Source organism: Vanellus vanellus (genome assembly GCF_965231255.1).
Source record: "Vanellus vanellus genome assembly, contig: HAP1_SCAFFOLD_45, whole genome shotgun sequence".
Lineage (NCBI taxonomy): Eukaryota > Metazoa > Chordata > Aves > Charadriiformes > Charadriidae > Vanellus > Vanellus vanellus.
Genome location: NW_028128545.1, coordinates 430,360 through 500,627, shown reverse-complemented (window position 1 = coordinate 500,627; position 70,268 = coordinate 430,360). Strand labels below are relative to the sequence as shown.

General features: G+C 51.8%; 5 protein-coding genes across 5 annotated transcripts; 2 read left to right on the top strand and 3 right to left on the bottom strand.

Moving 5' to 3' along the window:
- Positions 1–10,339: 10,339 nt before the first annotated feature.
- LOC309684181 (olfactory receptor 14I1-like) lies at positions 10,340–11,260 on the top strand (the record flags this gene model as incomplete). Its single annotated transcript, XM_082500126.1, has 1 exon — positions 10,340–11,260. One exon carries the CDS (start codon positions 10,340–10,342, stop codon positions 11,258–11,260), a length of 921 nt encoding a protein of 306 aa, XP_082356252.1.
- An 8,671-nt stretch (positions 11,261–19,931) lies between these two features.
- On the bottom strand, positions 19,932–20,846 carry LOC309684205 (olfactory receptor 14C36-like; the record flags this gene model as incomplete). The annotated part of the gene is made up of 1 exon (XM_082500147.1): positions 19,932–20,846. One exon carries the CDS (start codon positions 20,844–20,846, stop codon positions 19,932–19,934), a length of 915 nt encoding a protein of 304 aa, XP_082356273.1.
- A 12,151-nt stretch (positions 20,847–32,997) lies between these two features.
- LOC309684204 (olfactory receptor 14C36-like) lies at positions 32,998–33,924 on the top strand (the record flags this gene model as incomplete). The annotated part of the gene is made up of 1 exon (XM_082500146.1): positions 32,998–33,924. One exon carries the CDS (start codon positions 32,998–33,000, stop codon positions 33,922–33,924), a length of 927 nt encoding a protein of 308 aa, XP_082356272.1.
- A 9,742-nt stretch (positions 33,925–43,666) lies between these two features.
- On the bottom strand, positions 43,667–44,605 carry LOC309684203 (olfactory receptor 14I1-like; the record flags this gene model as incomplete). The annotated part of the gene is made up of 1 exon (XM_082500145.1): positions 43,667–44,605. The coding sequence occupies one exon, from the start codon at positions 44,603–44,605 to the stop codon at positions 43,667–43,669; it is 939 nt and encodes a 312-aa protein (XP_082356271.1).
- A 23,651-nt stretch (positions 44,606–68,256) lies between these two features.
- On the bottom strand, positions 68,257–69,228 carry LOC309684202 (olfactory receptor 14A16-like; the record flags this gene model as incomplete). The annotated part of the gene is made up of 1 exon (XM_082500144.1): positions 68,257–69,228. One exon carries the CDS (start codon positions 69,226–69,228, stop codon positions 68,257–68,259), a length of 972 nt encoding a protein of 323 aa, XP_082356270.1.
- Between the last annotated feature and the right edge of the window lie 1,040 nt (positions 69,229–70,268).

Genomic DNA, 70,268 nt, shown 5'->3' with positions numbered 1-70,268 from the left:
CAAGAGCTGACGGAGAGCCTATGGGTAAGGATTAAAGGGCAATCAGGAGCAGGGGACTTTATAGTGGGGGTCTGCTACAGACTACCTGAGCAGGAAGACTGAACGGATGAGGCCCTCTATAGAGAGATAGGGGTGGCAGGCATCGTGTTCGCAGGCCCTGGTCCTCATGGGTGACTTCAACCACCCAAACATCTGTTGGAAAGGTAACACAGCAACGCATAGGCATTCCCGGAGGTTCTTAAATTGTATTGATGACAACTTCCTTCTCCAAGTGGTAGAGGAGCCAACGAGGAGAGGAGCTATGCTGGACCTTGTCCTTACCAACAAGGAGGGGCTGGTAGGCAGTGTCAAGCTCAAGGGTAGCCTGGGCTGCCATGACCATGAAATGGTGGAGTTGGAGATCCTCAAGGCAGCGAGGAAGGTGCGCAGCAAGCTGACCACCCTGGACTTTAGCAGAGCTGACTTTGGCCTCTTGAAGAATCTGCTTGGTATGGTGCCATGGAAGGAAGCACTGGAGGGAAGAATGGCCCAAGAAAGCTGGTTAATATTCAAAGATCACCTTCTCCAAGCCCAGGAGCGATGCATCCCTACAAAGAAGGCGGCAGGCAGAAAAGCCAGGAGGCCTGCATGGATGAACAAGGAGCTCCTGGACATGCCCAAAAGGAAGAACAAAGGAAGATCTGGGCCCCAAAGCCTTGGGCTCATCCAGACTCCTTCTAGGTGACGTGTTGCACCACGGCACTGCCCTAGGAGGGAAATTTCTTCTTCCTCGTGTCCAGACTGGAACTCCCCAGCTGACTTTGTGACATTATTTCTTCCTCATGCTGTTTTGCACCAGGAAGAAAAGCTCCACCAGCTCTGAAACCACCCTGCAAGCACTCTCAGGCTACTGCTATCCTGTCCTCAGTCTCCACACCAGTCAGCCCACGGCCCTCAGCCTCTATGGTCATGCACTTGAGGCCTCCAAACCCCATCTTGGGGGATCTCTGGGCACTCTCCACGGGGTTTGCAGATGAAAACATAGTGGTCATAGACCAAGAAAGACGGACTGTGACTTTTTACCAAGGCCTGTAGGAGCAGGAGAAGGGGCAATGGCTTTCAAATGAAAGAGGGTAGATTTACTTTGGCTATAAGGAAGAAAGAGTTTGCAATGAGGGTGGCAAGACACTGGAAGAGGTTTCCCGGAGAAGCTGTGGATGCAACATTCTTGGAAGTGTCCGAGGACAGAAGTTTTGAGCAACCTGAACTAGTGAAAGATGTCTCTGTCCATGGCATGGGAGGGGGAGAGAGGGGATGACTAGGTGATTTTTTAGTTCCCTTCCAACCCAAACCACTCTATGATTCTTGGATTCTGATATTCCCAACTCCTTCTCCACAAGCTGTACATACCTACCTACACAATGCAGGCATTTTAAGCTGACCTTGTCCCACACCCTGCCATAAAAAAGAAAGAACGGCCATTTCTAGAACAAGAATTGCCATCTTTTCAGAGGAACAATTCAAAAACCCAACAGGTAAAACATCATTTTAAGATCAGTCCGATCTTCAAAAAAGGCAAGAAGGAGGACCCAGGGAACTACAGACCAGTTAGTCTCACCTCTGTCCCTGGGAAGGTAATAGAGCGACTCATTCTGGACGTCATGTCCAAACACAATGAGGAACAGGAAGTTATTGGAAGTGGTCAACATGGATTTACCAAGGGTAAATCATGCTTGACCAATATGATAGCTTTCTATGATGTTATAACTGGTTGGCTGGATGAGGGGAGAGTCGTGGATGTCATCTACCTTGACTTTAGCAAGGCTTTTGACACTGTCTCCCATGACATCCTCATTAGGAAACTGAGGAAGTATGGGCTAGATGAGGTGACAGTGAGGTGGACTGAGAGTTGGCTGCGGGACAGAACTCAGAGGGTTGTGATCAGCGGCACAGAGTCTAGTTGGAGGCCTGTAACCAGTGGTGTCCCCCAGGGGTCAATACTCGGTCCAATTTTGTTTAATATATTCATTAATGACCTGGATGAGGGGACAGAGTGTATCCTCCGCAAGTTTGCTGATTATACCAAACTGGGTGGGGTGGCTGACACCCCAGAGGGCCGTGCTGCCATCCAGCGCGACTTGGATAGACTGGAGAGCTGGGCAGAGAAGAACCTAATGAGGTTCAACAAAAGCAAGTGCAAGGTCCTGCACCTGGGGAGGAAGAATGCTAGGCACCAGTATAGGTTAGGGGTGGACCTGCTGGGAAGTAGCTTGGAGAAGGATCTGGGGGTTGTGGGAGACAGTAAATTATCCATGGCCCAGCAATGTGCCCTTGTTGCCAGAAAGGCCAATGGCATCCTGGGCTGCATAGGGAAGAGTGTGGCCAGTTGGTCGAGGGAGGTCATTCTCCCCCTCTACTCTGCCCTGGTGAGGCCACAACTGGAGTGCTGTGTCCAGTTCTGGGCTCCCCAGTTCAAGAGGGACAGGGAACTGCTGGAGCAGGTCCAGCAAAGGGCAACTAAGATGATTAAGGGCTTGGAGCATCTGCCTTATGAGGAAAGGCTGAGAGAGCTGGGACTCTTTAGCCTGGAGAAGAGAAGGCTGAGGGGAGACCTTATTAGGGCCTATAAGTGTCTAAAGGGTGGGTTGAAGGAGGATGGAGCCAGACAGTTTTCAATGGTTCGAAGTGACAGGACGAGGGGTAATGGGCACAAGTTGGAGCATAGGAAGTTCCATTCAAATACAAGAAAAGACTTCTTTAACTGTGAAGAAGGGTGACAGAGCACTGCCCCAGGCTGCCCAGGGAGGTTGTGGAGTCCCCTTCTCTGGAGATTTTCAAGACCCGCCTGGATGCAGTCCTGAGTAATGTGCTCTAGGCAATCCTGCTTTAGCAGGGGAGTTGGACTAGATGATCTCTAGAGGTCCCTTCAAACTCTGAACATTCCATGATTCTGTGATTCTGTGAAAAAGGAATTCCATGGCAGCAAGATGAGCTTTTGGTTCTTTAGGAACAGTTACAGAAGAAAAAAATCTAAAGTAGGACCACTGCTGAATTCATTAAGAGTGGGTGCAGTTAGATCTGAGGTACTTAATGTCCTCTTTGCCTTGGTTACCACCAGCGAGGTCTCCAAAGCCTCTGGGCTTTGAGGCAGGACTCTTGAGGAGAAGCACAGAATGGTAGGGGTTTGGAAGGGACCTTTGGGGATCATCTAGTCCAACCCCCCTTGCAAAGCAGGTTCACCTAGAACAATCTGAAGAGGATGGGGACTAAGCCAGGTGTTCTTGAGCCAACTACACCCTTACCAGTCCGTGGGACCAGAAGGTTTGCATCCAAGGGTGCTGAGACAGTGGTTTTCTCACCAGGAGGTTCTGGGCTGTGATGATCCCAGTAAAAAAGGAACTGAGATTCCTTAAGGGATCTTTCAAGCTGTTGTCAGTGAGGGCAATATCACAGAGGCAATCTTGTTTCCTTTAGAAGGTACGAACCCCAGGAGGTGTCACAGAGAATGGGCTTTGCCCTGAATGCAGCAAACCAGGCAGACCCCCTTGATAGAAGACAGTCTCCTGTTTTGGTCAGTCAAGCTACCATAGGAGTTTCCTACAAGGAAACAACACTATTCCTCATCTCTGCAGTTAAACAGCAACGATGTTTTCATGACAACTTCTTGCTGCAGCGTTGCAGACAGGCCAGGCCACGCAGGAGGCGTAATGTCCAGTACAGAGTGGGACCTGCCTGCAGGCTCTTGTGTGCCAATACACTGCTGAGGTTGTCCTGCGGCCACAAGGCCTGTGCAGCACAGCGCAGGTGTGAAGGCCATGCCGTACGTGCAGCCCAGCGCAGCGCAGCACCAACTGCTCGGTGCACAATGGGTCTTCGGGTCAGCACCAGCGCTCAGGTTTCCCTGCGCTGCAACCTGGTGCCACAGCTGAGGGGCTGCAGCCCAAATGTGCACTGCGAGGAGGAGCCCCATGTCTTGTCACAGCATGGAGATGTTTTGGGGTGAAATGAGATGTGGTCGGAGAGCTTGCTGAGCTGGGGTGCTGCAACGGAAGGGTACAGGCTCTGCTGGAGGGAGTGGCAGAGAGGATGAGATGGGGGGATGCCCTCTTTGTGAAGGAGCAGCTCAGATCTATGGAGCACCTCTACGAGACGGGCAACATGTTGAGGAAGCTGGTGTGAGAGAGGATGGGAGGAAAAGTCAGTCCAGGTGACACTGTCTTGGCAGTTATCCACTCCTTGATCGGGGAGAGGAGGCAGAAAACCTTTTCTGACAAAAACCCGGAGAAGTCTCCAGGTTCATGAGCAGGTTCCATGGGGACCTGTAAGTGTCCTGGAATTCACTGGCCAGGCAAAGCAACAGGGTGCCAACAGTCTGGAGGATCTTGGGATGACTCCTTAACACAGCTGCCAGGTGGGCCAGGAAGGGTGATGCTCACCTGGCCCTGGTCCTGGCCAACAAGGAAGAGCTGGTCAGGATGTGATCATCAGTGTCAGCCCTGGCTGTCGTGACCAGGAAATAGTGGGGTTTCACACGCCAAAGAGGAGTGAGGAAGGCCAGCAGCGGAGCACAGATGGGCGGACTCCAGAGGAGAACACTTTGACGTGCTTGGGAGACTGATACAAGCGGTGCCCTGGGAAGCAGCTCTGAAGGGTGAAGGAGCTCAGGAAATCTGATAGGCCTTACAGGACAGCCTCCTCCAAGGACGGGAATGGTCTATCTGAATAGCCATGAAGAGAAACATCCCTCTGAGGAGGCTGCTGGTGTAAAGTGAGAGAGCGCCAGGGCCCAAAGGCAGCCGGCAGGAGGTGGAAGCGGGGGCAGCTGCCAAGGAGGAATTGAGAACCCTTGGCCCTGCATGGAGGGAGGGTGCCAAAGCCAAAGCTGCCATGGGCTGGAGAGTTTCAGGGTTGGGGAGCAAAAGCTAAAAGAGCTGATGCAGGCTTGGAGGGTCATGGGGAATGAGTCACCCTCTGCCTGGAGGCCTGTGACAAGTGGGCACTGCAGAGGTTTGCATCTTGAATGCATGTCTCAGCCTAGGAGAGGGGGCTTCCTCCTGCAAGGGATGGTGCAAGAGCTGTGCCAGTCCATCCACGTGGGTCTAGATGGTGCAGAGTCTACTTGAAGACATTCCTCTAAGCCAAATGCATTGGCATTAATGCAAAACTGGCTAGTTAAAATCAAACATTTTATTCCCTTTGTCTCTCTGCTTTGACATCTTTTCACTGTGACTGCACCCCTGAAATCTCTCTAATAAGCCACGTCAGAACTGAAGACTAAAGGAAAACTATGCCCTGACTTGGTTCCTTCGGGTGTTTTGTGTGGGAATGAGCCCTCTGGTGCCGAGTTCCTGAACTGCAGCTCCTGAAAACTGACCAAGTTTCTGGGGAAGTAAAAGAAGCAAATCTGCATGTTTCTGAGGGTGTTAGCAGGCCCTGATGACGTCCCACACTAAAGAGGGAAGGAGCAGACAAAGCACCTGTCTCTGGGGACTGGTAAAGCAGGAAGTTGAAGGCACTTGGTACAGAAGGAAATTTAAAGGTGAAGACCCCTGTGAAAGCCCTTGATGTGCTTCACCAAGCAGAGTGGTCAAGCCCAGAGCCCCATCCCCTGTGGAGGCGTATCCTTTGCCTCTTCCAAATTGTCCAAATACTCTGGGCACTTCCTGGGGGCAATGAAATGTGGGACTGTGTAACACCAGGTGCAGACCAGCAGCAGTGCTTGTGCCAGGCTCTGTGGAGGGCAGGCGAGGAGAAAAAATGCACTGGAGCTGTCAGAATCTGGTGTCCTCTCATGGCACAGAGTGGAAGAGACAGAAGCCATAGCTAAGCAGACAAGGGTCTCAGTTCTGTTGGGGTGTCAAAGCCCCAACAAGGCCCTTGGCCATCCCCACCACAGCTACACACTCCTACGCCTGTGCCTGCTTCCTTCCTGCCAGCACTGTGGTTTTCTGATTCTTTGCCAATGCCTGTGACTTCTCTACAATGCATGTGGATTCTTCAGTCATGATGACCTTCCAAAATGTATCACAGCAGCCCTCTTGTGACATTGGGCTGCTCTCCCAACATCTTTAGATTCATCCCATCTGGTCCAATGGACTACTAAGGGTTGACCTTAGATAAGTACGCCCAGACTTGATCTCCATCCACTGCTGGCTTTTGAGTGGGGTTTTGCCTCTTAGGCACATGGAACTGGGAGACCTTGCTGGTGAAGAAGGAGGAGAGAAGAAAACACAGAAAATCTCAGATCTATCTACACATTCTCTTACCAAACTCAACAATGGCCACCCATTATGTTCAGTTCTTCTTCAAAAGTTCCTGGCGTAGTGACAGCTCATCCTTGTGCCCTTGAACTTCCGTGCAAGTGTCAGCTCTATAGGACCTGTGGCTTTTCTAAAACCAACCGTATTTCTAAATTCTTCCTTTGTTTTAACATGTGCATCCACATCTCTCATGCTTCCTTTTCTCTATGGAGCTTCCCCATGAATTTCCTGTTTCCCCAAGCTCCTCTCCTGACAGCTGGGCTTGTTTTTTCTGACTATTGGTATGACTACACTCTCCTACTTGACAGATGCTGTCCTTGCAGATGAGGTATACTGAGCTCTGCTGCCCTTCTGTGCTGCTCACATCAGCTCTCTGACTAAAAGTCACAAGACTAGGCCAAAGGCTGCTTCTCTGAGGTCTAGCATCTATACTCTTCTATTCTCCTTCCTTTTGGGAGGGCAGACCCCACTATTTCGTGGACACGATAGCCAAAGCTGACATTCTTGTAACGTCCATGTCCAGCTCTACCTTCTTTGAAATTAACAGGTGCAGATGAGTATTACCGTTGTTGGCCAATCTGGCAGCTGTGCTATAGAGACTGGGGTCCTAAGCTGTGTCTTGACCACTATTCTCGAGAAGCCTCCAGGACAGTTTGCATGCAGTTGTGGTCCCCTTCCAGTGAATGCCAGGGCAATTAAAGTTCACAAGGTGATGTTAATAGGTTTGTTGTCTCCCACCACAATGTAACCCTCACTAGTCTCTTTTCTGACCCTTACACACAGGGGTTCACCCAGTTTATTTATCACCTAGAGGAGCTCCACAAATCTAAGCAGGTCCTTCACCCTGAGGGCAAGCCTCTCTCAAATTTCTGCCCTCCGGATCATCCTGTACCCAACCATCACAGCACCCCAGTCGTGGGAGCTATCCCAACACCACTCAGCTCTTCTTCCCTCCAAGTGCAATGAAGAGATGGCACACAGCTCCAGCCCCTCCTCTCTGTGCCCAGGCTGAAGGCCCTGGGGCATGGCTGGGCTGCAGCACCTCAACTGTGGCACACTTGGGCTGAGAGCAGACTTGCAAGAGGGAAACCTGCTTCCAAGGCCCCAAGACCTCAGCTGTGCAAAGGCTTTGCTTCAGAGCAGAGACATACTGGAGTGGATGGCACATGGCAGTGTGAAGAAGAAATGAGGTGCACACAAAGGGAGCAAGCTCTGTGGTGGAGATGAAGCTGGTCTCAAGATGAACAAGATGATGTTGAAAATGTCCTTGGTGTGGACATGCTGTGATTCAGGCTCGCTATGAAAATCATTGCCCTGATCCATGATTGTATCGTCAAGGAGATGGCTGAAAAATTCGGGAGAGAAGAACCAGCACAGTTTGAGAGTGAAGGAACACGAGAGGAGACCCTGGTGTGATGTGCTTGCTGTTCACGTGCTGCCCAGTGTCTCTTAAGAGAGAAGGGAAAGAGCTTGTGCCACTGCAGGGGTGGGATTCAGTCACTGGCCCAAAGGCACCCACTCTGTCTGAGATGCCCTGGGTGATGCCTGTCACACAGCCAGGCTGGGGGGGACAGGGCTCCTGTACAGGACCTCTGCTGTCTCTGTCAGGCGCATGAAATTGTTCTGAACAGCCCTGGACCCTCCCTGAGCACTGCAGGACAGAATTTGTAAACTAAATTGAGGTTCAGCTGCCCTGAATTAGGTCAGGCAATGAAGGGATGCACGTGCAACAACTGCCATCATACTCCGGGGACATGTGGAGAAGACAGCTGATGGAGAAGAGAGAGACTGAGCTCTGCCTGTGCCACGTGACTCCATTTGGTCAGCTGAATCCCTCTATGGGCTGCCCTGGGCAGAAGGAAGAGTTACAGGGGCACTTGTCCTCCACGTGGACACCTTGTGTCATTGAAGTTGGCCAAAGGGATTTCCCACCAGCCTCCACCAAGATGCCCCCAGATGCTGCCCTGTCTCTCGGAATTGCTCCACTAGAGCTTTCAGTTCCCAGCATGCCTCTTGGTCACCTTTGGCACCAAAGATGTCCCCAGGTGTCTGTGTCCGAACATCTTCCTCCTGCCCTCCCTCTCCATTACTTCACAAGGGAGCTGAGACCAGGAGCTCACATGCAGGAGCCGCTTTTGTGCCCTTGAGAAGTGAGGCCAGAGGAATGCCACCTGCTGGGGGTTTGTGGTGGGCATGGGATGGAGCTAACTCCTCTTGTAGCCCCAGGGACTACAAACCCAGGCTGAGAAGCCTCCATTGACTCAACTAAATGCCTTCCCTCCTAACTGGAAAAGGAGATTTCTCCCTGGCATTGTCTGGGTGTTCTCTCTAATACTAAAACAACCAAAAAAAAAAAAAAAAGGTAATCTTGGACCTCAGTCTTTCTCTGACTGAGAATTGAAACCACTGGATAGAAGTTTCCCTGCCCAGCAGAGGGAGAAAACATCAGTGCTGACTTCAGCTTGTTTCCCAGCAGGTTGCCCTGGAGCCCCAGGGACATCTCTGAGGGAACCCAGAGGGGACAGAGACAGTGCCACCGTGGGCTGGTCCTCTGGTGCTGATCTGGGCCGGGCTGCTGGGACGGAGGGAGCTCCTGGCAAGCGGGCAGCGCTGCAGAGACAGCTCTGCCCAGGAGCAGCTGCTCTGCACAGCGCAGCAGGGCTGAGGGCACTGCCTGCAGGCAGCAAGGGCAGACAAGAGAAGGGAGAGAGAGATAAAGGCAGTCTGGGGTGGGAGGACAGGAGAGAGCTCACCGGGGGAGAACCCTTCACAGCCTTTCCCATGGTAAGTCTCTGGCTGTGGGGCAATGCAGATGAGTTCCTGGCAGTGTCTCCTACACCTGGCACATGCCATGGCTGATAGGAGGTGTCAGGACGGCTCTCCTGGCTTTTCTGATTTGGAGCAGGAGGATGTGCTTCAGAGCAGGGATGCCCTACTACACCATCAGAGGGACAATGAAGGTCAGCTGCCTTCTCCCAGGGAGGGCTCTGGGGTTTGAAGATAGGTGTGCAGGCAGGGGTGGGCAGGCTGTCCTTGCCAGCAGGGTCCCTGCACCCCGGGGGCTGTGTGGCAGGGCAGGGACTCTGCCTCCTGCCAGGGTCAGCTCTGCGCCTGCCCAGGGAGCTCCCACAAAGATTCTGTGGGGAGAAGCCATGGGTGGAAGGAGCACAACCTCTGGCAGGGCAGGGTCCTTCTGCTGTACAGGGGAAAGTCAAGGCAGGGGCTACCTTAAAGACAGAGACCTTTCCAGGCTCTCTGCTCTCAGCTGTCTCCTAAGGGAAAGGAGCTGTCACTGTGACACTGAGAGATCAGCAGCTCTGCCACAAACCTCATCAAGTGCCTTCACCCACTCCTCCACCTACAGACAGCACCAGCATCCCCTCTGCTTGCAGCATCAGGCTGGATCTGCTCCACTCCTTTGGACCCACACAGAGGGAGGTGGCCCTGGGCAGTGCCCTGCTGCTGGGAGGGGGCTGCAGGGCAGAGCTGAGCACACAGCGGGTGGGATGGGCTCTGGGAGCACTGGCAGGGGGAGACCTGGGGACAGAGCAACAGCTCCTGGCAGGGACAGCCCCAGGCAGCAGAGAGCCCCTCCACCCTTCTGCATCCCTCTCTGCTCAGCTGCACAGGTAGATAGAAAGCTTTGTGGAGAAATGGGCTTTGAAACTGGACTCTCCCACACTCACAAAAGCCGTTTCATTTTTTTTTTTTTCTTCAAGTACATTTTTAGGGGGTCGTTTCTCCTATGGAGATAGGTGTAAGCAGGAGTACCTGCGTGGTGACCAGCAGGTCACTGGTGGGCAGAGCAGCTCTCCTCACTCTGCACTAGGGCACAGAGAGCTTTTTGTCCCTCTGGGCTCACCAGTGTTCAGGCTAAAAGCACTGGGAAAGAGGAGTATTTCTGCCCCTTCAAAGGAAGTGCCCTCAGCAGCACAAACCAGATCAGACTAAAAGGAGCTGAATGAAACTATGCCAAAGATAGAGAAATCTATCTGGAGGGATTTTTTTGTGAAATATCACAGGATTGTCTCAGAGAAGTCTGCCGTATATTGTCAATGTGTTCTCCTCTTTCAACAGTGGCCCATGCTCACACTGAACAAATGTTCAACAGCAGCTCCATCACCCACTTCCTCCTCCTGGCATTCGCAGACACACGGGAGCTGCAGCTCTTGACCTTCTGGCTCTTCCTGGGCATCTACCTGGCTGCCCTCTTGGGAAACGGCCTCATCATCACCGCCATCGCCTGCGACCACCACCTCCACACCCCCATGTACTTCTTCCTCCTCAACCTCTCTGTTCTGGACCTGGGCTCCATCTCCACCACTCTCCCCAAAGCCATGGCCAATTCCCTCTGGAACACCAGGGCCATCTCCTATCAAGGGTGTGCTGCACAGGTCTTCTTTTTCTTATTCTTTGCTACAGCAGAGTTTTATCTTCTCACAGTCATGTCCTATGACCGCTATGTTGCCATCTGCCAACCCCTGCACTACGGGACCCTCCTGGGCAGCAGAGCTTGTGTCCGCATGGCAGCAGCTGTCTGGGGCAGTGTTTTTCCCTATGCTGTGCTGCACACGGCCAATACATTTTCACTGCCCCTCTGCCAGGGCAATGCCCTGGACCAGTTCTTCTGTGAAATTCCACAGATCCTCAAACTCTCCTGCTCACATTCAGACTACCTCAGGGAAGTTGGGTTTCTTGTGTTTGGTAGTTGTTTAGCTTTTGGGTGCTTTATTTTCATTGTGATGTCCTATGTGCAGATCTTCAGGGCAGTGCTGAGGATCCCCTCAGAGCAGGGACGGCACAAAGCCTTTTCCACGTGCCTCCCTCACCTGGCCGTGGTCTCCCTGTTCATCAGTACTGCCATATTTGCCTACCTGAAGCCCCCTTCTATCTCCTCTCCAGTTCTCAATGTAATGGTTGCAGTGCTGTATTCAGTGATTCCTCCATCATGGAACCCCCTCATTTACAGTATGAGGAACCAGGACCTGAAGGATGCCCTCTGGAAATTGATGGTCAGATGATTTTCAGAAGCACTTAACTTTCTTCTTCTGTGAATCACTTACAAAATAACTCATTCTAGGTCATGCTGATCTTCTGTGTTGTTGTTGGTTTTGTTTTGTTTTGTTTTGTTTTTTAAAGTTTTGGTTTTGTCTTTGGGTTTTTTTGCCTTTTTATACTTTTTATAATATTGTCCAGAATATTTTTTTCTTTTTATATTTCTAACTAAGCACCTTTCAGACTTAGTGAGATCCACAGACTGTGTAAATGAGCATTCATGCTCTCATAGAATCATAGAATCATAGGGTTGGAAGGGATGTCTGGAGATCATCTAGTCCAACCCCCCTGCCAGAGCAGGGAAAGCATGGAGCGCTCCATGTTCAAAGAAATAAAAATCTTCCAGCAACTTGTTTGCCCAAGATCATTTCTTTTGAGGCCTTCTCTGAGGCAGCAGAGCAGTGCCTGTGTGCAGAGCTGGAGGGGAAAGAGTCCCAGCACAGCAGCACTGCCCGGGAGCACCAGCCTTGGTCTTGCCAGAGCTGCTCTCTTGCCACTTCCACGCTCTCCTCCGGAGCCCTTGCCTTGCTGTAAGGCTGAGTGCTCGGGCAGCTCCTAGTCCTGCTGTGTGGCAGCCCTGTGAGCACAGGAGGGACAGGCACTGAGCGCTGCTCTGACAGAGCTGGCCTCCCTCACAGCACCTCCAGCGTACCAGGGGGTCTCCTCAGGGCAGGGCCTGAAGGCTTAGGTCTTCTTCCAAAGATGTCCTCAAGAATATTCCCAAGAATGTGCATCTCAAAAGAAAACACCAGTGTACAGCATAACTATGTGGGTTTTCAGGGTGGAGGCAAGCAGCAGTGTGCTCCCACAGCCAGGACTCCTGGGAAAGACATGAAGGACTGGCAGAAGAGGGTCTTCACTGGGGCTGTCTGTGCTGAACACGCCAGCGAATATCCCCCAGGACAATTGTCACACACCTAGCAGACAACTACCACCTTTCTAACAGCCCCCACCATTCCAGTGAGATCTCCTTCACCTGCCTTTTCTGGTTCCTTGCAAATTCCCCTGTGTGCTACCTCACCCTCCCCTGTCCTTATCACAGAATCACAGAATCGTGGAATGTTCAGAGTTGGAAGGGACCTCTAGAGATCATCTAGTCCAACTCCCCTGCTAAAGCAGGATTGCCTAGAGCACATTACTCAAGACTGCATCCAGGCGGGTCTTGAAAATCTCCAGAGAAGGGGACTCCACTGCCTCCCTGGGCAGCCTGGGGCAGTGCTCTGTCACCCTTCTTCACAGTTAAAGAAGTTTTTTCTTGTATTTCAGTGGAACTTCCTATGTTCCAACCTGTGCCCATTACCCCTCATCCTGTCACTGGGAACCATTGAAAAGTGTCTGTCTCCATCCCTCCTTCAACCCACCCTTTAGACACTTATACGCCCTAATAAGGTCTCCCCTCAGCCTTCTCTTCTCCAGGCTAAAGAGTCCCAGCTCTCTCAGCCTTTCCTCATAAGGCAGATGCTCCAAGCCCTTAATCATCTAAGTTGCCCTACGCTGGACTCTCTCCAGCAGTTCCCTGTCCCTCTTGAACTGGGGAGTGCAGAACTGCACACAGTATTCCAGTTGTGGCCTCACCAGGGCAGAGTAGAGGGGCAGAATGACCTCCCTCGACCTACGGGCCACACTCTTCCCTATGCAGCCCAGGATGCCATTGGCCTTCCTTGCTACAAGGGAACATGGCTGGCTCATGGATAATTTGCTATCAGGACCCCCAGATCCTTCTCCTCAGAACTGCTTCCCAGGAGGTCCGCCCCTAACCTATACTGGTGCTTTGCATTCTTCCTCCCCAGGTGCAGGACCCTGTACTTGCTCTTGTAGAACCTCACTAGGTTCTTCTCTGCCCAGCTCTTCAGCCTGTCCAGGTCACGCTGGATGGCAGCGTGGCGCTCTGGGGTGTCAGTCACCCCACCCAGTTCAGTATCATCAGTGAACTTGCTGAAGATACACTCTGTCCTCTCATCCAGGTCATTGATGAATATATTGAACAAAATTGGACCGAGTATTGACCCCTGGGGGACACCACTTGTTACAGGCCTCCAACTTGACACTGCTCCATTAACCACAACCTTCTCAGTTGTGTCACACACTCAGCTCTCAATCTACCTCACTGTCTCCTCATCTAGCCCACTCTTCCTTAGATTCCTCATGAACGTGGTCTCCTGCAGTCTCCTTATAGCCAGTTGTTGACAGCTGGGCTGATGTCCTGCTTTGAAGTAAAACATTACCATTTTTTTTTCAGAATTTTACCTTTCAGCTAAGCCTCTTCTAACTACCTGCACTCTCTGAAATTAAAGGGGTATTCCTCAGACAGTGTCTGCTTCGAGCCAATAAAGTCTGATGTTTGTAGTTGATGCCACAGAATGATGCGCAGAGAGGCTCTTGCTTATACTTATTGCTATAACACCCAAGGGCAGTGACCTTTGTCATGTGCCCCGTTGGAGGGTGGGAAGCGGAACAGCGTAGCTGGGTCACACCTGTGGGGAAAAGCGAACAGTGCGTCATGCTCAGTATAAAAGCGGAGGGATCAAAGGGTCAGCCCTCTTTCTTCAGTGGCTGGTGTCCGAGGAGGACTCTATCTGTTCGTTTGCCTTTGACCCTGATCTCTGCGTCCCTGAATCCAGATCTGGAATCCCGTTCCTGTCCATCACTGAAACCAGGCTGGGATGTTCCCACTGTCTCCCAGTGACATGATCGTTACCCTGGGAGCTCGATGCTGGATTTTTATATATGGTTTATATTTCATTTTTTATTGATAATATTATCATTTATTTCTATTTTAATACTTTATTACAGTCCTTTTAGTTTTCCTTAAAACCTATAAATCTCTCCTAATTCCCTCTTCTCTTCTGAGAAGAGAAAGAGCTTAAAGGCCGTATCTGTCATTTGTTTAGTGTCCAGCCCAACCTAAACCACACCACCTGCTTTCCTCCATCAGGCAAGAGTGGTCAACAGCACCGAGTGGGACTCACTCTGTGCCAAGACTTGGAGGTGGCATAAACAGTCCAGGGAAGGGAGCTATTTTTGGGGCTGTCCTGGGGACTGTGCCAGACACAAAAATTAGCTTTCGTAATGCTGTAGGTCCCATTATGATGGAAATTATAAGAACGTTTTAATAAGATAAGGCAACAAAGAAACAGAATGAAAGATGTAGAGTGAAGGAAATGGCCACCTGAAACTATAAGCATCAAAAATTGTAGGTGGCGTTCTCCTCCTTACTTGGTTCTGTCCTGTTTTCAGATACTGATCTCTGGGGCATTTTGTGTGCTACCTCTGTTTGCAAAGACAAGTGATGGTAAAATTGGGGTGGGATGCAATTACAGGGACACGGAACAGTGTTGCCACTCTAGGTGCCTGGGACCCTCTGCCCAGGCTCCAGCTGCAGCTTCCCAGGGGCTCTGGTCTCCAGCAGCTCCTCTGGGACAGTGGCCAGGCCCAGGCATGGGCTTCAGACACACGGGGTCCTCTGGAGGTACCACTGGGTACTGATGGTCAGACAGCGGAGCGCTGCCTGAAAGCCTGAGACATTTTGACGTGTACAGGCACCACCTCATCACCTGACACACATGAATACTTTTAATAAAAATTTTATGTTCTCCCATGAGATCCAAATGAGGAGTTTTCAGGATGTGCATTGATAGCAAGAGGAGAGCTATGGACCTCCCCCTCTATTTGCATTGTCAGGACTCTCTCTCTCAGGCTCTGCATTTAATCTCCCTCATCTTCCATGTATTTCCACCTCTCCTAACTAACCTGATCATGTCTGAAGGCACCTTTCCAGCAGTGCACGTGCACAGAAGCACTTGCGATTACGCTTTACATTTCCCTTCCCCTCCTCTTTCATCATTCAGAAACCTCTCCACAATCCCATTGCTGCTGTGATCTTCGGGCAGTTAAAACTCGCCTGTCTTTGAGTACTCTGTGGAATTCTGTCTTCAGGCAGCTCTTTATTTGTGCTTATTATCATAAGCACAGGTTCAACAATGTTTCAGGTTCAACATGGTTTCAGGTTCAACAAGGCCAAGTGCCGGGTCCTGCACTTGGGGCACAACAACCCCATGGACGCTACAGGCTTGGGGCAGAGGGGCTGGAAAGCTGCCTGGGGGAGAAGGACCTGGGGGTGTCGGTGGACAGCCGGCTGAATATGAGCCGGCAGTGTGCCCAGGTGGCCAAGAAGGACCACAGAATCCTGGCCTGTATCAGAAATAGTGTGGCCAGAAGGACTGGGGCAATGAACATCCCCATGTACTTGGCACTGGTGAGACCCCACCTCGAGTACTGTGTTCAGTTTTTGGCCCCTCACTACAAGAAGGACATTGAGGTGTTGGAGTGTGTCCAGAGAAGGGCAACGAAGCTGGTGAAGAGTCTGGAGGACAAGTCTTACGAAGAACAACTGAGGGAATTGGAATTGTTCAGCCTGGAGAAGAGGCTGAACAATCTTATCACTCTCTACAAGATCTTATCAAGGAGATCTTATCACAGTCTAATTGTCTCCTCGGCCAATTCTTTAATTGTGTTTATATCTGTTTTTTCTATCTACCTTCCTAATCTATTTCTCCTAAGAACTCCCTTGTAGAAAGGCAGCCACATGAGAGGGAGCTTGTCCTGAGCATGTGATTGCGGAGTGTGTGTTATTGTGTAGGAAAACCGATTATGCTTTACTTTTCTTTTCTTACAACCAGGAAAAGTTCTCCTGTGCCTGGGTGCAGCCAGGGCTCTGAGGAGCGCAGGTGGGGCAATGGGGCTGTGACATCCAGCTGCAGATGTCAGTGGAGAAGTCTGATGCAAGGACCAGTGGTGTCAGTCCCAGGTGGCCAATGTCAGAAATGGGGAGGGTGGGGAGGTGAGGAGCAAAGCTGTCCTACAGTGTCAGACCTCCAGGGACTGCTTTTCCTCCCTGTCCTGACCTCCTGAAGGGACACCCTCTATCCAGAACAATCAGAGAATGCTTCTATCACAATCATAAGTGATAATCATGAGTAACACATTATATGCTTTAAAATGAGAAAGACATTTTTATTAGGTGCACTTTGAAATCTCCTCCTTAACTACACTCTGAAACCTCTCTAATTGGCTGTACAAGTCTTGAAGATTTGAAGAAAATGATAAGAAAGATAAACACCTTGTTAGGGCTTTCTGTCTTTTAATGAGCCCCACGGTGTATTTGGTGCTGAGTCCATGAGCCTCAGTCACTGAGAGAAGACTGAACAAAGTGCTCAAGAAGTCCAAGTCAGAAGCAAAGTACCTGGAAGCCTTGATTGGCCCCACTGAGGGTCGTTACTGCCAAAGCCTCCCCATGAACTCGTTAGAGGAGATAACTGGAGGCTGTGGTTGCAGGTAGGCAGAGGGACTGTGCAGGTGGCTGTAATGCTGAGGAACTCCTTGGCTTGTTTAATGTAGCAGAAAGGCCAAACCCTGACCCCCAGGCCCTGGGAAGGCAGGTCCTGCCCCTCACTGGTGGCTCAGGGCTCTTCCTGGGGTGGGGGAGTGTGAGGGGGAGCGAGGCCGAGTGTAGGAAAATTCTGTGACACCTCCTCACCTCCCCAAAAGGGGCAAGGACAAAACAAAGTCCAGAGTCCCAAAAGAATCACAGAATCATTTAGAATTGCAGAAGACCTTTAAGATCATAGAGGCCAACTGCAAACCTAACACTGCCAAGTCCACCACTAAACCATGTCCCTATGTGCCACATCTACACGTCCCTTAAATACCTCCAAGGATGGTGACTCAACCACTTCCCTGGGCTGCCTGTTCAGTGCTTGAAAGCCCTTAGCTGAAGAAATTGTTCCTAATACGCAGTGTAAATCGCTCCTGGAGAAACTTGAGGCCATTTCCTCAAGTCCTATCTCTCATTACTTGGGAGAAGAGACCAACCCCCACCTCGCTACAACGTCCTTTCAGGGAACCGTAGAGAGCGAGAAAGTCTGCCCTCAGCCTCCTCTTCTCCAGTCTGCACAACCCCAGCTCCATCAGCCGCTCCTCATAAGACTTGTCCTCCAGACCCCTCACCAGCTTCATTGACTTTCTCTGGACATGCTCCAACACCTCAATGTCTTTCTTGTACTGAGGGGCTCAAAACTGAACACAGTACTCGAGGTGGGGCCTCACCAGTACTGAGTACAGGGGGATGATCACTTCCCTAGTCCTGCTGGCCACACTAATACTGGTACAAGCCTGGATGCTGTGGGCCTCCGTGGCCACCTGGGCACACTGCCAGCTCATATTCAGCCACCAACACCCCCAGGTCCTTTTCTGCTGGGCATCTTTCCAGCCACTCTGCCCCAAGCATGTAGCGCTGCGTGAGGTTGTTGTGACACAAGAGCAGGACTGGCACTTGGCCTTGTTGAACCCCACACCATTGATCTTGGCCCATCAGTTCAGCTGGTCCAGATCCCTCTGTAGAGCCTTTCTACCCTCAAGGAGATCAACACACCCGCCTAGCTTAGTGTCATCTGGGAACTTACTGAGGGGGCACTCCACCACCTTCTCTAGATCGTTAATAAAGGTATTAAAGAGAACTGGCCCCAGTACTGAGCCCCAGGGACATCACTTGTGACCGGCCGCCAAATGGATTGAACTCCATTCACCAGCAATCTTTGGTCCCGGCCGTCCAGCCAGTGTTTTACCCAGAGAAGTGTAGGCCTGCCCAAGCCATGATCAGCCAGTTTCTCCAGGAGAATGCTGTGGGAAAGTGTCAAGGGCTCATGTTCACAAGCCCTGGTCCTCAGAGGGAACTTCAGCCACCCCAATATCTGTTGGAAGGACAGCACACCAGCGCACAGGCAAATCAGGAGGTTCCTGGAACGCATTGACAATAACATCCTTCTCCAAGTGACAGAGGAGCCAACAAAGAGAGGTTCCATGCGTGACTTTGTTCTCACCAACAAAGAGGGGCCAGTGGGGAATGTCATGGTCAAGGGCAGCCTTGGCTGCAGTGACCTTGAGATGGCAGAGTCTGAGATCTTTAAGGTGGCGAGGAGGGCGCACAGTAAGCACGCTACCCTGGACTTCAGGAGAGCAGACTTTGGCCTCTTCAGGGATCTGCTCGCTGGAGTACAGTGGGACAAAGCCCTGGAAAGAAGAGGGGCCCAAGAAAGTTGGCTAATATTCAAGGGCTACCTCTGCCACGCTCAGATGCATGCCAACAAAGAGGAAGTCAGGCAGAGACACCAGTAAACCTGCGCGGATGACCAAGGAGCTCCTGGTCAAGCTCAAAGAGAAAAAGGAAGCCTACAGAGGGTGGAAGCAAGGACAGGCAGTGTGTGAGGAAACAGGGAAATTGTCCGTGCAGCCAGGGATCAGGTTAGCAAAGCTAAAGCCCAGGTGGAGGTGAATCTGGCCAGGGGCATCAGGGGCAACAAGAAAGCCTTCTATAGGTATGTCGGTGACAGAAGGAAGACTAGGGAACATGTGGGCCCACTCGGGGAGGAAAGGGGAGACCTGGTCACCTGGGACACGGAGAAGGCTGAGATACTCAACGATGTCTTTGCCTCCGTCTTCCCTGGAAAGGGCTCTAGTACTGGCGTTGTCCTCTCCCAGGCACTTCCCAGCCCTTCCCAGCCCTCCCCAGCTCTGCCCACCTCCCCTGCCCTCTCCACAGGACAGCCCAGCCCAGCAGCCCAGTCTGGGCTGGCCCCACAGCACTGCCCGCCACAGGCTGATGCAGAGCTCTGGGCACTCACCGCACAGCCCCAGCTCCTCCCAAGGGCACAGCAGCTCCTGGGGGGCAGACAAGGAGGTCAGCCTGCCCATCAGCCCCGGGGCTCATGCTGGCACCAAGGGAAGGAGGAAAAAGAGGCTGGTCACTATCTGCCTCTCCAGAATTCATATTGTGTGTGATCCCCAGCCCTGACTGAATTTGCCCCCTTCTCTCCCCAGGCAGCCCCACGCCCCAGGACAGCACAGCACTCCTGGCCCTGGGGTTCCCTCAGGCAGCTCCTGCGTCTCCCCAGTCTCCCCTCCATGTGCCTGCTGAGTCACTCATGACTCCCTCGGCACTGCAGAGTCCTTGTGCGTGGATACAGTGATTCAGGGCTTCATTTTGGTCGACTTCACCTTTGAGGCTGTTTCACCTTCTGAGTCTTTATCCGTTCCAGCCCAAGGGCACATGTTGAGTCCCTAATCCCGCCTCTCGTTCCCCTTCCAATGCATTTCCAGAATGTCTAGTATATGCCATCAGTCCTGTCATACGTGAAGAAGACTGAGGAGATAATGGGAGCTCATGGACCATCTCCCATGCCATTGGACATGAAGAAGAGCGCTTTCAAATCCAGAACGTTTGGTGCAGTGGAACCCAAGAGTACCATGAGCTTAGCTCCAAAAAATTGAGAAAACAAGGAGAAGACACACCTTGAATTGAACATATTTTTGGAAGGAACTTTGGAGGAATAGCCCATCCTTCAGGTACTGTACTTGGGAGATTCCCTTTATTGAAGAGCAATTATCTGACAGGCCACACCTGACACAGTGTTGGGCAAGGGTCAGATACAGTAGGATGGAGCCTCAAGACAAGCAGCGTAAACTCAGAAAATTATCTATAAGCAGGATTATCACAAGAGAAAAAAGAAGACTCACGACCTAAGATAAACTGTGGGCAATGTGCAGAGAAGGGGAGAGAGGTTAGGGTTGGTGAAACACTGTCTATGGGGCCTGTTTCCTTAGGGCATCCTTGAGCTCCTGGTTCCTCATGCTGTAGATGAGGGGGTTCACTGCTGGAGGCACCACCGAGTACAAAAAGGACACCAAAAGGTTCAGGGATGGAGAGAAGATGGAGGGGGGCTTCAGGTAGGCAACCATTCCAGTGCTGAGAAAGAGGGAGACCACGGCCAGGTGAGGGAGGCACGTGGAAAAGGCTTTGTGCCGTCCCTGCTCAGAGGGGATCTTAAGCACAGCCCTCAAGATCTGCACATAGGACAGCACAATGAAAACAAAACACCCAAAGGCTAAAAAGGCACTAATCACAAGAAGCCCAACTTCCCTGAGGTAGGAGTCTGAGCAGGAGAGCTTGAGTATGTGGGGGATTTCACAGAAGAACTGGTCCAGGGCATTGCCCTGGCAGAGGGGCAGTGAAAATGTATTGGCCGTGTGCAGCACAGCATAAAGAAACCCACTGCCCCAGACAGCTTCTGCCATGCGGACACAAGCTCTGCTGCCCAGGAGGGTCCCGTAGTGCAGGGGTTGGCAGATGGCAACATAGCGGTCATAGGCCATGACTGTGAGAAGATAAAACTCTGCTGAAATGAAAAAGAAAAAGAAAAAGACCTGCGCAACACACCCCTGGTAGGAAATAGCCCTGGTGTTCCAGAGGGAATTGGCCATGGCTTTTGGGAGAGTGGTGGAGATGGAGCCTAGGTCAAGAAGAGAGAGGTTGAGGAGGAAGAAGTACATGGGGGTGTGGAGGCGGTGGTCGCAGGCGATGGTGGTGATGATGAGGCCGTTTCCCAGGAGGGCAGCCAGGTAGATGCCCAGGAAGAGCCAGAAGGTCAACAGCTGCAGCTCCCGTGTGTCTGCGAATGCCAGGAGGAGGAAGTGGGTGATGGAGCTGCTGTTGGACATTTGCTTCCTCTGAGCATTGGGTACTGTCCAAGAAAGAAAAGGCAGTTCAAAGATAGTGAAGACTTTACTAAGAAAAAAACCTGCTCCGTGTCTCTCTGAAGCATCAGAGACTGCCTTTCCCTCTTAAAGACAACCTTTGGCACGTCCCTCTTGTGAGCTCTGCTTTGTGTTGGCTGAGGGTGCCCCAGGGAACAGAGAACTCTGCTGTGAGCTTTGGAGGGGTCAGTCATACCCTGCAGAAATAGGCACATGGCGTGATCTCAGATTAAATCCACTCATAGTGTCAAAGAGATTTTCATAGAATCATGGAAGCATAGAATTGCTGAGCTGTGAAGGGACCTTTAAGATCATCAAATCCAACCATTGACCAACCCTGACAAAACCACTTCTAAAGCATGTCCCCAAATACCACATCTACCCTTTTTTTAAACACTTCCAGAGATGGTGATTCCACCACCTCCCTGGGAAGCCTATTCCAATGTTTAATAGCACATTCAGTGAAAAAGTGTTTCCTAACATTCAATCTAAACCTCCCCTGACATAACTTAAACCCATTTCCTCTCGTCCTATCACTTGTCACCAGGGAGAAGAGGTCAGCTCCCACCTCTCTACAACCTTCTTTCAGGTAGTTGTAGAGAGTGACAAGGTCTCCCCTCAGCCTCCTCTTCTGCAGGCTGAACAACCCCAGTTCCCTCAGTCGTTCCTCATAAGATTTGTCCTCCAGACCCCTCAGCATTTTCAGCATTGTTTCTCCCAGTTCACCTGACTGCAGAGCACAGCTGTAGGGATTTGTTTTGTTTGTACTGTTCTTGTTTCCCCCACGCACCTGAGGAGTATTTTTAAGGAAGAAATATTTGGACTTTCTGCCGCACTCCATGTGAAGCCTTGTGGGTCCTGAGAGGCCGAGGGGCTGTCCCTTAGTGTGGGGTGAGGGCAGTCGGTCTGTCCAGCAGCCCTGCTCTCAGCTCCTGTGCTGGCACCTCTTGGAGCTGGATGATGATGGACTCAGCTGTTCCCCTGAGAAGGAACTGGCCACTGCTGGGACCAGAGGAATGCAGTTTCCCTGTGCCGCTCTCCAAACCCCCCAGCCCGTCTCATCGTACCTGAGGAGGATCTCAGCCCTCCCCTCCCAGACAGGGACACAGAGGATTCCCTGCAGCTGCCTGCGCCAAGACGCCCGACAGCATTGCCATGACCTGAGCACTGAGGGGTGTCCTCCATGGGGCTGCTGGATAACACAGAGATGCCACGGGAACGCTGTGCCCATCTGGAGAGCAGCTGCAGCCTCACACGAGCCCCTCCGAGAAGGAGTTGAATGTCCTAATGGGTGGGGTGTCTGGAAGGGAGAATTGGGTCATTTGTTTTGCCCTGAGCCCACAGATTATGAGGGGACTGTATGGACGTATCGTCATGTCAGGAGCCAGAGGGTTGGTCTGTTAACTGCAGCTTAGCCCCAGCCCTCATCCCAGCAAGTCAAGTGCTGACAAGAAGGGGAGCAGACAGAGGAGGGGAAAACTGGAGAAATGCCCCAGTGCTGCTGCTGAGGGCTGCAGAAAGGGACAGGCGGTCGGGGATTGGGTCATTTCCCCTTTGCAAGGGTGAGGCCGCTGGGCAGGTGCCCCATGGCCGTCACGGCAGAGGCTGGGCTGGGTGGGAGAGGAGAGCAGGGGGTGGCTCCAGGGAAGGCATCTGCCCTGCAGGGGATGGTGGGAGGTGCCGGGATCCCCCCTGCCCGGGCATTTCTGGCAGCAGCTCCCTCTCTCCCTGCCCATGTCTGGGCTGCCTGGAGCTGCCCCTGCTGGGAGTATTTTCTCTGTCCCCATGTCTCCTCGCTGTCATTACTCATAGACCCCATCCCACACTGTGTCCAGCTCTGCCCTGCAGACCCCTCCTGGCAGCAGGGCACTGCCCAGGGGCATCTCTGGGTCTGCGGGAGATCAGGAGAGGCTCAGACAAGTGCTAACGAGAAATGGGTGCCAGCTCTGGAGTGGAGAAATCCATTCCCACCTTGCACTGCCCAGCCAGCCAGCCAAGAGGGGGCATTTCCAAGCACAGACTCCTTCCTTTTCAGCTGAATGGTGCCTTGATGTCCTTCTTGAGAAGGACCCTCTGCAAATGACCCTGGGGTGATCTGGAGCTGTGAGCAGCCCTGACCCCCGCAGTGCCCTCCTCAAAGCAAAAGGAACCTGCCCTGCCCTGCCCTGCCCTGCCCTGCCCTGCCCTGCTTTGCCAGCAATCACTCCTTCTCCCCAAAGATATTTCTCACACCATGGTGGGGAGGTCTCCGGGCAGGCGGAGAGCTGACCCTGGCAGGCAGCAGAGTCCCTGCCCCAGCACACAGCCCCCAGGGTGCAGGGACCCTGCTGGCAAGGACAGCCCTGCCCACCCCTGCCTGCACACCCCTACGCACGCCTCCACAGCCATCCCGTGCAGAAGGCAGCTCTCAGGCGCTGTCCCTCTCACCTGGCAGCAGGGAAGCCCTGCTCTGGAGCACATCCTCCTCCTCTACAGCACAGAAACTGAGTCCTCCTGACAGAGCCCAGCAGCTCTCAGTTAGACCAGCTTGAGGAGATCTCTCCAGGAACTGGAGATGCATTACCCGGCACCCAGAGACTTACCACGCAGAGGGTGGTGAAGACTCCTGCCCCTTTGAGCTCTCAGCACCCCCCACTCCCAAATGCCTTTAAGCTCTCTCTGCCTCACAGGTCTCCTCTCGCTGCCTGCAGGCTGTGCCCTCAGCCCTGCTCCTGGGCAGAGCTGTCTCTCTGCAGCGCTGCCCACTTGCCAGGAGCTCCCTCCGGCCCAGCAGCCCGGCCCAGATCAGCAGCAGAGGACCAGCCCACGGTGGCACTGCCTCTGTCACCTCTGGGCTCCCTGGAGGTGTCCCTGGGGCTCCAGGGGAACCTGCTGGGACACTGGATGAAGTCATCTCTGGTGTTCCCTCCTTCAGCTGGAGAGAAACTATTCTTTCCAGCAGTGGTGTTTCTCTTACCAGAGTCAGATTTAGGTCCTATAATGCCTTTTTCTTCTCCTGTCATTAGATGGGACAGTCAGACAGGGACAGGCAGGGATCTCCTTAACCCCTTCTGAGGGAAGGGATTCAACAGACTCAGTTGAGGCTTTTGTCCTTGAGATCAAATCTTTGGGCTGTAAAGGGGACTGAGCTCCCTTCCGTGCTGACAACAAACCCATAGAAGTTGGGGTTCCTCTTGCTTGGTTTCTGGCGTGCATAAAATCAGCACCTGCATGTGAGCTCCTTGTCTCAGCTCCCATGGTAATTAATCACGGTTAGAGTTTGAAGGGACTTTAAAGATCTAGTTCCAACCCCGTTCCCTGGGCAGGGACACCTCCCACCCACCCAGGTTGCTCCAAGCCCCATCTGTCCTGGGCTTGAACACCTCCAGGGATGGGGCCTTCACAGCTTCTCTGGGCAACCTGTCCAGTGCCTCACTACCCTCACAGGAAAGAATTTCTTCTTAATATCTAACCTAAATCTACCCACTTCCAGTTTAAAAGGGTTACCCCTCGTCCTATTACTACACTCCATGATCAAGAGTCCCTCCCCACCTTTCCTGTAGGCCCCGTTTAGGTACTGGAAGGGGCTATAAGGTGTCCCCAGAGCCTTCTCTTCTCCAGGATGAACAACCCCAACTCTCTCAGCCTCTCCTCATAGCAGAGGTGCTCCAGCCCTCTGATCATCTTTGTGGCCTCGCCTGGACCCTCTCCAACACATCCTTCTCCTTCTTTTGTTTGGGGCTCCAGAGATGGACGCAGTACTCCAGGTGGGGTCCCACAAGAGCGGAGTGGTTCCCTGAGTTGCACGTTTGACCTCAATCAAATTTGGGTCCAACACATGCTTGTCCTCTCTCACAAGAGACCTCTACCAATCCAAAGACCTTTCAAAAATGATATTCCACAGAAGTATCGATCTTCCCCTGTAACTTCATTGCCACTACTCTGTCTGTTACATGGTGTTTTTAATTTCTCTCATCTTTCAGACCTGTATCACCTTCTTGGTACAATGACCATTTCTAAAGTCAGCTTTTCAGATGCAGACTGTCTCGACAAAGCCCTTTTCTATTGCACTCCACTTTTCTCCTTCTCTTACTCTTTCTTCATTCAGATTCTTGTCACCTATCCAGCTGCAGCTTTGAGCTTCAGGGAGTTAAAAATTTGCCTGTCTTTCAGTCGTCTAATTATCTTCTTTAGCCAACTCTATAACTGCGTTTATATCTCTCTTTTTGTACATATCCATCTAAAGCATTTCAGATAAGATCATCCCTTGTACCAAAGCAACCTCATTAGAGGCAGCTCATCCTGAACATCTGATTGCAGAATGTGTTTTATTGTTTATCAAACTTGATCACGCTTTACTTTGCTTGCAAAGAGGAAAACTCCTGTGCCTGGGTGCAGCCAGGTCCCTGAGGAGCACAGGTGGGAGATGGTGCAATGGAGCTGTGACACCCTGCTGCAGACTTCAGTGGAGAAGTCAGAGGTAAAGGAAAGTGATGCAAATCCCAGTTGGCCAATGACAGGGGTGGTGAGGGAGGGGAGGTGAGGAGCAAGGCTGTCCATACAGTGTCAAACCTCAAGGGACTTCTTTTCCTGGCTGTCCAGACCTCCTGAGGGGACACTCTGCATCAATATCAACTGCTGACCACCCTATCACCTCTTCTCTAACTGAAAACTAAATAAAAAGAACCTTTGAAATAAAAAAAAATATATATTTTTTCTATTAGGTTCTCTTTAAAATCTTCCTTCTAAATTACACTATGAAACAAGTCCAATTAGCTGTAGAAGCATTGAAGACTTGAAAAAAATTACAGGAAGAGAAATAGCTCATTAGGACTTTCTGTACTTTAACGAGCCCCATGGTGTATTTGGCCCTGAGTCCATCAACCTCAGATACTAAGAGATGATTGAACAAAGTGCTCAAGAAGTCCAAGTCAGAAGCAAAGTACCTGGAAGCCTTGATTGGCCCCACTGAGGGTCGTTACTGCCAAAGCCTCCCCATGAACTCGTTAGAGGAGATAACTGGAGGCTGTGGTTGCAGGTAGGCAGAGGGACTGTGCAGGTGGCTGTAATGCTGAGGAACCCCTTGGCTTGTTTGATGCAGTAGAAAGGCCAAACCCTGACCCCCAGGCCCTGGGAAGGCAGGTCCTGCCCCTCACTGGTGGCTCAGGGCTTTTTCTGGGGGTGGTGGGGTGTGAGAGTGAGCGAGGCCGAGTGTAGGAAAATTCTGTGACGCCTCCTGGCCTCCCAAAAAGGGGCAAGGACAAAACAAAGTCCAGAGTCCCAAAAGAATCATAGAATCATTTAGAATTGCAGAAGACCTTTAAGATCATAGAGGCCAACTGTAAACCTAACACTGCCAAGTCCACCACTAAACCATGTCCCTCTGTGCCACATCTACACGTCCCTTAAATACCTCCAGGGATGGTGACTCAACCACTTCCCTGGGCCGCCTGTTCAGTGCTTGAAAGCCCTTTAGCTGAAGAAATTGTTCCTAATACGCATTGTAAATCTCCCCTGGAGAAACTCGAGGCCATTTCCTCAAGTCCTATCTCTCATTACTTGGGAGAAGAGACCAACCCCCACCTCGCTACAACGTCCTTTCAGGGAGCTGTAGAGAGTGATAAGGTCTCCCCTCAGCCTCCTCTTCTCCAGGCTGACCAACCCCAGCTCCCTCAGCCGCTCCTCATAAGACTTGTCCTCCAGACCCCTCACCAGCTTCGTTGCCTTTCTCTGGACACACTCCAACACTTCAATGTCATTCTTGTACTGAGGGGCCCAAAACTGAACACAGTACTCGAGGTGGGGTCTCACCAGTGCCGAGTACAGGGGGATGATCACTTCCTTAGTCCTGCTGGCCACACTATTACTGGTACAAGCCTGGATGCTGTGGGCCTCCATGGCCACCTGGGCACACTGCCAGCTCATATTCAGCCACCAACACCCCCAGGTCCTTTTCTGCTGGGCAGCTTTCCAGCCACTCTGCTCCAATCATGTAGCACTGCGTGAGGTTGTTGTGACCCAAGGGCAGGACCCGGCACTTGGCCTTGCTGAACCCCACACCTTTGGCCTCGGCTTGTCAGTCCAGCCGGTCCAGATCCCTCGCACGCCTAGCTTAGTGTCATCTCGGTACTTACTGAGGGGGCACTCCACCCCCTTCTCTAGATCGTTGATAAAGGTATTAAACAGAACTGGCCCCAGTACTGAGCCCCGGGGAACATCACTTGTGACCGGCCGCCAAATGGATTGAACTCCTTTCACCACCACTCGTTGGTCCCGGCCGTCCAGCCAGTGTTTTACCCAGTGAAGTATACACCTGTCCAATCCATGATCAGCCAGTTTCTCCAGGAGAATGCTGTGGGAAAAAGTGTCAAAGGCTTTAATGAAGCCCAGGTAAACAACATCCACAGCCTCTCCCTCATACACTGAGTGGGTCACCTTGTCATAGAAGGAGGTCAGGTTTCTCAAGCAGGACCTGCCTTTCATAAACCCATGCTGGCTGGGTCTGATCGCCTGGTTGTCCTGTATGTGCCGCATGATGGAATTCAGGATGATCTCCTCTATAACCTTCCCCAGCACCAAGGTCAGACTGATAAGCCTGTAATTCCCCAGGTCCTCCTTCTGGTCCTTCTTGTAGATGGGTGCCATGTTTGTTATCTTCCAGTCAACTGGGACCACCTCAGTTAGCCAGGAATGCTGATAAATGATGGAAAGTGGCTTGGTGAACACTCCCGCCAGCTCCCTCAGAACCCTTGGGTGGATCTCATGCGGCCCCATAGACTTGTGTATTTCTAAGTGATGTAGCAGGTCCCTCACCATTTCCCCTTGGATTGTGGGGGCTTCATTCTGCTCCCCACCCCTGTCTTCCAGCTCAGGGGGCTGGGTCCCCAGAGAGCAACTGGTCTTACGCTTAAAGACTGAGGCAAAGAAGGCGTTAAGTACGTCAGCCTTTTCCTCATCCCTGGTCACTGTGTTTCCCTCCACATCCAATAAAGGACGGAGATTCTTCCTCACCCTCCTTTTGTTGATGATGTATTTACAGAAACGTTTTTCATTGTCGTCTATGGCATGGCCAGATTAATTTCTAGTTGGGCTTTAGTCCTTCTAATTTTCTCCCTGCATAACCTCGTGACATCCTTGCAGTCCAACTGAGTTGCCTGTCACTTCTTCCAACTGTCATAAACTCCTTTTTTCCCCTCAGTTCCAGCCAAAGCTCTCTGTTCAGCCAGGTCTTCTTCCCTGACGGCTCGTCTTTCGGCACATGGGGACAGCCTGCTCCCGTGCCAGTACAGACTGCGTCCTGTTCCCAGTACAAAGTGGATTATTTTAACGTGTCCCAGGATAGACTGGGCCTATCCCAGTATCAGTAGGATACCCTGATCCCCGCGGAATGCAGACTGGGCACCATCCAAGTACAAACTGGATCTCCTGGCAACCTCCCAGCACAGACTGGGCCCTTTCAAGTCCGAAATGGGTCCCTTTTAACCAAGCCCAAGAGACTAGGCCCTGTCCATGTACAAACTAGATCCCCAGTCCACTCCCAGTACGGACTGAGACTTGTCCCAGTATAAACTGCATCCCTTTAACCCTTCCAATGACAGACTGGGCCCTGTCTCACTAGAAAGTGGATCTCCTCAACCCCTCCCAGTAGAGACTGGGCCCTGACCCAGTACAAAGTGGATCCCCTCAACCTCTGCCAGTAGAGATGGGGCCCTTTCCTAGTACAAACTTGATCCCCTCTTAGTAAAAACTAGTTCCTGTCCCAGTACAAACTCAACCGCCTAATCCCCTCCACACAGAAACTGGGTCAGGTGCCAATACAAACTGGATCCCATGGCCCCCTCCCTATAACGACTGGGACCCATTCCATTATATGGTCATTATATGATCATTAAAGGTCATCTAGTCCAACCCCCCCGCCATGAGCAGCGACACCTTCAACTGGATCAGCTGTATCGAAGCCCCGGCCAACCTGGCCTGGAGTGTTTCCAGGTATGGAGCATCTACCGTCTCTCTTGGCAACCTGGGCCAGTGTCTCACCACCCTCATTGTTAAAAAGGTCTTTATATCTAGTCTAAATTTCCCCCCTTTTAGTTTAAACCCTCACCCTTTGTCCTATCGCAACAGGCCCTGCTAAAAACTCTGTCCCTGGCTCTCCTGTAGGCCCCCTTTAGGTACCGGAAGGCCACAATAAGGTTTCCCCACAGCCTTCTCTTCTCCAGGATGAACAACCCCACTCTCTCAGCCTTTCCTCACAGCAGAAGTGCTCCAGCCCTCGGAGCATCTTTGTGGCCTCCTCTGGACCCACTCCAACAGGTCCATGTCTCTCCTGTGCTGAGGGTTCCAGAGCTGGAGCAGCACTTCAGGTGAGGGCTCACCAGAGCAGAGCAGAGGGGCAGAATCCCCTCCCTCGACCTGCTGGTGACGCTTCTTTTGATGCAGCCCAGGACACCGTTGTCTTTCTGGGCTGCGAGCGCACATTGCCAGCTCATGTCCAGCTTTTCATCCCCCAGTACACCCAAGTCCTTCTCAGCAGGGCTGCTCTCCATCCCTTCATCCCCCAGGCTGTATGGATATCAGGGGTTGCCCCGACCCAAGTGCAGGACCCTGTGCTTGGCCTTGTTGAACCTCATGCTGTTCATACGGGCCCACTTCTTGAGCCTGTCCAGGTCCCTCTGGATGACATCCTGTCCCCTGGGAGCGTCAACCACACCACTCAGCATGGTGTCATCAGCATACTTGCTGAGGGTGCACTCAATCCCAATGCCTGTGTCATTGATGAAGATATTGAACAGTACTGGTCCCAGTACGGAACCCTGAGGGACACCACTTGTCACCAGTCTCCATCTGGATATGAGGCCGTTGACCACTACCCTCTGGATGGGACCATCCAACCAGTTCCTTATCCACTGAACAGTCCACCCTTCAAATCCATGTCTCTCCAATTTCACAGAATCACAGAGTGGTCAGGGTTGGAAGGGACTTCTGGAGATCATCTCGTCCAACCCCCCTCCCAGAGCAGGGTCACCTACAGCAGTTGCACAAGATGGCGTCCAGGTGGTTTTGGAATGTCTCCAGAGTGGGAGACTCCACAACCTCTCTGGGCAGCCTGTGTCAGTGCTCTGCCACCCCCAAAGGAAAGAAGTTCCTCCTCATGTTAAGATGGAACTTCCTTTGTTCAAGTTTGTGCCCGTTCCTTATAGTCCTATCACTGGACACCATTGAAAAAATACTGTTCCCTTCCCCTGGCACCATCCCTTTAAGTATTTATAAGCATAGATAGGGTCCCCCTTCAGTCTTCTTTTCTCCAGACTGAAAAGTCCTAAGTCCCTCAGCCTTTCCTCATAAGACAGATGTTCCAATCCCCTAATCATCTTCGTAGCCCATTGCTGGACCCTCTCCAGCAGATCCCTGTCCTTCTTGTACTGGGGAGCCCAGACACAATACTCCAGGTGAGGCCTCACCAGGCAGAGTAGAGGGGGAGTATGACCTCCCTCGACCTGCTGGCCACACTCTTCTTGATGCAGCCGAGGATGCCATTGGCCTTCTTGGCCACCAGGGCACATTGCTGGCTCATGGGCATCCTGTTGTGCACCAGGACATGCTGCTGCATGTTCCCCCAAGATCTTCCTTTCTTCCAGCTGGACAAGCCCAGATTTTTCAGCTTCTTCTCACAGCACAAGTGTCCCAACCCTGACCACCTTGGTGGCCCTCAACTCAATGGGCTCCAGTTTACCAGTGTCTCTCAGGCATTGCAGGGGGTCAGAACCTAGGGGAGGATTCTGGATCTGTTCTCAGATGTGCTAAGCCCAGGGCACTAATCACTTCCACTGGCCGTGCTCCTGCTCATACTGCCCAGGATGCTTTTGGCTTTGCTGATGGCTCCATGTTTTACCTAATGAAACTAGACCACCAGAGCCTTCCTGCAGTGCTGATACCACTATAGGCAGTCCCTGCCCTCTGTCACTTCAGGCCCTTAGTCAGGGAAAGAACTTTAGATCTGTCCTTGTTGGATAACATGATGTTACTATTGGCCTGTCCTTCAAGCCTGTCTAGGTCCCTGGGTATGGAAACCTAATATAGCGTCTGCTCTCCTCAATGAGGTGTCATCTACAAATGTTATGAAAAAAGCATTTTCTCATCTCCTTTGGGTAGATAACAGCCCTTGAAACATGGTGGAACCCTACTAGATACATCCCTCCGGGCAGAACACCACGCATTCACCACATTCCTCCAAGCCCGACCATCCATCTCAGTTATTAGCCATCTACTTATCCACCCAATCAGACCATAATGTCCTAACTGGACACAGGAATATTGTGGGGAATGAGGCTGATATAGCATAGTGTTCGGCGCAGAGTCTAGTTGGAGGCCTGTAAGTAGCAGCGCTCCCCAGGGGTCAGTACTGGCCAGTCTTGCTCAACATGTTAATCAATGTTCTGGATGAGGGGACAGAATGTCCCCTCAGCAAGTTTGCTGACATCTGTTGGAAGGGTAACACAGCAGGGCACAGGCAATTCGGGAGGTTCTTGGATTGTATTGACAACAACTTCTTTCTCCAAGTGGTAGAGGAGCCAACGAGAACAGGAGCTCTGCTGGACCTTGTCCTTACCAACAAGGAGGGGCTGGTAGACAGTGTCAAGTTCAAGGGTAGCCTGGGCTGCCGTGACCATGAAATGGTGGAGTTGGAGATCCTCAAGGCAGCGAGGAAGGTGCTCAGTAAGCTGACCACCCTGGACTTTAGGAGAGCTGACTTGGGCCTCTTGAAGAATCTGCTTGGTACAGTGCCATGGAAGGAAGCACTGGAGGGAAGAATGGCCCAAGAAAACTAGTTAATATTCAAAGATCACCTTCTCCAAGCCCAGGAACAATGCATCCCTACAAAGAAGGCGTCAGGCAGAAAAGCCAGGAGGCCTGCCTGGATGAACAAGGAGCTCCTGGACATGCTCACAAGTAAAAAGGAGGCCTATAGGGATTGGAAACAGGGGCGGGTGGCCTGGGAGGAATACAGAGAAATTGTTCAAGCAGCCCGGGATCCGGCTAGGCAAGCTGAAGCCCAGATAGAACTAAATCTGGCCAGGGGCATCAAGGCATACAAAAAATCCTTCTTTAAGTATGTCAGCAAGAAAAGAAAGACTAAGGAAGATGTGGGCCCTCTCCGAAAGGAAATGCAAGAATTGGTCACCCGGGAAACAAACAAAGCTGAGTTCCTCAATGACTTTCTTGCTTCAGTCTTCTCTGGCAAAGACTGCAGCCACACTACCCATGATGCATAAGGCAAAGGCAAGGAGCTGGAAAAGGAAGAACCTCCCACTGTAGGTGAAGATCAAGTACGAGACCACCTGAGGAACCTGAAGGTGCACAAGTCCATGGGACCTGATCAGACACATCCGCGGGTCCTGAGGGAACTGACAGATGAAGTTCTAAGCCACTGTCCCTCATATTTGAGAAGTCGTGGCAGTCTGGTGAGGTTCCCGCTGACTGGAAAAATGGGAAAAATAACCCCTTTTTTCAAAAAGGAAAACAATGAACTACAGGCCAGTCAGTCTCACCTCTGTGCCTGGCAAGATCATGGAGCATATTCTCCTGGAAACTCTGCTGAGGCAGACGGAAAACAAGGAGGTGATTGGTGACAGCCAACATGGATTCACCAAGGGCAAGTCATGCCTGACAAATTTGGTGGCCTTCTACAAAAGAAGTGTTTAAAAAAAGGATAGATGTGGTACTTAGGGACATGCTTTAGAAGTGGTTTTGTCAGGGTAGGTTAATGGCTGGACTTGATGATCTTAAAGATCTCTTCACACCTCAGCAATTCTATGATTCTATGAAAATCTCTTTGACAATCTGAGTGGATTTAATCTGAGATCACGCCATGTTCCTATTTGCCTATTTCTGCAGGGTATGACTGACCCCTCCAGAGCTCACAGCAGAGTTTTCTGCTCCCTGGGGCACCCTCAGCCACCACAAAGTAGAGCTTAAAAGAGGGACGGGCCAAAGGTCATCTTTAAGAGGGAAAGGCAGTCTCTGAAGCTTCAGAGAGATACAGAGCAGTTTTATTGTTTTTTTTCTTAGAAAAGTCCCCACTATCTTTGAACTGCCTTTTCTTTCTTGGACAGTACCCAATGCTCAGAGGAAGCACATGTCCAACAGCAGCTCCATCACACACTTCCTCCTCCTGGCATTGGCAGACACACAGGAGCTGCAGTTCTTGACCTTCTGGCTCTACCTGGGCATCTACCTGGCTGCCCTCCTGGGAAACGGACTCATCATCACCACCATCGCCTGCGACCACCGCCTCCACACCCCCATGTACTTCTTCCTCCTCAACCTCTCTCTGCTCGACCTGGGCTGCATCTCCACTACTCTCCCCAAAGCCATGGCCAATTCCCTCTGGAACACCAGGGTCATTTCCTATGCAGGATGTGCTGCTCAAGTCTTTCTGTTTGTCTTCTTCATTTCAGCAGAGGTTTTTATTCTCACTGTCATGTCCTATGACCGCTACATTGCCATCTGCCAACCCCTGCACTACGGGACCCTCCTGGGCAGCAGAGCTTGTGTCCGCATGGCAGCAGCTGTCTGGGGCAGTGGGTTTCTTTATGCTGTGCTGCACACGGCCAATACATTTTCACTGCCCCTCTGCCAAGGCAATGCCCTGGACCAGTTCTTCTGTGAAATCCCCCACATCCTCAAGCTCTCCTGCACAGATGCTTACCTCAGGGAAGTTGGGCTTCTTGTGGTTAGTTCCTGTTTTGTATCTGGGTGTTTTGCTTTCATCGTGCTGTCCTATGTGCAGATCTTCAGGGCTGTGCTGAGGATCCCCTCGGAGCAGGGACGGCACAAAGCCTTTTCCACGTGCCTCCCTCACCTGGCCGTGGTCTCCCTCTTTCTCAGCACTGGAATGGTTGCCTACCTGAAGCTCCCCTCCATCTTCTCTCCATCCCTGAACCTTTTGGTGTCCTTTTTGTACTCGGTGGTGACTCCAGCAGTGAACCCCCTCATCTATAGCATGAGGAACCAGGATATCAAAGAATCATTGAAGAAACGGATTCTATGGGTTCATCTTTAGCAGCAGTAAGCTGCCCGTGTCTCCTCACAGGCTGTTCGTAGCTCTTCTCAGGGCAGGATTAGGCTTTATTTGTTTTTCATCTGTGATGATCCTGTTCGTACAGGAATGTTTGTATTCACTCTTCATCTCCAGAGGCATGACCCTACTGTGCCCAGTAATAGTGACGCCTTCGGGAAATGTGTCATCACAGTGTCAGAACTGCCTTCCTGAGGAGCATCTCTGCAATAAAAGGGCAGCGCTCTCTGTTGCAGTAAAATTGACATAAACTAGGAAAATGAAATGTAAAATATCATTGTAATTGAAGCAACCAAGGAAACCTGCTGCTGCTCGAGCCCTCTGTACTGACCCCAGCCCTATTTAATTAATTACCTCATATTGAAGTAGAGAAATAGTAACTAGACATGATTTATCTACGATTCAATTAAGGAACTAACCAGCAGACAATGGAGCATTGTTGATAAGCAGGGGATTCCTGTCAAGAGAGCCATGAACTGTGGGCCTGCTCAGCAAACCGAGAAAACCACTTGGAACTGCCAAGATGAGAGGAGCAGTAGGTAAAAGGTAATTCCGGCAGGGGGAGATCACGACCATCGACTCAGTGTCTGCATAACCAAATGATAACTCCTACTCAAAAGAGGACACTGGAAGAAGACGACAGAGTTTGTGCACTAATTTACATGGGAAGCAAAGAAATCTTGACCAATCCTTCAAGAGAATAACAATGAATATGTATTAATTGTTTGAATATGTAATAACCAATGCATAAAAGTGGAGATTTCTGAAAGCAAGACGTGCTCCCGTTTCAGGCTGAGCACCCCATTTCTGCGCATTAATGGAATAAACTTGGAAATACCTCTGCTCTGTGTGTTATTGGCTTGCACACCGGGTAAGGAACCCAGATTTGGGATAACAGGAGGGTGCCATACGGAAGTGAAATAGGTCTAGTTTTGACTTTGAGGCAGCAGCAGAAGGAGGATGTGCAGTTCAGTGCTGGGACATGGAGCTAAATAGAGGATTCAAAGGAGTCTATGGGCTGAGATGTCTTTGGTGTCTGAGGAGCATTAGCAGAGCTTTGGAAGAAGCTGCACAGGTTATGGGGAACTCAGAGCCATTGGCAAAAGCTCAGAAAATCATGGCTTTCTTTTTGAGGAAATAGTTGGTGAAGACAGAGTCATCAGTAAACTTGTGAGAGCATGGGGCCAGAGTGGGGTGGGGAAGCAGGGGTGGTGGCTGAAATCTGCAGAGAAACAGGCACAGGCATAGGGAAGTGTAGGACAGCCTGTGGGGGGGATGGCCCCTTTATTGAGGCTGGGACCCCCCAACAGAACTGAAATCCTTTTCCTTTCCACTATGGCTGCAGTCTCTTCCACTGGAGCCCCTGAGAGCACTCCAGTTCCTTACATCAACGGGGCCTTATTGCCTCCCCCACCCTCCAGAGAGCCTGAGAGGTGTCCTACCACTGTTCTGCCCTTGGCATCACACACCCAGAAACTTGGGGCTTTGTTGCTGACTTTTACTTCTCAAGAGGCCAGTTCAATCCACCCTCAGTGTCTGCAGTTCAGGAACTTGGCACCAGAGGGCTCATTAACATGCAAAATGCCCTAACAAGCCAAGTCTCTGAGCATAACTTTCTAAACTCTAAAATTCTTATGCAAGAGATTTCAGAAGTGAAAAGATTTAAAAAATGAAAGAAAATAAAAAAAAAATATTTCTTTTTCCTCTACTTTTCTTTATCTGCTTATGCATTAAGTGATATCAGCAATTTCCAAATGATATTGCAACTGGACCTCTCCAAACGGAGGGTGAATGTGTAGGTGTTGAGGTTTGGGTGGACTGGCCACTCAGGCAGAACGAGAGATGCTCTCCCCTACCGAGAAGAGGCACGAGAGAGAGAAAGGGACTTATGAGTTTAGAAGGAACTAAACTATGTTACTGAAATATTAATAATAAAATAACAAGAAAATAATGAAATATATACAAAACTGTGTCGGGCTCCTAGGATGATGATCCTGTCTACTGGTTGGCACTGGGGAAGTCCCAGACTGGACTCAGTAAGGGATGGGAACTGGATTCCAGATCTGGATTCAGGATCAGGATCAAAGGCAGATGAACAGACAGAGTCCTCCCCAGACGTCGGCCATTGAAGGAAGAGAGAGAACTGACCCTTTGATCCCTCATCTTTATACTGAGCATGAGGCAGATGGGATGGAATACCCTGTTGGTCGGGGCAGGGACTTTGCCCCCTGCCAGGACCCCCACTCAGCCTACCCACAGAGCTGCCCACGCTGCTGTGGGGAGAAGCTGTGAGTGGAAGGAGGCATCCCTGGAAGGCTAGAATCATAGACTCATGGAACGATTAGAGAGAAGGGACCTTAACTATCATCTAGTTCCAACTGCCCTGGGAAAGGAGACCTCCCACTAGACCAGGTTGATCACTGCCCCATACAACCTGGCCTTGAACCAGGGTTGGGGAAACCACAGCTTCTCTGGGAAACCTGTTCCAGTGCCTCACCACCCTCAGAATTAAGAATTTCTTCCTAATATCTAATCTAAATCTATGCACTTTCAGTTTAAAATGATTACCCTTCATCCTATCACTACACTCCCTCATAAACAGTTCCTCTGCACTTTTTCCATAGGCCTCTTTAGGAACTAACAGACTGCTATAAGGTCTCCCCGGAGCCTTCTCTTCTCCAGGCTGATGAACCCAAACTCTCTCAGCCTGTCCTCATAGCAGTGGTGCTCCAGCTCTCTGATCATCTTTGTGGACTCCTCTGGTTCCTCTCCAACAGGTCCATGTCCTTCTTTTGTTGGGGCCCCAAAGCTGGATGCAGTACTCCGTGTGAGATCCGATGAAAGCAGAGTAGAGGGGCAGATTCACCTCCCTCGACCTGCTGGCCACGCTGCTGGTGATGCAGCCTAGGATGAGGTTGGTTTTCTGGGCTGCAAGCACACATTGACAGCTCATATTGAGCTTCTCATCCACCAACACACCCAGGTCCTTCCCCTCAGGGCTGCTCTCAATCCATTCTCTTCCCAGCCTGGATTTGTGCTTGGGATTGCCCTGACCCACATGCAAGTTCTTGCCCTTGGCGTAGCTGACCTTCATGAGATTTGCGCAGGCCCACCTTTCCAGCCTGTCCAGGTCCCTCTGGATGGGTTCCACCCCCTCCAGCATGTTGACTGCTCCACACAGCTTGATGTCATTGGCAAACTTGCTGAGGGTGCACTCCATCCCAACATCCATGTCACCAACAAAGATGTTAAACAGCACCAGACCCAGTACAGACCTCTGAGGAACGCCACTTGTCACTGCTCGCCACTTGGACGTAGAAGCCTTGACAACAACTCTCATTTTGTTTCCAGTGGCTGCTGTGTTTCAGATTTGGTAGGAAAGGAATGTCTGTAATGCATATTGTTTTAGTTGTTGCCAGGTGTTGTTCATATTTTTCAAGGACTTTATTTTCAGCTTTCTGTAGAAGGTCAAAGGGGCCTGGAGAGAACGATGGAATGGGCAGTGAAATATTCCATTCCATAGAGGTCATGCTCAGTATTTGGATGGGTTCAGCCAGAGGGCGGGTACACGCAAACACTGCTCGGGCAGGTACCTATTCACTGAGTGGTGAGAGTGACGTGTATTGCCATTAGTAGCAGCAGCAGTAGTATTGTTGTTGCTCTTGTTGTTTTCCTTTTCTGTTACAGTTCTATTAAACTGTCTTTACCACAACATGAGTTTGGAGTGGTTTTGTTTGTTCGTTTGTTTGGGTTTTTCTTTGCCTTCCCTTCTTTTTCTCTCTCTTCTCCATTTGCTTCTGGGGGTAGGGGGAAAACTGCACCAGCAGCTGCAAGGTCCTAGCTGCTGGCTGGGGTTAAACCACGACACCTGTGCTGAGAACTCCACAGCTGGATGCAGCACTCCAGGTGGGGTCTCACGAGAGCAGAGTAGCAGGGCAGAACCACCTCCCTTTCCCTGATGGCCATGCTTCTTTTGAGGCAGCCCAGGACATGGCTGGATTTCTGGGCTGCGAGCGCACATTGTCAGCTCATGTACAGCTTTTCATTGCCCCTTACCGCGGGTCCTCCTCAGCAGGGCTGCTCTCAATCCCTTAGTCCCCCCACCCTGTACTGATATCAGAGGCTGCCCCAACCCATGTGCAGGACCCTGCACTTTTGCCCTTGTTGAACTTCATGAGGTTCAAACGGGCCCACTTCTCCGTCTTGTCCAGGTCCCTCTGGATGGCGTCCCGTCCCTAACACTCGTCAACCGCACCACTCAGCCTGATGACTCCATCTTGGGTGATTTCTCACTTTGTGGGGCTCCATTCTGTACCTTCCCCAGACATACACGGCTCTTTGAGAGCCCAGGGGATATCCAGGCGGCTCAGTTTCCCACTTGAGAATAAAGTTGTCGGTCATGGCTTGTACGTGACAGCCTTGGCTATGCCACTCAGTGACCAGCCATTGCTTCCACTGTCACTACATGCTGACGAGTGAGTCCTAAATCCAATCTTCAAGCTCTAAAAGAACCCAAAAGCAACAGTCCTTTTGGGGATGCAAGCGCTCAAGCCTTCTCCTGAGACCAGCTTTGGAAGAAAGGACCAGTGTTTGTGCATAGCACAAAGGAGATCCCATTTTGTTATAGAGAGGCTGTGAGAGTTTCAGTTCTGACCTAGTGTTATACACTGTTATAGAGGCACTAGAGATGAGATAATGGGCTGATGCCTCTTTAGAAATGGAATCTTTCAAAGATGATGGAGAGCACCTTCGCAATAACATCTGCCAGGTCCCTCAACACTCCTGGGTGCATGCCATCAGGGCCCATGGATTTGCGGGTGTCAAGTTTACCTAAATGATCTCTAACCCGATCCTCCTTGCCCAAGGGAAAGTCCTCCTTTTCCCAGACTCTTTCTCTTCAGTTCAGGGTCTGGGATTGCTGAGGGCCGACCTTAGCAGTAAAGACTGAAGCAAAGAAGGCATTCAGTAACTCCGCCTTCTCTGCATCCTCCGTCACCAGGGCACCCACCTCATTCATTAGCAGGCCCGCATTTTCCCTTGTCTTCCTTTTACTACTGATGTACTTGGAGAAGCCCTTCTTATTGTCCTTGACATCCCTTGCCAGGTTTAATTCCAAGTGGGCTTTAGCCTTCCTCGTTGCATCCCTACATACTCTCACAACGTTTATATACTCCTCCCAAGTGGCCAGTCCCTTTTTCCACACTCTGTAAACTACCCTCTTGCACCTTTTTCCAGATGGTTCTTGCCTATCCATGCAGATTTCCTGCCTCCTCTGCCTCATTTCTTACTCATAGGGATGCACCGATCTTGAGCTTGGAGGAAGTGGAGCTTTTCTATTAACCAGCTCTCCTGCACCCCCCTTCCTTCTAGAGCCTTTGCCCATGGGATTCCTCCAAGTATGTCTTTGAAGAGGCCAAAGCTCTCCTGAAGTCCGGGTTTGTAATTCTACTTTTTGCCCTGCTTCTTCCACCCAGGATCTGGAACTCCACCATCTCACAGTCACTGCAGCCAAGGCTACCCCCAGCCTTCACATCCCCAACTAGTCCTCCTTTATTTGTCAGTAACATGTCCAGCAGGGCACCTCTCCTCCTTGGTTTCCTCACCAACTGTGTCAAAAAGTTCTCACCACTGCTCTGCAGAAACCTCTGGGACTGTGTGTGCCTGGCTGTGTTTTTTCTCCAGCAGATCATGGGGTGGCTGAGTTCCCCCATGAGAACCAGGGCCTGTGATTGTGAGGCTATTTCCAGCTCTCTGTAGAAGGCCTCATCACCTTCCTCATCCTGATCTGGTGGTCTGTAGTAAACACCCACAGCAGTGTCTCCCAGATTAGCCTGTCCCTTAATTCTTAACAATAAGCTCTCAACACATACTTCATCGACCCCCAGGCAGAGCTCAGTACATTCCAGTTGCTCTGTCCCGTAGAAAGCAGCTCCACCACCTCACCCTGCTGGCCTGTCTTTCCACAAAAGTACACAGCCATCCGTGACAGCATTCCAGTCATGAGAGCTATTCCATGCAGGTTTCCCTGGAGGAGAGCAAGAGGATCCATCACGGTCATACACACCCTGGAGGTTGGTGGCTTTCTGGAGATCACCTTGGGAGTCCACTAAGGAATATTTGTCACTGCTCTGGTTGGCCGTGGTTATTGCCCAGCTGGATGTGGCAGTTTCACGCCCACCACACCAAGCTGGCCAGCCTGCTGCCAAAGATTCCCTTGCCTCTTCTAGAAGGGTGGATCCCATCCCTCTCTAAAAGGCCATATTCATATTTTATTGTCATAAAAGCAAAAACCCTCACGATGGCACCAGCCACGTAGCCTGGAGTTCATGTGCATTATCTGTCTGTTTCTGTCTGCTCCCTCTCTAACTGTTAAAATGGAGGAAAAGACTGGTGGGTGGCAGAGATGCCCAGCCAGACACCTGGTCCTGGATTATCAGCATCCAGCCTGGAGAAGAGAAGGCTCTGGGGAGACCTTATAGCGGCCTTCCAGTATCTGAAAGGAGCGTACAGGAGAGCTGGAGAGGGACTTTTTACAATGGCACGTAGGGGTAGGACGAGGGGAAATGGCTTTAAACTGGAAAAGGGGAGATTTAGAATAGATATTAAGAAAAAAATTCACTGTGAGGGTGGTGAGACCCTGGCCCAGGTTGCCTCAAGAAGCTGTGGCTACCCCATCCCTGGAGGTGTTCAAGACCAGGCTGGATGGGCCTTGGAGAACCTGGTCTAGTGGAAGGTGTCCCTGCCCAGGGCAGGGGGGGTTGGAACTAGGGGATCTTTAATTTCCTTTCCAATCTAAACTATTCTGTGAGTCTATGATTCTACCATTCTACTCACACCGCTCAACCTGCACGGTTGATTTGATGTCGTGCAGTTCCTATACTGTCTTTACAGGGGCAAACACTCACAGAAATTTTGCTGCTCCAACAAGATAAAGCATTTTCATTGTGTTTTCTGTAAGCTCCAATTCCAGATTTACTGCCCTTCAGAGTTCCGTTGGTTCGGAGCATCCAGCGAGCCAGACCAAAAGCTGCATGGCGGGTCATGGCGGTCACCACCACCACCCACGAACCTTCCACTTTGACTGCAGGGTTTGTCGCTCAGTTTACAGACCACGCAATGAAGTTGGGATGAGGCTGTTCCTTCAGACGGCTTCCCAGACAAAACGCTATTGCAGTCCAGCCAAGGGTGTGTCGGGGACAATTCCTCGAGGCAGCAGACCAAATATTAAATGAACACGAGTTATTTGTTGATGGAATTCTGTGTGCAGGAGCAAGGACTGCCTTCAGTCCAACAGTGCAGTTCCCTTATTTTTACTGTGGTTTGGACCACACTGGACACTGCAGCAAATGACAGACGCTCTCCCTCACCTCTCTCTCTAAGGGGAGGAGGGAGAGAGAGAGAAAGAGACTTATGGATTCAGAAGGAACTCAACTACTTTAATGAAATATTAATAATAGTATTTTAAAAAAAATTAAATACATACTAAACTGGATGAAGCTCCCAGAATGATGATGATCACATCACCAGCAGGCATGGGGAAATTCCCAGACTCAACTCAGTGATGGATGGGAAGTGGATTCAGGATGTACAGGTCAGGATCAAAGGCAGAAAAACAGCCAGAGCCTTCCTGGGACACCAACCATTGAAGAAAGAGAGCTGAGCCTTTGATCCCTCAGCTTTTATATTGGGCATGAGGCAGATGGGATGGATTACTCTGATGGTCAGTTTGAGGACACCTCTCCTTTCTGCTCCTCTCCGCAGGTGCAATCGCTCTATGCTCTTCGGCTTCTGACCCTCCAATGGGGCAAAGACAAAAGTCTTGGATCTACTGGCAGATGGTGAAGGAAGCAAGGCAGAAAGAGTGCAAAAGAGAGAGACCTGGTCTGTGCCAGTTTCTTGGACACCCCAGAGAACCTGCCCCAGGAAAATTGTCCCAACAGTCCTACACACTGGTCATTGCTGTCTGTGACCATACACCTCACCTCTGGGACTTCCTTTATTTTCCTTTTTTGAAAACAGGGGTTACGTTTCCCCCTTTCCAGTCAGCAGGAACCTCACCAGACTGCCACGACTTCTCAAAGTCACACTCAAAGAGTTGTGGTCAAGAGCTCCACGTCCAAGTGGAGACCAGTTACAAGTGGTGTTCCTCAGGGGCTGGTACTGGGACCGGTGCTGTTCAACATCTTTGTTGATCAAGGTTCTGCTTGGAAATACATACAGAATACGGAGGGATGTAACATGTAGGGTCCTGCAAGGGTCTATACCACAACCTGCACTGGTTAATCTGTTTTTAATGACTCAGAGGAGTCAAGAGTGCTTATTCATAAGATTTGTAGAAGACATCACATCAAGGAGAGGATCATCTTCTTCTCCCGGTATCATTTTGAGGAGGGGGAGCGAGTGAGCAGCTGGTTGGCTGGCTGGCTGCTGGTCAAAGATAACCCTCCACAGAACGGCATCAGCTCTACTGTGCCCAGTATGGGGCTCCCCAGCACAAGACAGACTCTGGCAGACTGGAGCGAATCCTGCAGAGGCCGGAAGGATGGTTGTGGCCTGGAGCACATTATGGACAAGGAGACCCATGGGAGAGCTGGGTCTACGTTCATATTGTAGATGATGCTCAATCCCGACAGCATATACCCTCTTTTCTGCCCCCACCGGCAAAACTCAGCAGAAGAGCACGAGCACCCTGGGCATTCGCAGGCAGCTCCCGTATCTCATATCCCATATTATAGCAGCTTTCCAGTATCTGAAGGGGGCCTACAAGAAAGCTGGAGAGGGAATATTTAGAAGGGCACGTGGGGATAGGATGAGGCGTATTGGCTTCAAACTAGAAAAGCAGAGATAGTGTAGGTATTAGGAAGAAATTTTTCACTCTGAGGGCGGTGAGGCACAGGAAAGTTGTGGATGCCCCATCCCTGGAAGTGTTCAAGACCAGGCTGGATGAGGCTTTGAGAAACCTGCTCTACTGGGAGGTGTCCCTGCCCATGGCAGAGGGTTGCAGCTAGATGATCTTAAATGTCCCTTCACACCAAAACCATTCTATGATTCTATGATCTCACCAGTGTCCCTTCCCTCTTCCTGCTGGGTGTCCACTGACTCCCATGGAACTTGTTTCTGGGTATCCCAATTCAGTGCTTTACTTTTGAGGGACTTCACCTTCGAGGGTGTTTCACCTTCTGAGTCCCATTTACTCCCAGCTCAGGACAAGTGGCCACTGCCCATCCTCTCCTGACCCCCCCAAATTCATTTCCAGAGAGACCTCTACATGACATCAGTCGTGTTATACAGGACGCAGACAGAGGTAATTGGGAGCTCATGCACCTCCTTCTGCCATCGGACACCAAACAGAGAGCCTGTAAAAACAAAATTCTTGGTACAATAGAACCCAAAGGTACCGTGTGCTTAACCCCAAACACAGGAAGAACGCAAAGAGAGCAGACACTTTAAAAGTGAAATTTGTGCAACATTTTTTTGGCAGTAACTCTGGAGGAAGAGTCCAGCCTTCAGGCACTGCACCCAGGAGATGCCCTTTTATTGAAGACCAGCTATTGGACATTGCTCGTCTAATTCAGTAATGTGGAAGTGTCAGACACAACATGATCAAGCCTGAGGAGAAGTAGTATAAGCCTAGAATATGATCTATAAGAAAGATTATCAGAAAGGAAAAAAATAGGCACCCGGCCAAAGACAAACTCGGGAAAAAGTGCAGAGAAGTGGAGAGAGGTTAGGGTTGGTGAAACAATGTCCATTGAGCCAGTTTCCATAGGGCATCCTTGAGCTCCTGGTTCCTCATGCTGTAGATGAGGGGATTCACTGATGGAGGCACCAGAGAGTACAAAATGGACACCAACAGGTTCAGGGATGGAGAGGAGATGCTGCGGGGCGTCAGGTAGGCAAACATACCAGTGCTGAGAAAGAGAGAGACCACAGCCAGGTGAGGGAAACACGTGGAAAAGGCTTTGTGCCGTCCCTGCTGTGAAGGGATCCTCAGCACCGCCCTGATGATCTGCACATAGGAAAAGAGAATGAAAGCAAAACACCCGAATCCTAGTAAGGTACTAACTACAAGGAGGCCAGCTTCCCTGATGTAATCTGAATATGAGCAGGAGAGCTTGAGGATCTGCGGGATTTCACAGAAGAACTGGTCCAGGCCATTGCCCTGGCAGAGGGGCAGTGAAAATGTATTGGCCATGTGCAGCACAGCATAGGGAAAAACACTGCCCCAGACAGCTGCTGCCATGCGGACACAAGCTCTGCTGCCCAGGAGGGTCCCGTAGTGCAGGGGTTTGCAGATGGCAACATAGCGGCCATAGGCCATGACTGTGAGAAGACAAAACTCTGCTGAAATGAAAAAGAAAAAGAAAAAGACCTGTGCAACACACCCCTGGTAGGAAACAGCCCTGGTGTTCCAGAGGGAATTGGCCATGGCTTTTGGGAGAGTGGTGGAGATGGAGCCTAGGTCAAGAAGAGAGAGGTTGAGGAGGAAGAAGTACATGGGGGTGTGGAGGCGGTGGTTGCAGGCGATGGTGGTGATGATGAGGCCGTTTCCCAGGAGGGCAGCCAGGTAGATGCCCAGGAAGAGCCAGAAGGTCAAGAGCTGCAGCTCCCGTGTGTCTGCGAATGCCAGGAGGAGGAAGTGGGTGATGGAGCTGCTGTTGGACATTTGCTTCCTCTGAGCATTGGGCACTGTCCAAGAAAGAAAAGGCAGTTCAAAGATAGTGAAGACTTTTATAAGAAAAAAACCTGCTCTCTATCTCTCTGAAGTTTCAGAGACTGCATTCCTCTCTTAAAGACGACCTTTGGCAATTCCCTCTTGTGAGCTCTGCTTTGTGTTGGCTGAGGGTGCCCCAGGGAACAGAGAACTCTGCTGTGAGCTCTGGAGGGGTCAGTCATACCCTGCAGAAATAGGCAAATAAGAACATGGTGTGATCTCAGATTAAACCCACTCATAACATCAAAGAGCTTTTCAGCATTGTTGCTCCCAGTTCACCTGACTGCAGAGCACAGCTGTGGGGATTTTGGTTTGTTTGTACTGTTCTTGTTTCCCCCATGCACCTGAGGAGTTTTTTTAAGGCAGAAATTGTTGGACTTCTGCCGCACTCCATGTGAAGCCTTGTGGGTCTTGAGGGGCCGAGGGGCTGTCCCTCCGTGTAGGGTGAGAGCAGTCGGTCTGTCCAGCAGCCCTGCTCTCAGCTGCCCTGTGCTGGCATCTCTTGGAGCTGGATGATGATGCACTCAGCTGTTCCCCTGAGAAGGAACTGGCCACTGCTGGGACCAGAGGAATGCAGTTTCCCCGTGACCCTCTCCAAACCCCTCAGCCCGTCTCATCGTACCTGAGGAGGATCTCAGCCCTCCCCTCCCAGCCAGGGACACAGAGGACTCCCTGCAGCTGACTGCGCCAAGACGCCCGGCAGCATTGCCATGACCTGAGCACTGAGGGGTGTCCTCCATGGGGCTGCTGGATAACACAGAGATGCCACGGGAACGCTGTGCCCATCTGGAGATGAGCCTGCAGCCTAGCACGAGCCCCTCCGAGAAGGAGTTGAATGTCCTAGAGATGTGTTGTCTGGAAGGGAGAATTGGGTCATTTGTTTTGCCCTGAGCCCACAGATTATGAGGGGACTGTATGGACGTATCGTCATGTCAGGAGCCAGAGGGTTGGTCTGTTAACTGCAGCTTAGCCCCAGCCCTCATCCCAGCAAGTCAAGTGCTGACAAGAAGGGGAGCAGACAGAGGAGGGGAAAACTGGAGAAATGCCCCAGTGCTGCTGCTGAGGGCTGCAGAAAGGGACAGGCGGTCGGGGATTGGGTCATTTCCCCTCTGCAAGGGTGAGGCCGCTGGGCAGGTGCCCCATGGCCGTCAGGGCAGAGGCTGGGCTGGGTGGGAGAGGAGAGCAGGGGTTGGCTCCGGGGAAGGCATCTGCCCTGCAGGGGATGGTGGGAGGTGCCGGGATCCCCCCTGCCCGGGCATTTCTGGCAGCAGTTCCCTCCCTCCCTGCCCATGTCTGGGCTGTCTGGAGCTGTCCCTGTCGGGACCAGTTTCTCTGTCCCGATGTCTCCTCGCTGTCATTACTCATAGACCCCATCCCACACTCTGTCCAGCTCTGCCCTGCAGACCCCTCCTGGCAGCAGGGCACTGCCCAGGGACATCTCTGGGTCTGCGGGGGATCAGGAGAGGCTCAGACAAGTGCTAATGAGAAAAGTGGTCTCTGTGCCAGCTCTGGAGTGGAGAAATCCATTCCCACCTCGCACTGCCCAGCCAGCCAGCCAAGAGGGGGCATTTCCAAGCACAGACACCTTCCTTTTCAGCTGAATGGTGCCCTGATGTCATGCTTGAGAAGGACCCTCTGCAAATGACCTTGGGGTGATCTGGAGCGGTGAGCAGCCCTGACCCCCGCAACACCCTCTTCAAAGCAGAAGGAACCTGCCCTGCCCTGCCCTGCCTTGCCGGGGGTCACTCCTTCTACCCAAAGATATTTCTCACAGCATGGTGGGGAGCTCCCCAGAAAGGCTGAGAGCTGACCCTGGAAGGCGGCAGAGTCCCTGCCCTCCCTCCCCCCTCCTAGTCCCCGGGTTACAGGGACCCTGTTGGCAAGGACAGCCCTCCCCACCCCTGCCTGCACACCCCTACGCACACCCCTGCAGCCATTGCTGGGAGAAGGCAATCCTACCGCCCTGTCCCTCTTATGGTGCAGCAAGGGATCCCTGATCTGGAGCATGTCTCCTCTACACTGGAGAGAGATCCCATACGCTGTGGGCTATACCATCTTTCCAAGATCCTTCCAGGAACCACAGTTGCATTGCCCTGCACCCAGAGACTTACCCTGTTAAGGGCTGTGCAGATTTCTCCTCCAGTGAGTTGCCAGCTGTCCTCCTACTCCAGAGTGCATTTACGCTCTCTCTGCCTCCCTTGTCTCCCCTCGGTGCCTTCAGGACCAAGCAGCAGCCCTGCTGCGCTGTGCAGAGGAGCTGCTCCTGGGCAGAGCTGCCTCTCTGCAGCGCTGCCCACTTGCCAGGAGCTCCCTCCTTCCCGGGAGCCTGGCCCAGCTCAGCAGCAGAGGACCTGCCCAAGGAGGCACTTTCTTCTCTCCCTCCAGGCTCCCACAGGCATCCCTGGGGCTCCAGGGGACCTGCTGAAGTAATCACGGATGTTCCCTCCCTCAGCTGGAGGAGACTTATCTCCTGCGGCATTCCTTTTATTGGAAAAAGAGTTGGATGTGAGAATCGCCTCTCCTAGTATTGGACAGGACACCAGGGGGGTGTAAGAGAAGGATGTAAGATTTCCAAGCCGGGGGGGTGGGGGTGGGGGCAATTCCATTGTGTGAATTGGGGCATTTCATCCTGGGTCTGTAGTCCCAGGGCCAGAAAGACATCCAGTTGTTGTTTGTCAATGTACCGTATCTGCTCTGAAGAAAAGCATTTGCATAGGTGAGGTCTCAGACACTTGGTACAAGGATTCCTCAAGGCAAGTCACAGCTTTTCTGGTGCCGCAGCTGGTCTTCAAGGACAGCATCCTCCAAGCACAGCAAGGATTGAAACTCAGTCTAAACTCGAAAGGCAATTCAAGGGCACCACTAGGAGTGTTTACTACAGCAGGAACAGGTAAAGAAGCAACAAAGCTACTGTGTGGCCACTGCTGAGTTTCACAAGAGCAGGTGTAGGGAGAGCTGAGATTGTCCATGGCCTCTTTGCCTCAGTCTTCCCCAGCAAGGTCTTGCAGGCCTCTGTGGTTTGAGGGAAGATCCTGGAGGAGAACACCCAGGGATGGATGGGGATCAGCCCGGTAGGCAGTTCAACACCACACAGCCATGCACTCACTTAAACCAAGTGGGACGATGAAAGAGGAAAGAAAAGGTACGAGCAGGAAACTCATAACTTAGAATAAAATTAGATTAATAAGCAAAGAAGAAGTGGAAGAACAAAAAAGTGAGAAGAGAAAAGAAAACAAAACAAGCAATGCAAAGGCAACTACTCACAACCTCCCAAAGGTAGAGCGCAGCAAAAGATGGCTGAGCTTCCCGAAACCCTCTCCTCTCTGCTTTAGTGCTGAGTATGACATTATATGGCAGGGAATATCGCTTTGGTTAGTTGGGGTCATCTGCCTGGTTGTGTCCCCTCCCAACCTCTTGTGCACCCCTAGTCTATTCACTGTGGGGGGAGCAGAGTGAGGAACAGAGAAGGTCGTGATGCTGTGCAGACACTGCTCAGCAACAGCCAAAGCATGGGTTTGTTATCAGCATTGTTTTGGTCACAAATCTGAAAAAGGGCACCAGGAACTTTTTATGAAGAAAAGTAACTCCATCGCAGCCAGACCCATTGCATCATGCATGATCCGTGCAAGGAAAAGCTTTGTGGAGTCCATGTCCTCAGGTCGGGGTCACAGTCAGGTGGGAGGCACTGAGTCCGCTCGGTTTCACACATATCCCATGTCAACCTTTTAATCTGACCTATATTCCCCCACACTTCCGTGAGAAGAACTTGCAAGCAAGCAGGGCTTCGTCATGCATAACAGTTATGTGGGAAGACATATGCTATGACTCTGAACCTGCCCCACTTTTCCTTTCTCTTGTCTTCTATGGTTGAGTATGATGTCAAAGACTACAGAGTATCCGTTTGGTCAGTCTGGGTCAGCTCTCCTGGCTGTGTTCCCTCTTATCATCCTGAGAATCCCCAGCCTAATCGCTGGTGGGGCAGAGTGAAGAAAAACATCTCAAAAATCAACAAACCAAAAAAAAAAACCCAAAACAACCCCAACCTCAACACTGTGCAAGCACTGCTACACAACAACCAAACCAGCAGTGTGTTGTCAATACTGTTTAGGCAACAAACCCAAAATACAGCACCACACAGACTGCTGTGAGGAAAATTAACTTGCACTCCAGACAGGCCAAGTGACACAGGTCAATGGAAAAGCTTCCTGGGATGACCTTCCACACTGAGGGTGGGGGTTACCGCCTCTGGGAGTGTGACACTCATTGCGTGTTAACAGAAACAGCACTTTGGGCTTGTGCAAGACTTACCACTAAATGTCATGGAAACACCAAGGGAGGAATAAAGTTTTTTTTGGAATGGATAAGTTTGGGTAAACCTCAATAAAAGGGCAAAAGGACCCCATCATGTTTAAAGAGGTTGCTGGTAAAGCCCCTTGTGTGGCCATGGCCTGCAAGTGATCAGCACAGCCTCTCCTGTCTTTTCTGCAATTCCACCAAAGTGCTGCTGGGGTGAGTCGACTCTCTGCTCTCGGTAGGTATGGAGCTGTGAGCGCCAGCCACTGGAGTGGGGATGACAAGTCACAGAGACTTGTGGACCTGAGGGGGCAGAAATGGAGAGCCCAGCGTGCATCCTTATCTTGTTGCTGGGTGGGTCAGTGTGTGTAACTGCTGGCAAACATGAGGCTGGAGAAGCCAGCCAGTAGGATAGAGACCTGGGAGCCAGGTATGAGAGAGACCATGACTCTGGACTGGATACCAGAGAGACCAGAGGCTCTGGGAGCTGGCTAGTGGAGGGAGCAGGTGGTCCAAAGCTTCTGCTGGAGAAACCGTGGGGTCTTGGGACTGTGGTACTTGTAAGGACATAGGTCAGGACCAGGAGGGTAAGGGACTATATGAGAGAGCAGCGGGAATACATGGAATTCTGCTTGGGGATGGACAATGAGTCAGCTGAGAGTTGATGGCTGAGGATTATCATGCAGACCAACACGGGCAATGCTATGGTGGGTGTCTGCTACAGACCTGCTGATCTGCAGGGGAGGAGAAAGAATTAGATGAGGCCTTCTGCGGTTCCTGGTCCTCATGGGGGACTTGAGCTAAGATCTGGATGGTCTCATAGCCCTTGGTAGCCAAGAGAAATGCAATCACCCAGATGGCAAAGACCTGGGTTCTGTTTGTGCCTTCCAGCTTTGCCAGCAGCCTTGGCCATTTCCAGTGCAGGTTGTCCCACTCCTGCCCCAGTTTTCCTCCAGGCTGTAGACACCCATCTTGCTTCCTCCCCTTGCTCTCCCCTGGGATTTTCTGTACCTTCACTGATGTCGCTGTGCCCTAACAGGCTGTTTCTTGGAACACAAAGGCACGGGCTGATCACCAACTCTCTCTGGGTGACCTCTTGCATCACAGCTCTACCTTTCATGTGACCTTGCTTCTTCCTCCTGTCCAGTCTCCACTTTCCCAGCTGCACTATACAGTATTTTTTCTCTCTCCTGCATTTTCCCACTTCCAAGGAAAGCTCAAAAATCTCAGAAAGCACCCTCCAGGCAGGCAACCTAACTCATCAGTGACTTACACCATCAGGCCTTTCACCTGACCAGATAGTGGTGACCTCACGGTGATCTTCTAAACCACCTGGCTGCTGCTGCTGCCCTTTCAGCTTTGTGGGTAGACATAGGCAAGCCATCTGCCTGCTGCTGTCCCTTCAGATACTCAGGCAGAAGGGACATGCCAACCCATAGCCATGTCCTCTTTCTGGGTGGGGCTTCCACGTTCAGGGGGGCAATAAGGGCACTCAACAGTGTTGACCCAAATGCTGATCACTGAGGGATTCTGGTTATGACTGGCTTCTGGGAGCACTTTGTGCCACTCTGGACATTTTGGCCTGATCATCTAGCCAACTTCCCACCCACCACACCATCCACTGCTTCAGCCCAGAGAGCATCAATATGGCTATAAGGAGATGATGTCAAAGGCCATGCATAAGGCAAGGCACACAACATGCCCTTGTTTCTCCTAACTATTCTGGTCCAGCAAAGCCTTTCTTGTCCTTCCACTGCCTGGAGATGGATGCGGGAGGACAGACCCCATCACCCTCCAAGGGACTGAGGAAGGCTGATCAGTTTGTAATTACCCCAATCCTCACCTCTGCCCTTCTTGAAGATGGGTTTGATGTCTGCCCTTTCTATGGACCCCAGAAACTTTCTGACTGCTTTCGCCCTTTTGAGGGAACAATCCACAATCACAGGACAGGGTGACGTAGCAGAGTGGAGCACTTGCAGTGAGCCTGTCCACGGCAGCAGAGATGAACGTCCCTGGGACGGTGGGGATTTGTTCCTGCAGTCACACACAGAAATGTCAGAGCTCTGTCAGGTGCCCACACCTCCGCTGGCCTCGGGCACTCCTCATACACACATGGCTGATCAGAGACACGAGTCTTTCCCTTGCCCATGCAGAGGCAGTGCACTGCAGCAGTCACAGTGTCTCTCTGACCTCCTGCCGCCACCCCCAGAATCTGGGAGGCACCGCATCCCTGCGGTGTGTCGCCCTGCTCTGCTCTCCTCCGGAGGAATGGACACGGGGATCTCGGTTCAAGGAAGCACATCCCAGTGCTGCATCCAGGTGTTTCCCCAGCGGATGTTACTCTCCTAGTGAAGTGACCTCATCTGTCACACTCGCCTTCATGGCACCCCCAGGAATAGCTGATGGCATTTATGCTCACCCTTGTCTATCTACCCACAGGCACACGCTGTGCATACTTAGGACTCATCTGTACAATGCAAAGGTGGACTTCTGACCTCCTCATCTGGTGTCCCTCTATCTGAAGGGACAAAGAACCTCTCCGAGCTGGTGTGAAAGGCCATTGCTAGAAATGGAGGTTTTCTTGGCAAGAGCATGATGGCGGCCTTGGGGCAACAGTCCAGTGGGCACAGGCACAGCCCAGACGCTGCTCTGCTGGTCTGTCATGTCTCTTGCAGGAGCCTGCCTTTGCCAGGACACTGCTGGGTGCCCCCAGCCTGCACACTGTCACACTTCAGCTCTTCCCTGGGGTTTTCCTCTCCGGGGCACTTGCCAGCCCCGCCAGCCCAGACCTTCCCTGGATCTGGCCACCTCCTGCCCTCTCCCCAGCGCAGACCAGCAGAGCAGACCCATTGCGACTGGTCCCACAGCAGCACATGGAGGCCAGTGAGAATGTCCACCCAGCTGGCATGCTGAGGAGATCTCCTCCCCAGGCAGCTTGCAGACCCAGCTGACAACCTTCCTGCCCAGGGTGGCGTGAGAGAATTGGCCCAGGGCATCCTCAGGAAGCTACTTTTGCCCCAGGGACAGGGCAGCGGCCTGAGATGCCCCACCACAGCAAAGGGTTTCTCTGTCCATGTCTGCCCTGCTATGCTCCTGGCACAGCCCATCTCCCCTCAGAGCCTCTTCCCGGGAGGACTCATCTGTGCTAGCCTGGCCAGCCATTCCTGCACCCCCTCCCCAGGTTTCCCACAGCCCCTGAGCTGGTGGTGCGGCTCTGCAGAGCCAGGGGCTGTGTTGCCCAGGACCATGCTGGTCAGGCTGGGAGGCAGACCCATCTTAGGTGGCTCCTTCCCCTTCCACCTCAACACACAGATGCTGCCCCTGCAGCTCCAGAGAAGATCTCGGAGAAAGGATATCAGACCAGCGTGATGGGGCAGGGTCTTTATTTTGTTTAAACACACTGAGAGAGCAGATCTTTCTTTATAAAAAGTCTCCGGCTCACATAAGACAGGCAGATGCTGACACAGAAACAGGATACAGGGTGACTCTTCTCTTTTGTTCACAGCATTAACACAACCCAGGAAAGATAAAAAACAAAGAAAGAAAGGAAAAAACCTAGTCAAGAGAGTCTGGACCTGTAACGAGTTACATCATGTGTGATCTGTAGAAGAAGACTGAAAATTTAATTGCTGCTTCTGAAAAGAAACCAGTCATAAGTTTCCTTAAGGCATCCTTGAGCTCCTGGTTCCTCATGCTGTAGATGAGGGGGTTCACTGATGGAGGCACCACCGAGTACAGAAATGACACCAACAGGTCCAGGGATGGGGAGGAGATGGAGCGGGGCTTCAGGTAGGCAAATACGGCAGTGCTGAGAAAGAGGGAGACCACAGCCAGGTGAGGGAGGCACGTGGAAAAGGCTTTGTGCTGTCCCTCCTCCGAGGGGATCCTCAGCACAGCCCTCAAGATCTGCACATAGGACAGCACAATGAAAACAAAACACCCAGATACAAAACAGGACCTAACCACAAGAAGCCCAACTTCCCTGAGGTAAGCATCTGTGCAGGAGACCTTGAGGATGTGGGGGATTTCACAGAAGAACTGGTCCAGGGCATTGCCCTGGCAGAGGGGCAGTGAAAATGTATTGGCCGTATGCAGCACAGCATAAAGAAACCCACTGCCCCAGACAGCTGCTGCCATGCGGACACAAGCTCTGCTGCCCAGGAGGGTCCCGTAGTGCAGGGGTTGGCAGATGGCAACGTAGCGGTCATAGGACATGACAGTGAGAAGAAAAACCTCTGCTGAATTGAAGAAGACAAACAGAAAGACTTGAGCAGCACATCCTGCATAGGAAATGACCCTGGTGTTCCAGAGGGAATTGGCCATGGTTTTGGGGAGAGTGGTGGAGATGGAGCCCAGGTCGAGGAGAGAGAGGTTGAGGAGGAAGAGGTACATGGGTGTGTGGAGGCGGTGGTCACAGGCGATGGCGGTGATGATGAGGCCGTTTCCCAGGAGGGCAGCCAGGTAGATGCCCAGGAAGAGCCAGAAGGTCAAGAACTGCAGCTCCCGTGTGTCTGCGAATGCCAGGAGGACGAAGTGGGTGATGGAGCTGCTGTTGGACATCTGATCTGTTTGTACATGAGGTTCTGCTAAAGGAGGTAAACCACACTCACAAGTTAGAACTGCTCTGAGCAAAACTAGTCACATTCCCTGTGTCCCATTCTCCTCTGTCCTTCCCAAACACACATGACCTTCCTCTTTCCTTTCAGGAACTTTTGACTTCCCCAAGTTCCGAGCTCTGCTGTGTGCTGGCCAAACAAGGAGGAGGCTTCTGCCCATGGGCTACCAAGCAGTGACCCCTGCTCAATGGCAGTGGGCATCTGGGAATGTGTGGCAGCTTCCGAAAGTCACCGTTGGCCTCATCGCTAATCCATGTGCCAAGAAGACAAGCTGGTCATCATTTTCAATCAGGAGAATGCCAGATAAACTTTCACCTCAACCCCCTTGTCCCCGTAGAGTACAAGGGTAAGAACAAGAGCAGCATGAAGAGGAGGGGAAAATGGAGAAATAGCTCCTGCTGAGGGAGGAAAGGGACCTATAGACAGTGCTCAGGAGTTTCTCCTCCTTGGTGTGTGGCTGCTGAGGAGGCACCTCAGCCAGAAATCCCACAGCCTTGATGTCAGAAGCTCTGCTGGGCGAGAGAGGAGAACGGGAAGGGCGGGGGGGGGGGGTTCAGTAGAAGGCGCCCTCATTACAGGAGATGGCAGGAAGGTGCCCGAATCGCCCTCCCAGGGCACATGAGAGCTGCTCCCTCTCTCCCTGCCCAGGGCTCTGCTGCCTGGAGCTGTCCCTGCTGGGAGATCTTTCTCTGGCAGCACGTCTCCTCCCCAGCAGTGCACACAGAACCCATCATAGATTCTGTGTGCTCAGCTCTGCCCTGCAGACACCTCCTGGCAGCAGAAGACTGCCCAGGAGCATCCCTGTGGGTGCAGGCTCTGACAGGAACATCTGACCGACCCTGATAAGGCTGGAAAGGTGATGCTGGGTGCTGTCTGTAAGCTGTAGGGCATTGATTTTTCTTAATCTCAGAATTATTCACCTCTCAAATTTGGAGACTCAGTGCCTTCTCAAGAATGGGGAGATGAATGTCCATGTCTCACTCCTCACACAGAAAAAGAAAAGCAGAAGACTGAAAGCACAAAATCCTTCCCTTTCAGGTACCCCTGCCTTGATGTTCTTCTTGAAACGTGTCCTCTGCCACTGCCCTTGAGCTGTGAGTAGCCCTGACCCACGCAGTTCTCCCTCGTAGAAGCAGAACCCTGCTATGCAAGAAGTTGCTCCTTCCATCCAGAGCTTCTCCCCACAGCGCCGTGGGAGCTCCCCAGGCAGGCGGAGAGCTGACCCTGGCAGGCGGCAGAGTCCCTGCCCCGGCACACAGACCCCGGGGTGCAGGGACCCTGCTGGCAAGGACAGCCCTGCCCACCCCTGCCTGCACACCTATCTTCAAACCCCAGAGCCATCCCTGGGAGAAGGCAGCTGACCTTCATTGTCCCTCTGACGGTGCAGCAGGGCATCTCTGCTCTGAATCACATCCTGCTGCTTGGCACCAGAAAAGCCAGGAGAGCCGTCCTGACAGCTCCTATCAGCCATGGCATGTGCCAGGTGTAGGAGACACTGCCAGGAACTCATCCGCACTGTCCCACAGCCAGAGACTTACCATGGGAAAGGCTGTGAAGATGTCTCTCCCAGGGAGCTCTCAGCTATACGAAAGACGCCCCAGACTGCCCTTATCTCTTTCTCCCTTCTCTCTTCTGCCCTTGCTGCCTGCAGGCAGTGCCCTCAGCCCTGTTGCGTTGTGCAGAGGAGCTGCTCCTGGGCAGAGCTGTCTCTCTGCAGCGCTGCCCTCTTGCCAGGAGCTCCCTCCATCCCAGCAACCCGGCCCAGCTCAGCAGCAGAGGACCAGCCCATGGTGGCACTGCCTCTGTCCCCTCTGGGCTCCCTCAGAAATGTCCCTGGGGCTCCAGGGGAACCTGCTGGGAAACAAGCTGAAGTCAGCACTCATGTTTTCTCCCTGTGCTGGGCAGAGAAACTTCTTTCCAGCAGTGTCATTTCCCCTGTCAGAGACAGAGTTAGGTCCACGAATCCCCTCTTCTTGTCCCACTAGGAGACAGCACACCCAGGCAGTGAAAGGCAGGGATTTCATGTTCCTCCTGTAGCCATGCAAAGCACAGGTGACATTTCTTGTGCCAGAGGTGCTCCAAGGCACTTGCAGGTAACTGATGGGGTATTTCAGAGGGAAATGGCAGCGTCTGTGGTCATCATTTTGGAGGCTGGTCGGTCATGCCTTTGGCCAGCTGAAATGTCAGCACATTCCTATGTTTAAGTCAATGAAGCCTCCTCCCCGCCTTGCCCAAAACCCTCAAGGTGTCCCTGCGCCTCCAGGGCTGACAGCTCCTCAAAGGCAGCGGGGTCTCTCCTGGGGAGCAGAGTTTAAGCAGAAGGAAGTCATCACTGACCGTCCCTCTCTGACCCCTGGACAGAGTGATTCCTGCAGTGGGAATTGCTCTGCTAGTGTTTGCGGATCTACAGGAGGTGTCCATGTTCCCCTCTGGAAAAACCCCATTGCTGTCCCATTGCCAGGCAGGGCACGGAGGCAGTGACATTCCCACTGGTGCAGGGCAGGGATGGAGCCAAGTCAATGAGGCACCTCAGCTCTCAGCAGTGGTTCTGGGGCCGGAGGGACATTCAGCTTCTCCAGGGCACCCCACAGACCCACAGGAGGGGGGATTCCTCTTGCCTCAGCTCAGCTGCCCAAAATCGGTGTGAGCTCCTTATCTGAGCTGCTCTGTGAGTAACGGAGACAGAGGCCAGGAAGGAGCTTGTCCGATGCAAGCACCGGGTGACATTTGAGGTGCCAGAGGTGGTTCAGGACATGTGCCAGGAACTGCAAGCTCTAACAGAGCAATTGTGAAAGAGAGGGCAGCATCTGGGGGCATTGTCCTGGACACTGGTGGGGAATCCTTTTGGCCAACTGAAATGATAGAAGATCAAAGGATCCCAGAATCATAGAATGGAAGAGAATGGATGGAACCTTTGGAGATCATCTAGTCCAACCCCCCTGCCAAAGCAGGGTCACCTAGAGCAGGTTGGACTTGAACACATCCAGGTGGATTTTGAATTTTGCTGGAGAAGGAGACTCCAGAGCCTCTTCTAGTGCTCTGGCACCATCAAAGTAAATAAGTTATTCCTCATGTTGAGATGGACTTTCCCATGTTCCAGTCTATGCCCCTCGCCTTTTGTCCTGTCACTGGGCATCACCAAAAAGGAGTCTTTCCCCATCGTCTTGACACCCACAATTTAGATATTGATAAGCATTGAGGAATTGAGGAGACCCCCTCTCAGCCTTCTCTTCTGCAGGCTAAACAGACCCAGCTCTCTCAGCCTTTCCTCACAAGAGAGGTGCTCCAGTCCCCTGATCATCTCTGTAGCCCTCTGCGGGACTCTCTCCAGTAGATCCCTGTCTTTCTTGAATGCACCCCATTATATTATATTACATTAAACCTCAGGATACCATTGGCCTTCTTGCCACAAAGGCACGTTGTTGGATCATGGTCAACTTGTTGACCACCAGGACTCTACTCTCAGCAGAGTGTCTTTCAAGCAGTGGAACCCGTAACCTGTACTGGTGCATGGGGTTATTCCTCCCCAGGTACAGTACCCCACACTTGCCTTGTTGAACTTCATGAGGTTCCTCTCTGCCCAACTCTCCAGCCTGTCCAGGTCACAGCCTTCTGGCGTGTCAGCCACCCCTCCCAGCTCTGTGTCATCAGCAAACTTGCTGATCGTACACTCTGTCCCTTCATCCAGGTCATTGATGAATATACTGAACAGGACTGGACCCAGTACTGACCCCTGAGGGACACCACTCGTTACTGACCTCCAACCAGACTCTGCACCACTAACCACAACCCTCTGAGCTCTAGCTGCCAGCCACTGTTCAATTCACCTCACTGTCCATTCATCTAACCCACACTTCCTAAGCTTGCCTGTGAGGATGATGGGGGAGACAGTGTCGATAGCCTTGCTGAAGTCATGGTAGACAACATCCACTGCACCCCCCATCCACCCACGCCATCATAGAAGGCTATCAGATTAGTCCAACATGAATTCCCTTTGGTGAATCCATGCTGACTACTTCTGATAACCTTCCTTTCCTCCAGATGCTTGAAGATGACACCCCAAACAAGCTATTCCATCATCTTTCCAGGGATGGAGGTGAGGCTGACCAGCCTCTAGTTTCCCAGGTCATCCTCCTCCAATCCTCAGGCACCTCACCTGTTCTCTAGGACCTATCAAAGATGATGGAGAACAGCCCAGCAGTGACTTCCCCCAGCTCCCTCAGCACTCACAGGTGCATTCCATCGGGCCCCATGGACTTGTGGGTATCCAGTGTATTGAATTGTTCTCTAACTTCTTCTTCAACCAAGGCAAAGTCTTGCTTCATCCAGACTTTCTCTGTTACACGCAAAGTCAGGGACTCCCGAGGACTGGCCCAAGCAGTGAAGAAAGAAGCAAAGAAGGCATTCAGCAACTCCACCTTCTCTCCATCATCTGTCACCACTTCTGTCACTCAACGATGGGCCCACAATTTCCCTAGTTTTCCTTTTGCCTCCTATATACTTTAGGAAACCCTTCCTGTTGACGTTGACATCCCTCACCAGGCTCAATTCAGAGGTTGCCTTGGCTTTCCTTGTTTCACCCCTGCATACCCTGACAGCATTCTTTTACTCTTCCCAAGGGGTCAGTCCCTTCTTCTACCTACTGTAAACTCCCTTCTTCCACCCGTGCTTTTTCAGAAGCTCCCTGATCAGCATTGCAGGTCTCCTGCTTCATTTCCTGATTTCTAGCTCTTAGGGAGGCACCAACACTGAGTTTGGAGGAATTGATGCTTAAATATCAGCTGGTTGTCTTGAGCCTGTGATTGTGAGGCGATTCTCACCTGTCTGTAGAAGGCCTCATCATCTTCCCCATCCCAATCAGGTGGCCTGTAATAAACACCCACAACAGTGTCTCTCCTGTTACCATGCCCCTTAATCCTTACCCACAAGCTCTCAACTCGCTCTTCGTCCACCTCAGGGACAGCTCGATGCATTCCAGTTGCTCTCTCACATAAAGAGCAACCCCACCACCTCGCCTCGCTGGCCTATCTTTCCTACAGAGAACATAGCCCTCCATGACAGTGTTCCCGTCAGGTGAGCTATCCCACCATGTCTCAGTAATTGCAATGAGATCATGGCCCTGTGACCACACACAGATCTCTAATTCTTCTTTCTTTGCCATGCTGCGTGCATTAGTGTATAAGCATTTCGGAAAGGCCATTAAGTGTGTACTTTTTGCCCTTGAGGGGTGGTGGGCCTTCCGATCCTCAAAAATACTAGCACTCTGCCCCACAAGTGCTGAGCTCCTACCCCCAGGCGCCTCTCTAGCGAGCCCAGTTATGTGCCCATCCCCATTCCAACCTAGTTTAAATCTCTCTCAATGAGCCCTGATGACTCAAGTCCTAGAACAGTTTTTCCCCTGAGAGACAGGCTTTTCCCACCCGCTACCAGCACGCCTGGTGTTGTGTGAATCAGGCCATGGTGGAAGAACCCGAAGCCCTGCCTGTAGCACCAGGCTTGGAGCCAATCCTTGATCTGCTGGCAGATGGTGAAGGAAGCAAGGCAGAAAGAGTGCAAAAGAGAGAGGCCTGGTCTGTGCCATGTTTCTTGGACGCCCCGGAGAACCTGCCCCAGGAAAATTGTCTCACACCAGTCCCACACGCCGGCCATTGCTGTCTGTGACCATACACCTCACCTCTGGGTCTTCCTTTATTTTCCCTTTTTGAAAACAGGGGTTACGTTTCCCCCTTTCCAGTCAGCAGGAACCTCACCAGACTGCCACGACTTCTCAAAGTCACACTCAAAGAGTTGTGGTCAAGAGCTCCATGTCCAAGTGGAGACCAGTTACGAGTGTTGTTCCTCAGGGGTTGGTACTGGGACCAGTGCTGTTCAACATCTTTGTTGATCAAGGTTCTGCTTGGAAATACATACAGAATACGGAGGGATGTAACTTGTAGGGTCCTGCAGGGGTCTATACCAAAACGTGCACTGGTTAATGTGTTTTTAATGACTCAGAGGAGTCAAGAGTGCTTATTCATAAGATTTGTAGAAGACATCACATCAAGGAGAGGATCATCTTCTTCCCCTGGTATCATTTTGAGGAGGGGGAGCAAGTGAGCAACTGGTTGGCTGGCTGGCTGCTGGTCAAAGATAACCCTCCACAGAACGGCATCAGCTCTGCTGTGCCCAGTATGGGGCTCCGCAGCACAAGACAGACTCTGGCAGACTGGAGCGAATCCTGCAGAGACCAGAAGGATGGTTGTGGCCTGGAGCACATTATGGACAAGGAGACCCTGGGAGAGCTGGGTCTACGTTCGCATTGTAGATGATGCTCAATCCCGACAGCATATGCCCTCTTTTCTGCCCCCACCGGCAAAACTCAGCAGAAGAGCACGAGCACCCTGGGCTTCCGCAGGCAGCTCCCGTATCTCATATCCCATATTATAGCAGCTTTCCAGTATCTGAAGGGGGCCTACAAGAAAGCTGGAGAGGGAATATTTAGAAGGGCACGTGGGGATAGGATGAGGCGTATTGGCTTCAAACTAGAAGAGGGGAGACTTAATGTAGACATTAGGAAGAAATTTTTCACCCTGAGGGCGGTGAGGCACAGGAAAGTTGTGGATGCCCCATCCCTGGAAGTGTTCAAGACCAGGCTGGATGAGGCTTTGAGAAACCTGGTCTACTGCCTATGGCAGAGGGTTGCAGCTAGATGATCTTAAATGTCCCTTCACACCAAAACCATTCTATGATTCTATGATCTCACCAGTGTCCCTTCCCTCTTCCTGCTGGGTGTCCACTGACTCCCATGGAACTTCTTTGTGGGTACCCCGATTGTATGCTTTACTTTTGAGGGACTTCACCTTCGAGGGTGTTTCACCTTCTGAGTCCCATTTACTCCCAGCTCAGGACAAGTGGCCACTGCCCATCCTCTCCTGACCTCTCCAAATTCATTTCCAGAGAGACCTCTACGTGACATCAGTCATGTTATACAGGACACAGACAGAGGTAATTGGGAGCTCATGCACCACCTTCTGCCATCAGACACCAAGCAGAGAGCCTGTAAAAGCAGAACTCTTGATACAATAGAACCTAAGGGTACCGTGTGCTTAACCCCAAACACAGGAAGAACGCAAAGAGAGCAGACACTTTAAAAGAGAAATTTGTGCAACATTTTTTTGGCAGTAACTCTGGAGGAAGAGTCCAGCCTTCAGGCACTGCACCCAGGAGATGCCCTTTTATTGAAGACCTGCTATTGGACATTGCTCATCTAATTCAGTAATGTGCAAGTGTCAGACACAACATGATCAAGCCTGAGGAGAAGTAGTATAAGCCTAGAATATGATCTATAAGAAAGATTATCAGAAGGGAAAAAATTAGGCACCTGGCCAAAGATAAAGTCCGGAAAAAAGTGCAGAGAAGGGGAGAGAGGTTAGGGTTGGTGAAACAACGTCCATTGAGCCAGTTTCCATAGGGCATCCTTGAGCTCCTGGTTCCTCATGCTGTAGATGAGGGGGTTCACTGATGGAGGCACCGCCGAGTACAGAAATGACAACAACAGGTTCAGGGAAGGAGAGGAGATGGAGGGGAGCTTCAGGTAAGCAAACATTCCAGTGCTGAGAAAGAGGGAGACCACGGCCAGGTGAGGGAGGCACATGGAAAAGGCTTTGTGCCGTCCCTGCTCCGAGGGGATCCTCAGCACCGCCCTCAAGATCTGCATATAGGAAAAGAGAATGAAAACAAAACACCCGAATCCTAGTAAGGCACAAACTACAAGGAGGCCAGCTTTCCTGAGGTAATCTGAATGTGAGCAGGAGAGCTTGAGGATCTGTGGGATTTCACAGAAGAACTGGTCCAGGGCATTGCCCCGGCAGAGGGGCAGTGAAAATATATTGGCCGTATGCAGCACAGCATAGGGAAAAACACTGCCCCAGACAGCTGCTGCCGTGCGGACACAAGCTCTGCTGCCCAGGAGGGTCCCGTAGTGCAGAGATTGGCAGATGGCAACGTAGCGGTCATAGGCCATGACGGTGAGAAGATAAAACTCTGCTGAAATGAAAAAGAAAAAGGCCTGAGCAGCACACCCCTGGTAGGAAACAGCCCTGGTGTTCCAGAGGGAATTGGCCATGGCTTTTGGGAGAGTGGTGGAGATGGAGCCTAGGTCAAGAAGAGAGAGGTTGAGGAGGAAGAAGTACATGGGGGTGTGGAGGCGGTGGTCGCAGGCAATGGCGGTGATGATGAGGCCGTTTCCCAGGAGGGCAGCCAGGTAGATGCCCAGGAAGAGCCAGAAGGTCAAGAGCTGCAGCTCCCGTGTGTCTGCGAATGCCAGGAGGAGGAAGTGGGTGATGGAGCTGCTGTTGGACATTTGCTGCCTCTAAGCATTGGTCACTGTCCAGGAAAGAAAAGGCAGTTTAAAGATAGTGAAGATTTTTATAAGAAAAAAAACTGCTCTCTATCTCTCTGAAGCTTCAGAGACTGCCTTCCTCTCTTAAAGACGACATTTGGCAATTCCCTCTTGTGAGCTCTACTTTGTGTTGGCTGAGGGTGCCCCAAGGAGCAGAGAACTCTGCTGTGAGCTCTGGAGGGGTCAGTCATACCCTGCAGAAATAGGCAAATATGAATATGGTGTGATCTCATATAAAATCAAATCATAACATCAAAGAGTTTTTCAGCATTGTTGCTCCCAGTTCACCTGACTGCAGAGCACAGCTGTGGGGATTTTGGTTTGTTTGTACTGTTCTTGTTTCCCTCACACATCTGAGGAGTGTTTTTAAGGCAGAAATATTTCGACTTTCTGCCGCACTCCGTGTGAAGCCTTGTGGGTCCTGAGAGGCCCAGGGGCTGTCCCTCAGTGTGGGGTGAGAGCAGTCGGTCTGTCCAGCAGCCCTGCTCTCAGCTGCCCTGTGCTGGCACCTCTTGGAGCTGGATGATGATGCACTCAGCTGTTCCCCTGAGAAGGAACTGGCCACTGCTGGGACCAGAGGAATGCAGTTTCCCCGTGACCCTCTCCAAACCCCTCAGCCAGTCTCATCGTACCTGAGGAGGATCTCAGCCCTCCCCTCCCAGCCAGGGACACAGAGGACTCCCTGCAGCTGACTGCGCCAAGACGCCCGGCAGCATTGCCATGACCTGAGCACTGAGGGGTGTCCTCCATGGGGCTGCTGGATAACACAGAGATGCCACGGGAACGCTGTGCCCGTCTGGAGAGCAGCCTGCAGCCTAGTATGAGCCCCTCCAAGAAGGAGTTGAATGTCCTATGGGTGGGGTGTCTGGAAGGGAGAATTGGGTCATTTGTTTTGCCCTGAGCCCACAGATTATGAGGGGACTGTATGGACGTATCGTCATGTCAGGAGCCAGAGGGTTGGTCTGTTAACTGCAGCTTAGCCCCAGCCCTCATCCCAGCAAGTCAAGTGCTGACAAGAAGGGGAGCAGACAGAGGAGGGGAAAACTGGAGAAATGCCCCAGTGCTGCTGCTGAGGGCGGCAGAAAGGGACAGGCGGTCGGGGATTGGGTCACTTCCCCTTTGCAAGGGTGAGGCCGCTGGGCAGGTGCCCCATGGCCGTGAGGGCAGAGGCTGGGCTGGGTGGGAGAGGAGAGCAGGGGTTGGCTCCGGGGAAGGAGTCTGCCCTGAAGGGGATGGTGGGAGGTGCCGGGATCCCCCCTGCCCGGGCATTTCTGGCAGCAGTTCCCTCTCTCCCTGCCTATGTCTTTGCTGCCTGCATCTATCCCTGTCAGGACCTGTTTCTCTGTCCCAATGTCTCCTCACTGTCACTGCTCCCAGACCCCATCCCACACTCTGTCCAGCTCTGCCCCGCAGACCCCTCCTGGCAGCCGGGAACTGCCCAGGGGCATCTCGGGGTCTGTGTGGGATCAGGAGACGCTCAGACAAGTGCTCAAGAGAAATGGCGTCTCCATGCCTGCTCCACAAAGAGAAATCAATTCCCACCTCGCACTGCCCACCCAGCCAGCCAAGAGGAGGAATTTCCAAGCACACACTCCTTCCCTTTCAGTGAAATGCAGACCTGTTGTCCTTCTTGAGAAGGACCCTCTGCAAATGTCCTGGGGGTGATGGGGAGCTGGGAACAGCCCTGATCCACACAGGTCCCTCTCCACAGCAGAAGGCATCTGCCTTGCTGGCGGTCACTCCTTCCACCCACAGCTTCTCACCACAGCGCTGTGGGAGCTCCCCGGGCAGGCGGAGAGCTGACGCAGGCGGCAGAGTCCCTGTCCCGGCACACAGCCCCCGGGGTGCAGGGACCCTGCTGGCAAGGACAGCCCTGCCCACCCCTGCCTGCACACCCCTATGCACACCTCCACAGCCATCCCAGGCAAAAGGCAGCTCTCAGGCTCTGTCCCTCTCACCGGGCAGCAGGGAAGCCCTGCTCTGGAGCACATCCTCCTCCTCTACAGCACAGAAACTGAGAGTATCCTCCTACACAGAGCCCAGCCGCTGTCAGATGGAGCAGCTTGAGGAGATCCCTCCAGGAATCGGAGCTGCATTGCTCAGCACCCAGAGACTTACCACACACAGGGCGGTGAATAGTCCTGCCCCATTGAGCTCTCAGCACCCCCCACTCCTAACTGCCTTTAAGCTCTCTCTGCCTCGCAGGTCTCCTCTCCCTGCCTGCAGGCCCTGCTCCTGGGCAGAGCTGTCTCTCTGCAGCGCTGCCTGCTTGCCAGGAGCTCCCTCCATCCCAGCAGCCCGGCCCAGCTCAGCAGCAGAGGAGCAGCCCAGGGCAGCAGCTTTTCTGTCCCCTCTGGGCTCCCTGGAGGTGTCCCTGGGGCTCCAGGGGAAACTGCTGGGAAACAAGCTGAAGTCATCACTTGTTTTCCTCCCTCAGCTGGGGAGAGACACTTCTGTCCAGGTGTTTCAATTCTCAATCAGAGACAAGTTGTGGTCCAAGAATACCTTTTTTTCTTTTTTTATTAGACAGGATACCCAGACAATGCCAGGGAGCAATCTCCTTTGCCTGTTTGGAGGGAAGAGATTCTGATGAGTCAATGGAGGCTTCTCAGCCTGGGTTTGTAGTCCCTGGTGAGTCAAGAGGCGTTAGCTCCATCCCATGCCCACCACAAACCCCCAGCAGGTGGCATTATTCTGGCCTCAGTTCACAAGGGCACAAAATCAGCTCCTGCATGTGAGCTCCTGGTCTCAGCTCCCTTGTGAAGTAATGGAGAGGGAGGGCAGGAGGAAGATGTTCGGACAAAGACACCTGGAGACATCTTTGGTGGCAGAGGTGAACAAGAGGCATGGTGGGAACTGCCAGCTCTGCTGGAGCAATTCAGAGAGACAGGGCAGCATCTCGGGGCATCTTGGTGGAGGCTGGTGGGAAATCCCTTTGGCCAACTTCAATGACACAAGGTGTCCACATGGAGGACAAGTGCCCCTGCAACTCTTCCTTCTGCCCAGGGCAGCCCCTAGAGGGATTCAGCTGACCAAATGGAGTCATGTTGCACAGGCAGACCTCAGTCTCTCTCTTTCTCTTCTCCATCAACTGTCTTTTCCACATGTCCCCGGAGTATGATGGCAGTTGTCTCACGTGCATCCCTTCATTGCCTGACCTAATTCAGGGCAGCTGAACCTCAATTTAGTTTACAGATTCCGTCCTATAGTGCTCGAGGAGGTGCCAGGGCTCTCCAGCACAACTGCATGCACCTGACAGGGACAACAGAGGTCCTGTACAGGAGCCCTGTCCCCACCCAGCCTGGCTGTGTGACAGGCATCACCCAGGGCATCTCAGACAGAGTGGGTGCCTTTGGGCCAGTGACCGAATCCCACCCCTGCAGTGGCACAAGCTCTGTCCCTTCTCTCTCCAGAGACACTGGGCAGCGCGTGAACAGCAAGCACATCACACCAGGGTCTCCTCTCGTGTTCCTTCACTCTCAAACTATGCTGGTTCTTCTCTCCTGAATTTTTTAGCCATCCCCTTGACGATACAATCATGGATCAGGCCAATGATTTTCACAGTGAGCCTGAATCACAGCATGTCCACACCAACGACATTTTCAACGTCATCTTGTTCATCTTGAGACCAGCTTCATCTCCACCACAGAGCTTGCTCCCTTTGTGTGCACCTCATTTCTTCTTCACACTGCCATCTGCTATCCACTTCAGCATTTCTCTGCTCTGAAGCAAAGCCTTTGCACAGCTGAGGTCTTGGGGCCTTGGAAGCAGGTTTCCTTCTTGTGAGTCTGCTCTCAGCCCAAGTGTGCCACAGCTGAGGTGCTGCAGCCCAGCCATGCCCCAGGGCCTTCAGCCTGGGCACAGAGAGGAGGGGCTGGAGCTGTGTGTGCCATCTCTTCGTTGCACTTGGAGGGAAGAAGAGCTGAGGGGTGTTGGGACATCTGCCATGACTGGGGTGCTGTGATGGGTGGGTACAGGATGATCAGGAGGGCAGAAATTTTGAGAGAGGCTTGCTCTCGTTGTGAAGGACCTGCTTAGATTTGTGGAGCTACTCTAGGTGATAAATAAACTGGGTGAACCCCTGTGTGTAAGGGTCAGAAAAGAGACTAGTGAGGGTTACATTGTGGTGGGAGATAACAAACCTATTTACATCACCTTGTGAACTTTAATTGCCCTGGCATTCACTGGAAGGGGACCACAACTGCATGCAAACTGTCCTGGAGGCTTCTCGAGAATAGTGGTCAAGACACAGCTTAGGATCCCAGTCTCTATAGCACAGCTGCCAGATTGGCCAACAATGGTAATATTCATCTGCACCTGTTAATTTCAAAGAAGGTAGAGCTGGACATGGACGTTACAAGAATGTCAGCTTTGGCTATCGTGTCAACGAAATAGTGGGGTCTGTCCTCCCAAAAGGAAGGAGAATAGAAGAGTGTAGGTGCTAGACCTCAGAGGGGCAGCCTTTGGTCTAGTCTTGTAACTTTTATTCGGGGAGCCCATGTGAGCGGCACAGAAGGGCAGCAGAGCTCAGTATACCTCATCTGCAAGGACAACATCTGTCAAGTATGAGAGTGTAGTCATACCAATAGTCAGAAAAAACAAGCCCAGCTGTCAGGAGAGGAGCTTGGGGAAACAGGAAATTCATGGGGAAGCTCCATAGAGAAAATGAAGCATGCGAGATGTGGATGCACGTGTTAAAACAAAGGAAGAATTTAGAAATACAGTTGGTTTTAGAAAAGCCACAGGTCCTATAGAGCTGACAGTTGCACGGAAGTTCAAGGGCACAAGGATGAGCTGTTACTACTCCAGGAACTTTTAAAGAAGAACTGAACATAATGTGCGGCCTCTGCTGAATTCGGTAAGAGCATGTGTAGATAGATCTGAGATTTTCTGTGTTGTCTTCTCTCCTCCTTCTTCACCAGCAAGGCCTCCCAGTTCCATGTGCCTAAGAGGCAAAACCCCATGCAAAAGCCAGCAGTGGATGGAGATCAAGTCTGGGGATACTTATGTAAGGTCAACCCTTAGTAGTCCATTGGACCAGATGGGATGAATCTAAAGACGTTGGGAGAGCAGCCCAATGTCACAAGAGGGCTGCTGTGATACATTTTGGAAGGTCATCATGACTGAAGAATCCACATGCATTGTAGGGAAGTCACAGGCATTGGCAAAGCCTCAGAAAACCACAGTGCTGGCAGGAAGGAAGCAGGCACAGGCGTAGGAGTGTGTAGCTGTGGTGGGGATGGCCAAGGGCCTTGGTGGGGCTTTGACACCCCAACAGAACTGAGACCCTTGCCTGCTTAGCTATGGCTTCTGTCTCTTCCACTCTGCGCCATGAGAGGACACCAGATTCTGACAGCTCCAGTGCATTTTTTCTCCTCGCCTGCCCACCACAGAGCCTGGGACATGTACTACTGCTGATCTGCACCTGGTGTTACACAGTCCCACATTGCATTGCCCCCAGGAAGTGCCCAGAGTATTTGAAGTGGCAAAGGATACGTCTCCACAGGGTATAGGGCTTTGGGCTTGACCACTCTGCTTGGTGAAGCACATCAAGGGCTTTCACAGGGGTCTTCACCTTTAAATTTCCTCCTGTACCAAGTGCCTTCAACTTCCTGCTTTACCTGTCCCCAGAGATAGTTGCTTTGTCTGCTCCTTCCCTCCATGGTCTCTTCAGTGAGGGATGTCAGCAGGGCCTGCTAACACCCTCAGAAACCTGCAGGTTTGCTTCTTTTACTTCTTCAGAAGCTTGGGCAGTCTTTCAGGAGCTGCAGTTCAGGAACTCGGCACCAGAGGGCTCATTCCCACACAAAACACCTGAAGGAACCAAGTCTGGGCATAGTTTTCCTTCAGTCTTCAGTTCTGACGTGGCTTATTAGAGAGATTTCAGGCGTGCAGTCACAATGAAAAGAAACAAGAAGCAAAGTCACAACCTTAGACTTCTTGAGGGTTAACTTTGATCTCTTCAAGAAACTGCTTGGGGAGATCCCGTGGACTAGGGCTCTGGAAGGCAAAGGGGCTCAAGAAAGCTGGCTGGTATTCAAAGACCACTTCCTCCAAGCTTAGGATTGTGCATCCCGAAGAGCAAGAAATCAGCCAAGGGACGCAGGAGGCCTGCCTGGTTGAGCAGGGAGCTTCTGAACAAGCTCAAGTGGAAGAAGGAAGTTTACACTCCTTGGCAGATGATGACGTAGAAATAGGATACAGGGTGACTCTTCTCTTCTGTTCACAGCATTAATACAACCCAGAAAAGCTAAAAATCAAAGAAACAAAAGGAAAAATATACCAAAGTTAGTCTGGGCCTGTAATGAGGTACATCATGAGTGATATGCAGAACCAGATGGGCAGTTCATTGCTGCTTCTGAAAAGAAACCAGTCATCAGTTTCTTTAGGGCATCCTTGAGCTCCTGGTTCCTCATGCTGTAGATGAGGGGGTTCACTGCTGGAGGCACCACCGAGTACAGAAATGACACAAACAGGTTCAGGGATTTTGAGGAGATGGAGGGGGGCTTCAGGTAGGCAACTATGACAGTGCTCATAAAGAGGGAGACCACGACCAGGTGAGGGAGGCACGTGGAAAAGGCTTTGTGCCGTCCCTCCTCCGAGGGGATCTTCAGCACAGCCGTGAAGACTCGCACATAGGAAAAGAGAATGAAAGCAAAGCAAACAAATCCTATTAAGACACTAGCTACAAGAAGGCCTACTTCCCTGAGGTAGTCTGAATGTGAGCAGGAGAGCTTGAGGATGTGGGGGACTTCACAGAAGAACTGGTCCAGGGCATTGCCCTGGCAGAGGGGCAGTGAAAATGTATTGGCCGTGTGCAGCACAGCATTGAGAAACCCACTGCCCCAGGCAGCTGCTGCCATGCAGACACAAGCTCTGCTGCCCAGGAGGGTCCTGTAGTGCAGGGGTTGGCAGATGGAAACGTAGCGGTCATAGGCCATGACTGTGAGGAGAAAATACTCAGCTGAAATGAAAAAGAAAAAGAAAAAGGCCTGTGCAGCACACCCTTGGTAGGAGATGGCCCTGGTGTTCCAGAGGGAATTGGCCATGGTTTTGGGGAGAGTGGTGGAGATGGAGCCCAGGTCAAGGAGGGAGAGATTGAGGAGGAAGAAATACATGGGTGTGTGGAGGCGGTGGTCACAGGCGATGGCGGTGATGATGAGTCCGTTTCCCAGGAGGGCAGCCAGGTAGATGCCCAGGAAGAGCCAGAAGGTCAAGAGCTGCAGCTCCCGTGTGTCTGCGAATGCCAGGAGGACGAAGTGGGTGATGGAGCTGCTGTTGGACATCTGATCTGTTTGTACATGAGGTTCTGCCAAAGGCAGAAAGTACACTCAGAAGTTCAGACTGCTCTGAGCAAAACTAGTCACATTCCCTGTGTCCCATTCTCCTCTGTCCTTCCCAAACACACATTACCTTCCTCTTTCCTTTCAGCACCTTTTGAATTCCCCAAGTTCCGAGCTCTGCTATGTGCTGGCCAAACATGACACAAGGAGGAGCATTCTGCCCATGGGCTCTCGAGCAGTCACGCCTGCTCGACAGCAGTGGGAATCTGGGAATGTGTGGCAGCTTCCAAAAGTCACCGTTTGCCTCGTGTGACTTTTGACCTCGTATTCCACCTGTCATGAAGACAAGCTGGTCATCATTTTCCATCAGGAGAATGCCAGCGAAACTCCCAGAAGTGCTCAAAGCGCAGTGATCTTAGCAGAGCCAGCTCACCCCCCTGCTCCACACTGCATTTTTCCACAGCCCCACAGGTTTCAGTGGTTTGAAGGACCTTGGTCCCATGGACACAATTGCGTGGCAGTGTTGGTGTGTGAGCCACACCTGAACCCACTTGTCCCCGTAGAGTACGAGGGTAAGAACAAGAGCAGCATGGACAGGAGGGGAAGATGGAGAAATAACTCCTGCTGAGGGAGGAAAGGGACCTATAGACAGTGCTCAGGAGTTTCTCCTCCTTGGTGTGTGGCTGCTGAGGAGGCACCTCAGCCAGAAATCCCACAGCCTTGATGTCAGAAGCTCTGCTGGGCGAGAGAGGAGACCGGGGGATTTTCAGTAGAAGGCGCCCTCATTACAGGAGATGGCAGGAAGGTGCCCGAATCACCCTCCCAGGGCACATGAGAGCTGCTCCCTCTCTCCCTGCCCAGGGCTCTGCTGCCTGGAGCTGTCCCTGCTGAGAGCTCTTTCTCTGGCAGCACGTCTCCCCCCCGGCAGTGCACACAGAACCCATCATAGATTCTGTGTGCTCAGCTCTGCCCTGCAGACACCTCCTGGCAGCAGAAGACTGCCCAGGAGCATCCCTGTGGGTGCAGGCTCTGACAGGAACATC